Source organism: Amblyomma maculatum, chromosome 1 (assembly GCF_055883805.1).
Source record: "Amblyomma maculatum isolate TAMU_Amacu chromosome 1, ASM5588380v1, whole genome shotgun sequence".
Taxonomy (NCBI): domain Eukaryota; kingdom Metazoa; phylum Arthropoda; class Arachnida; order Ixodida; family Ixodidae; genus Amblyomma; species Amblyomma maculatum.
The window spans coordinates 350,765,878-350,837,966 of NC_139344.1; the positions used below are offsets into that span (position 1 = coordinate 350,765,878).

General features: G+C 44.7%; 3 protein-coding genes across 3 annotated transcripts in view; 1 reads left to right on the forward strand and 2 right to left on the reverse strand.

Moving 5' to 3' along the window:
• Nucleotides 1-11,803: 11,803 nt before the first annotated feature.
• LOC146207754 (ovochymase-1-like) lies at nucleotides 11,804-42,450 on the reverse strand. The gene is made up of 13 exons (XM_084590273.1): nucleotides 42,123-42,450; nucleotides 32,717-32,744; nucleotides 28,617-28,744; nucleotides 27,190-27,323; nucleotides 26,442-26,667; nucleotides 26,064-26,194; nucleotides 23,199-23,323; nucleotides 20,360-20,410; nucleotides 19,513-19,598; nucleotides 18,214-18,305; nucleotides 15,276-15,520; nucleotides 13,397-13,530; nucleotides 11,804-12,168 (listed from the first exon to the last, which is right to left on the reverse strand). Exons 1-13 carry the CDS (start codon nucleotides 42,162-42,164, stop codon nucleotides 11,980-11,982), a joined length of 1,611 nt encoding a protein of 536 aa, XP_084446399.1. The 5' UTR covers nucleotides 42,165-42,450; the 3' UTR covers nucleotides 11,804-11,979.
• A 4,756-nt stretch (nucleotides 42,451-47,206) lies between these two features.
• LOC146207755 (uncharacterized) lies at nucleotides 47,207-49,962 on the reverse strand. Its single transcript, XM_084577513.1, has 2 exons — nucleotides 49,927-49,962; nucleotides 47,207-49,199 (listed from the first exon to the last, which is right to left on the reverse strand). The coding sequence occupies exons 1-2, from the start codon at nucleotides 49,960-49,962 to the stop codon at nucleotides 47,253-47,255; spliced, it is 1,983 nt and encodes a 660-aa protein (XP_084433639.1). The 3' UTR covers nucleotides 47,207-47,252.
• A 17,876-nt stretch (nucleotides 49,963-67,838) lies between these two features.
• LOC146207756 (lysosomal acid lipase/cholesteryl ester hydrolase-like) overlaps nucleotides 67,839-72,089 on the forward strand; it is a 15,183-nt gene continuing 10,932 nt past the window's right edge. The window contains exons 1-4 of the mRNA XM_084587154.1: nucleotides 67,839-67,992; nucleotides 68,399-68,627; nucleotides 70,408-70,522; nucleotides 71,805-71,955. Coding sequence (XP_084443280.1) covers nucleotides 67,873-67,992; nucleotides 68,399-68,627; nucleotides 70,408-70,522; nucleotides 71,805-71,955 — 615 coding nt within the window. The 5' untranslated portion in view covers nucleotides 67,839-67,872. The remainder of the gene's footprint in view (nucleotides 67,993-68,398; nucleotides 68,628-70,407; nucleotides 70,523-71,804; nucleotides 71,956-72,089) is intronic.

The following is a 72,089-nucleotide window of genomic DNA, read 5'->3' on the forward strand; positions in this document are numbered from 1 at the left end:
CCGGTCCCCTATGAGCCAATCATCCAATGAGTTCCTACGGATGCTTGAAAGACGCAGCTACGTCACCCAGCAAGGACCAATCCCAGGGAGTCACACTGATCCGAAAATAAGAATTCAATGATGAGCCTTCCTTGAATGCGGTCTGTGAATTCTGTAATGTATCCGACCGACAGGAGCTTCGCGGCACCGCAACACGCGATCCATTGCAAATTGTTTTATTCGGACACCTGAGGCTAAACAATGAATCTAAACAGAGAGAGACCCCAAGCGCCCGCAGAAACAGCAGAGATAGCAATAAAGATAGCACTTGTTTTTGGCTAATATGTGCAAATGAAGCTGTGTGTCGGTCGTTATTGGCCCCGATATATCGTTGTCTCGTCGTAGTGCGTTTTCCCGCCTGGGGCCTCAAATTCGATCTTTATGTTGCTTTTTCTTCGCGAAACTAAATTGTTGTTTGCAACAGTTTCCTGTTGTTGATCCCGCTAAATTTTCACAATATAGAATCCAATTTTTAATAAGGTAGGATTTCCTTGACCACACGGCATCACGGACACGTCTGCTGTTATTGCAGAGAGCTATGTGTGAACACAGCATTAATGTTAAAACAAATCTTAACGCGCTTATTTTCTGGATCAAAAGGTATCAATATCTACAGCATTTGAGGAATATGGGAAGAAATGATCCAGGAAGTAGTAACGACCCCCCCCCCCCCACCCCTACTCCACCCTAATACAAAAATTGTGCCCCGGATCACAAGAAAGCCAAAAGTGCGCTTATTATGAACTTCAGATGGCACGAAAGTAATCCGCTTTACCTTAAGGTTTCCTATAAGTTGTTCGACTGCATTCTGCAAAGTTTTTAGATTTCCGTAGACGATTGCGTCCATGCTTATCCACTAATGACTGTTTTTCAGTCAGCCTAGGCTTTGCACACACGACAGAACATTTCAGGGGGGGGGGGGGGGGGGGCGAAAGTAGGCCGAGGCTGTTCGAGTATAAGGGTAAGTGGGCGAACAGCTCCCAATTGTCACGAGGAAGCGGTGGTAGAGGGATGACCAGAGACAAACCTTGTTTGACGGTCCATTCTGGCTCAGGCCATTCCAACGGATTGTCATTTGTAGGTCTGCACGCGTGTAACCTTATGATGAGGTCTTTCAGCATAGGTTAGAGCATAATGGCTGCTCATAATTCTTCAGGCAAGGCTCTACATACATGCTCATATCTTGCGCAAATTGAATTCTAAAATCGGACACATTTGGCCGTCTTGAAATAAGATAGGTACTGAAAATATTGCACAGAAATGTTTAATGTTTAACGATTTTGTTAGGACAATAAAGGTCTCTACGTTCGCGCCCTTCCACTTCATCGGGTGTCGAGTGATACCCATCATTCAGTTAAAAGCAGGCTCTTCCAAATATAAGGCCAAATTGTTTGGGGCCTTCTTTACGGCGTAATAATAATACCGATAATGCCAATCGTAAGATAATAGGTCATGGTCGAAAAAGTTACTACCCATTAATCTCTGGCTTGACGACTTTACGCCAGTTCATGCGGATTCTGCAAATTGCGCGGCTGTGGTTCACCTTAAGCAATGTCCAACATGATTGCATTGTCACGTTTGCATAGGGTAAACTTTTGGACTGTCTTTCTCTGCCCGGATTTCATTAAGGACACGACCAGCGGCCAGCATTAAAGCGCTAATTCTTCCACTTTCTCAGCTGCTTCAACGTTTTCCTCATCATCTGCAATTTCCTTTTCACTTCATAGAGCTTAACAGATTCATTTTATCCAATACCACCGGCTTTTGAATTTTCTGAGGCTTCGAGATTTTGTTGGTCTAAAGTTTCGAAATGAGATACTTTGCAAGCTGAGAGAGCTTCCTGTTATTCTGCCTAGCTAAGCTACCTCATTCTTCCGTTTAGCGGTTTTTTATGACTACACTGGGACATCTGATCTGCAAAAACAATTTATAGCTACAAGGAAAATTTATTTTTGTAATCTTATTAAGTGTACTCGCTTCGGATTTTGGGAGTTTAAGGTAGTATTCTTCGCCTCTGTTCCCCCTGTTTTGTCCTCCTTTACCTTGCCATCGATCTTGCCTATTAGTGTTGTTTGGTGCGTTCATGCTTCATTCATCGTCACCCAGACATCTTCACAGAGACTTTATTTCGGTGCATTAAAATACACTGTCCTGCAGGTTTAACGCTGAGCATAGTTTATAATAATTAGTCCTACTCTCTTGTTAACTATCCGGCAGCCTCCAAAGCAGACCGACATAATATTGTTCATAGCAAGTCTTGCCTCGTGCTGGTTATTCTCTTTATGACATCAAAAAAAGTATATTTGCCACTCTCGCACAAATTCAGCTCGTTAGCCTCCTTACCTCGCTATAACTCACCACATACGATCATGACTTAGCGCACAAGAGCTCCTCGCACAGCCCAGCTGCAAACACAAGGTATCTTTGTACACTCGGCTTCTGTATTTTGCGCATATGTAAAGGAGGGAACAGAACGGAATCTGTTTTTATGTCGAGCGCGCAAATGACTCTGCTTGATGCATTAAACATCGGCAGCACCACACATAGGCGCCCTGCTTTGAATGCTGAAATCAATGATATTCATTTGGTATCCAAACTTCTCAGTCTGAGCAAACTATCGCTATTTGTGGAAGAAAATAACTGAGAGAAAACACTATTTGGCTCTTTACCATATCAAATACACGTACCGAACAACAGGCACGAAAAATCATACTACAGACGGCAAGCTGGTTGCAGCGTTCATTTCACAAAACTGTGTGGAGGGCCTCCGCAAACAATCTCGCAGTGGTATATTCTTGCATGATACTGACATGCCTAATTATTCGTTGTTATAAAAGCAGCTATAAAGCCATGAGTTCTTATTTAGTCAATATTCAGAGCTTTCCCAACATCACAACAGCAACCTAATTTCATTATAAGCAGAGTGCGACTGTAAATTTGCTGGCCCATTCGCGCCATACTCAATCATTGCTGTCAAACCTTTAGCAACAGCGGCAACAACCACAGTGGCTTTTCATCTGCGAGTGGGCGTCCTCCCGGTGAACAAAAAAATTACGAGAGACTTTAGAGACTAAAGTAATGAAAGGCGAAAGCCTGAGAAGTCTCATCTTGTCTAGCGCCCCTATCATCTGCAATCCCACACTTGAACGTGTGCCAAGGAACGCCGCGCGACAGGAGGGATGGCCTACCAAACAAACGTACACTTGTCGGAGAAAGTGTGTTGTTGTTGTTGTTGTTGTTGTTGTTGTTGTTGTTGTTGTTGTTGTTGTTGTTGTTGTTGTTGTTGTTGTTGTTGTTGTTGTTGCTGTTGTTGTTGTTGTTGTTGTTGTTGTTGTTGTTGTTGTTGTTGTTGTTGTTGTTGTTGTTGTTGTTGTTGTGGCTGTACCTGTAGGAAGAAGGAAAACAAAATGCACTGGTCTGCTACTGGCTCTGTAGCTGAGCCACCTCCGCTGCCTCGTGCAGACAGAAGAGAAAATAGAGAAGAAAGAAAAGGAAGTTGGAGAGATAGACGAGCGCCGCAACAACAGCCGTCGTCCACTACAAAAACGGTGGCGGGTGCAATGACGGCCTACAACAGATAAAAATTCTGAGGCAAGCTAGCCCCCGCCGCAAGCGGCGATGACCTACCTATCCCAGCCCTATCACGGGAGTACCGGGGCCCTCAGGAGAAAGTGTGACAAATACTGCGCTTGTCCTCCAGAAGTCTCATCTTGTCTAGGGTTCCTGCCATCTGCAATCCCACACTTGAACGCGTGCCAAGGAAAGTCACACGACAGCCACCGCAAAAGCAGGACACACTTTGTCCACGACAGTATGAGCCATTAAAGGCTCTCGCCTGAAAAAAAAACATGACGACATGCAGCCACATAGTAAAAAGCAGTGAGCATGTTTCTCATATCCGCACTCGATATTGTGAACTTTAAGCTGGAACTTGTGTAAGTGCCTCGAAACTTCACCTAAACATTCTCTAATCTTAGCGAACTTTTTGAGTACTTTTGAAATAAAACAAACAAATAACAGAATGGTCACACTATAGCTTCAATGGTGTCCACAGTTGCTTGTTTCAGAGAATAAACTTTTCTACTTCCAACACGCAGGAAGGAACTTAATAAGTACGGCTCCAAAAATCGGATTCCCAGAAATCTTTACGGTGTATGCACCTCTGTGGGAACGACAGCTATTGAGCAACGCGACAAATTCTTGTGTGTCAAACTTATGGCAATTCCAAATGTACTACCTTTCAAAAGAACAATCGGGCGTACAAAAGATTGCGTGTGGAAACCTATTTGCTGCCGCCTTCATGTCCTTCTGAATTCCGATTTCCAAAAAAGTCACTCGGGAAATATTTCATACACTGTAAGGACAAAGTGCAGAAAGGCATATTGTTTAATATTTTGATAAGGTATAACGTTGTTTTTGTAAAAACAACAATTGTTGTTGTCAGGGGGTCATCGCGAACGATCGCTCTTCAAACACTGTCCCCGTCATGTTTCCAAAATTTCTTCTTCTGCATACATATGGCTCTTTTTTGGCTGTTTGTATCAACATGGAACGATGAAACGCATATAAAAGATATCCTGGCAAATGCTTGCAGGAAGTCAGGGAAATACCTTAATGTGACAATACACTGCATAGGCGGTGGGAGTTCATCGTGTGATTTTGATCGCGCATGCTGTACATGCTTCCTTCAGTTGCTCGATGCATATTATGTATTCACAGGCAGCAGCCTTACACCATCCTCCTATTTGCATGAACACTACCCACATTTCTAGCCGCCTTCGCATCCGCAAAACATGATCAGTATAATAAAATCTGTAGAAGTTTCGCTTTCCACTCCTATGCTTCACTGAATCGAAATACGGCCGTTTCTGCGAATCACCAAGTTTGCGTTTATTCACGCGTTATTTGTTCCATGGAAATAGGTTATAGAGCGTAAATAAAATAGCCAAAATGAATCGTAATATCCAGATTCACCTTGCCCCCCCCCCCCCCTATTCCCCCTTTAGCAAAATATCGATTTTGTAAAAACCATCGAGGCATCGCCCACCCCTTGAAAACGTAAACCGCGGGCCACGCAATTTGTGATAACCCGCCTCCCTGAATATTGCGCCACAAACGCAAAAAAAAAGGAAAGAAAGAAAAAGGTAGCGAAAGCGAGAGAAGAAAACGAAGAAGACGATCGTTGTTTTTTTTGTTTTTTTTTGTGCGTGTTTTTTTTTTTTTTTTTTCACGCATCCTCCCATTTTCGCGATTCCAAAGTCAAAGGGCGGTGTAGAAAGAAAAAATGTACGGTGGCGTTAACAATTGTAAACATTCTTTTTTCGCAAGCAATCCGAAATCTGTTTGCGACAAATACAGAAGAAGACGTCACTATCTCTCTGCTATAATATGCAGCACAGATACAGACGTTGTCGCATTTCGAATGCCCGATGACCTCTACATAATGGTGCCAGACCTAGTTTGAACTTTGTGCAACCGGTGGTAATTTCTTTCCAAAGTCGTTTTAATCTGCAGTTTTGTTGTCCGCATTCCCACGGTTTCTGTTCATGCTATTGGTGTTGCTGCCTTTCTATACGCGATGAGGAACAGCTCTACTGGAGCTGCACTCGTGTGACACAAGCAGCGGACGAGTGGACTTCGAGACAGTCAAATATTTTTTTTCTTAGCCTCGCTCGCGATATTACATCCCATGGTTCAAGTTGAGTGCCTCCCTTTTTTAAGCCGCTCTAGATGTAAATAAAAAACGCATATTTATAGATTTTTTAATTGGCATGGCCCGCCCGAATTTTGTTATGAATTTCAGGTAGCGAAAGGGTGGGCAATGTCTCCGGATATTAAGTTAGGTTCCAAGTTAATCCTGCTCCACATTACGTATAACATAGCTTTATCATACGGGACAATGTTGACTGTGAGAGAGAAATAATAGAATAGAAAGGCAGGGAGGTTAACTAGGCGATGCCCAGTAGGCTACCATATTAGTGGGGAGGGGACAAAAGAAAATAGTAATATTCGGGCAGCCCGGCAGCCGTAAATTGACGCGAGCATCAACCACGAGGTTCTCCAGGGCTGCACCTGTCACTAGTGAAATGAGCGCTCTGGTCGAGTTTTTTTTAGTTGTCTTTTTTGTTTGTTTGTTTGTTTGTTTGTTTGTTTGTTCGTTCGTTTGTTTGTTTGTTTGTTTACTCAGCCACTTTATGTGGTCACTGCGAGTGGCTGACCTAGCTGTTGGAGGCTGTTTGTAAAATTGGTCTTACGGATTGTGCGAGCAACTGCTACACCATAGCCACCCTTAGATGTTTATTAAGGTCCATAATTGAGACGCATATCTGTGACCTGGCAGATCTGCATCGCCATGCACACAATCACAAACAATGATATCCTGCCACTGTCACTATTTGGCGTCCACATCTGAGACCTCAAGGAACTTTAAACGAAACGGGAACCCTTTTTCTTAAATTGCATGTTTTTGCGCGGGTGAACATAACCTAAAAAAAAACTGTGTACCGCTCCTGCTTTCTCGACAAAAACAAGCGAGACGCACTTTTCCATGTTGTATTCTCGACATTACATAAAATAATGTTCCCATACCGACACACAAGACATGGGGAGCGTAACGGAGACCTTTATGAACCCGTGTAGTACCTCTGCGCAGGGTTAGGAACACAGCCATGGGATTCCGATGTAATGCCTTCAGATATGTTTAGTCTCTTGGTCACACACGGCTTGTTGGGACACCGCCAGGGTATCTGCCGTCGGGAAGTGGATGCGGAAGATATTTGCTGTGATTATTGAACTATGTACTTGAATAGTTAGTTGTCACTGTGTGTCAATAAAGGTGCAAAAAGTTTAAAGACGAGCGCAACTAGGCTTTCGCCATTAGTTATAACCATGCCCAGTAACGGTTCTTTTTCAACTTGCCACCGCGGAGGAAAAAAAAACTGTGCTGCATGTCCTCCAAGTGGAACTTATCCCAAGGCAACAGTGCGAATGCATGTAATCTGGCCTGTATGCAATTTCTGAACTAGATATCGTTTCCAGGAACATGAATAATTACGCCATTAAGGATGAGATGAGAGCCCGGAACGAATACATCACCCTAACCTTTTTTAGCCATCTGCCATAAGCAAGGTTTCGTCGACGATATGACCGTGAACTGCAAGGACATCTGCAGGCACAACTTCATCTGCTGGGACCGCTTACTCACCTCAGAGCTCTCAATTTCACAAACTGTTGCAATGAAGTTAATAAAATTTTCAGCAGTGTTTATCGATAATATCACACATTCAGCGTCAGCTTATATGCTGCATATTATGAAGCGATCCAGCTTATGTTGATGAACTTGCGGCATCCGCCCCTTCATGTAGTGTTTGGGTGTATGAGCACAGTGCTGTTTTTAGGCACTATGAGAATCATAAGGCTTGTCGACATATTGTAAACGGAGTAGCGATGAATATGCTTTCCCCCGTGAGCACATACCATTTCTTTAAATACAAACCACATGAGTCCCGTGATACTGAAGTCAGTCTTCCTCATTCACTTGGAAGGAGATTCGGGCGTGAGTACACTGTCTTATCTCTTTATTCCATGGGCTTTGTGAAGCGGACGGTGTCGTCACTAATGGGGTTGAGTGTCTGATCATTTTTAGACACTATTCCTCTGGATATATCAATGTACGTTCATCCACGAATAAAATCAGTGCATGACTATTGTTAATGCTTTCTTATCTCTCCCTTAAGGCTTGTGTTTACGCGCCGGCTAATATGCGTTCTCCAGACTTCTGTACGGCTGCCGTGTTCAACGTGTTTAGAGTAAAACGTTAAGAATCACAAGCCCATACCTTGGATGTCTTTCTAAAATTTTTACGTGGGAAGAATAACCAGTGCAGCTTTATTATTCACATTAGACTTTGCTCCCTGCGACCAAAAACGCCAGGATTGTTGCCAACGAAGTTGAGAACTAAATCCGAGCGCTTGTTCTACGTCTTAGCGCCTTTCTGTGGGAACTGGGGTCTGTGGGAACTGGGGTGGTATTCCTAATCTAATTAGGAACGGCGTCAACATATGTGTAGTTACGTCCACACCATAAGAAACGCTTAACTTAATTAGCTTAACTGATTAACCCCAAGCGAAGTAGTATCATTTTCAGCAGTTGTAGCAACGTTTCCCCAAATCATGAAGAAAAAATGGACTGCTGTTGTTACCTGTTCTGTTTTAAAAATTGCGTTCTGAAGACGCCATTCAAAAAAGGTGGTCTACTGTAATGCGCTCTTGTGTTCGGAGGTATAAATCTGCAAATATTCGGGAACCCTAAAAATTCCTCCGATTTTTCTTATTTGTTGAACTAAAACCAGCGTTAAAGAGCGCAAAATTCATTGCGCTCACTGCCAATGAGAGCGATGTCTCTCAAATCTGTTTGTGAGCTTCTTTTCTTACACAACGTTTGCAGCAATATTCCCCTTTCATTTGAATACCAGTGGTATTCAAATATCTCCAGCGTACACGAGAATTTAAATATAGATTTTGCAATGGTTCATACGTGTGTTTAGGGTTGAAAAGGAAAAAGAGGCCTTTCTAACTATTTGCCCCTCTGTTACCCATCTCCCTCATCAGATTGATATAAAATACCTTAATATTGTCATGTGTAACCGTAACGGAAACAAAAAGGCGGACTGTTCGCAAGTAAACCGGTAACAAGTCCCAGTCCGCAGGTCTCTTAACAACAAAATTTAAGGACTACTGCCGAAAAAAATAAACTTAATGATACTGTTTATATCCGATCCGACGAGATGAACAATATCCGAGAGATCCAACAACATTAACAATAAATTAGCAATAAAACAGTAGCAGAAGCTTTTCAGACCCTTAACAAACTGTCAGTACTTAGGAGCTTGCTTGAATTGTCACAAAAAAAGCGTCCTCTTTTCGTTCTTTCCACTTCAGATGCAGCGAAAATTTTCATATTTTGAGAATACTTTCAATATCAACTAACCTTTGCTCTTGACTTGCTGAACTCCTCAACGTCTCTCATGGGCAATTTGAAGAAGTTTTTTCGAAAAGTGGCCACCTTATTTGCTTTTAATGCTGAATCCTGGAAGTTTTTGTAATGAGGTCTGCGATCTCGAGACAAGCTACGATGCCACTTCTAGAGGTTCGGAATCCTGTTCGTCCTAGGCATTTTTGGCAAAATGCTGACCTTAATACGCCTAAAAGCTCATTTGAAGTTCCCTTGGGTGCCATTTGCTCCAAAAGCAACCGAGCAATCGTGTCGGCTATAAGAGCAAGCTCGGCGCTGCGTTCTCCGACGCTGGACCTTGCTCTCCAGCTACGAGTGCAAACTGACTGACGTACGCCTCCATTTTCGGCCTCCTTCCTTAGGTGATAAGTAGGCAAGCAAGGGATACGTGTGGTTTCACGCCTTCAGAGTTGATGAGGGCGTATGCTTGCGTCAGCGAGTTTACACTCGTCACCGGAGAGCAAAGGGCAGCGCTCAAGAACGCAGCACCGCCGTTAATTTTGACAAGGATGCTATATCCCTTCCACGAAAATTGATTGGGGGTAAGAATGTAATAGAATAACGTACACTCTTGATGGCAAAGATAAATTTCACCGCCAAACGTATTCTGAACAGCGCTCAATACTTAGCCTGCATCGACAACTTTATGAATGCATACATGCTTTCTCCATCGTAGCACAGTGCGAAAGACGTGTGGGTGCCAATGTAAGGCTACGGCGACGGGGTGTGGAAGTCCTAGATGCATCATGAGGGAACATTGTGGTGCTTCGCGTGTGGCGCAGCATGAGATCTTTATGTGTGCAAGTCACTGGGAAGACGAATGTGAGTGCCACATATTATGTTTCGCAGCTTTGTTTTTTGGCATTCATTCTGTTTTCCTGTTCACTTACGTGGAAAGTTTGTTGGTTGAGGTTCTCAACAATGCAGAAACGATGTGTTCTTGCGTTATTCGCATATGGATGGCAATGAAACCTCATAAACACTTTCAGACAAGGTCCTGAGATCGTCGAGGCTGCACACAATGCCTGCACTCGGAGTTTTTCAAGGCACTTCTTCCAATGCCAACGACCGTATGCATACCTTCTTATAAGATTTCGAGCTGCTTAGTTAGGATTTGCACACTGTAGGCCGGATAGTAAAACAACTGAAACACTCTGAACCTGTGATTGATGCCAGAAACCTCATGCTACCCTCTTTGAAGCACTTAAGTGCCACAAGCGCAGCCAGTATTCTGGTGCATTGTCCAGCAGCCTCTTTAGCTTCCTTCAATGTGCAGTAGATGAATAAAAGGTGCGCTCTCTTTGATCAGGCATAACCTGCCTATCTTTTGCATTACTTAAACTTAATTTCAAATTTAATGCAAATGAACGGGTAAAAGCGCTGGTCTCTACTGTGATGTATTCTGTGCACGCAGGAGGTGCATAAAGAGCATTGCAGAGTATGAGAGTAAACGGGCAGGACATTGGGTATGCCTTGATTAACAGTGCGTCTGTTTCGTATGAGTTTATTTAATCTCATCGTACACATTTTTTTAGGCCATTTACTTAAACATGAGAAAGTGCGCAACCCACTCTCAGCTTCAGCAAATAGAGTGGGACAGGGAGGTTTACTGAAACAAAATCTTGAAAGGTGTGCCTGTCCAGAACTCTGCGAGCATTGTTGCGCTCTGATCGAATGACGACTGAGAGGATATTTTGTACACCTAATCGCCACGTGATTTTCTGTTGCCTTCTATGCACACTAATCCTTTTTCATGTTCGGCTATAAAGGACATCGTGCAATAAATCAGCCCGTCCACGTGCTGTTCTTCTCGCAACGTGGCTATCTATTCTTGCCGTCCCATTCCAGGACCCCACACGCTCTAGCTGCCCCATCCTAAGAATGGCCGCACCATTTATCCCTCGGCACAACATTGATACGCTACGGAATTGGAGAGTTAAAGAACGGCACCTTGAAGGATTATTTTGGAGTCACTGTATACTGCCTTAAAGGGTTAAGTAATATCCAAAAATATTCCCATTCCGGCGGATATTAGAGCGTCATTGTCACGGTATTAACAATGGAATGCGCGCCTATGTGGCAGTCTGTGTTATAACGTCATAAATCTACTTTGATGCGAGACGGAATACCACTATGCAAATTTTCACATGATTTGTAGCCGTTCCGTTGTGAAACGTATAAAAAAAAAGTCAAGTATTTGGAGCAATCGGTGAACTGAAACCTCCGGCTGCAAGGGTGTTCTAATTCAGTTTGACCCCCACCCTTTTTTCCAAGTAATTCACCCCAGAGAATCCAGAAACTAGGCGAAGGGAAAATATTGTAACCACTATAAGACCGGTGGCTACCCGGCAGTGCTATGAGTCGAACCAGGTGCCTCCCAGGGTCGGGCTGATTCCTCAAAAAAGCGCTCACGTATTGGTGTCCCGACTGAAGAAGCGACAACTATACTTTCCCGAAGTGCAACAACAGCAGACAGCGAAAGGCACGGCAAATGCGGAAGGCGGTCTCTGTACCGCTGTGAACTGGTTCAATGAATTCTTTATCAGAAGAGTGACGAGTTGCTATGGCAAACCCGTGCTGGCACTTTTTCGTCTTTATAGTCTAACACATTTTCTAGTGCTACTAGTGCTACTCTAATCGTATCATCTTGAGCAGAAGAGTCCACAAAGATGGTGCTCTTGACTTTACGGCCTTAATAGGATTCGGCATATCGAATTAACAAGTGCTGAATTCAACGGCGTCTTTACTTCCCCCGCCGCGAAGAACATAGCACTGAAAACAGCTGTTAACTGAAGTGCCTGCGAAGATAATCTCGTTTTTATCACCCTTATTTGGACTCCATGCTGCGTTCACTCGTGGATCATGTAAGCAGTGCCCCACCCCGAATCGTTAATTGTTTTTATCCTTTTGTACAACCGCTACTTGTCATCATCGTGATTTGACCGTACACCACGGCCGCCGCGTTATGTTGTACACGAAATCGTGGTATGCCGTCAACCTGGTGTAGATGCCTGGATGGCCCTTCCGGCCACAGCCGATGCCAGTCGACACAATGCCCATCTGAAGCACACGGCCGGGAATATGTGACGATGACATCAATGGTCCCCCGCTGTCTCCCTGCGTATTGTGTAAAACAGAGTTTGCAGTTTGTCCAAATGGCTGTTGCTAAGCACCCATACTGGAAACATAAAACATTTATAAATATATATAACAATATAAACGATTCAGTCCGGTGTTTGCTTCCAGTCTCGCCCCTTAGACACTTCGCGCCCCGATATAGCTATGTGCACTGCACCTATCTTCGCGGCTGCTATAACCTTCCCTGAATAATGTTCGTGGTGAAATATTCTGCTCTGGCAAGCACCGTTTTCTGTCGTTCTCATGCTCAGTGATGGCTGGAGATGACAGCAGTTCAGCTATACATTCCATGAATCGGCTTTTGTTATAATTGTGGCAAACAATCATTTTTAACGGGATCTTTACCCCGTTTCGCCGTTTTTCACTGAAGGCTGTACCATGGCTCGCGAAAGGGATCACACGGCGTCATCCCAGCCTTAAATCGAAATCTACATTGCAGTCAAATATGCCACGAGCAAAAAGGTATGTCATTTAACTAGGGTTAGGTTTCTGCGAAACTTCCTTGAGATTTCGTCCATGCTAAGAATAGTTGGGCGGTTTAGGACTTTGGTGGTAACCTGTGTTTTTAAGGTTAAAGCGTTTGGCGCCACCAGAATATGTCGACAGAGCCTGTCATCGGGAACTGACACCTAAGAAAAAGAATCACTGCCGCTGCTGCGTTGTAAACCCCCGCTAGAACGAGATTAGCTTCACCAGCCTACGCAAGAGATCCCTATACTATTACTGCTATGTTTCTACTGCACTCAAAATATACAATATTTGTACGCGGGCTGTCAGCCGTATTTGACTGACGTAACATGCCTAAAAAAGTTTTGGGATTTTTTAAGTTTCAGTATGTGGGAGTCTGTCACGTGCCTGATCCACTAGTCTGATAACATCACAAAAGCTTACAGCAGCTAGCTTAAAGTATTCTCTGACTGACTGTGCGTCAACAGATGCGTGACGCACCACCATCCTGACTTGCTGTGCAAGTCCAACTCTCTTAAATATCGCATGCAGTGTCCAATCAGGTATCTCCCGATTGGATGCTGCGACCACAGCCAATCATACCTTGATCGTTTGAAGCTGAAACTGTAAACATCGTTGTTTTTTTCACGATCCAACTCCAAACCCAATCTCGCGCTTTGCAATGAACATCGTTGCCTTTATAGACTTGAATCTGCGAGGACATTTATCATGTAACCCGCATTCATGGATGAGCACGCACCTGACAGGCGTCTTCCTCTGCACCCCCGGCGCATAAATTGGAGTCGAGGATGATGGCGCCGTACTTGGCCATACACTGCGGCTGAGAGACGAAGGCGACGGCAGCCTCCTTGGGAGTCTCCCTGTCGCGGCCCCCTGAAACAAGAAATAAAAGCAAGAACACGTAACTTCCTGCCTGCAGCATATAGGTCAAAGCATAATGCTATACAACTGACTCTCTATTTTTACTTGTTTCCATGATGCGCCCAACTATGCGCCCAGCTGCTGCGTGCATTAGCAACACTCGAAAGAGCTTGGAATTAAACTAGCTGAGGTGCTCCATTCATCAACATTATCATCATCATCACCCGGGCCATACCCACTGCAGGGGGAAGACCTCTCCCATACTCTTCCAACTAACCCGGTTCTGTGCTAGCTGCATCCCCTTAACCTCTGCGAACATATTAACCTCATCCGCCCACCTAATTTTCTGCCGCCCCCTACTACATTTTCCTACCCTTAAAATCCAATTTGCTACCGTAAGCGACCATCAGTTATCCTCCCTTTGCACTACATGCCCTACCCGTGCGCCTTTCTTCGTCTTGATTTTCACTAGAATGTCATTATTTGAGGTATTTCCCTTACCCGCTCGGCACGCTTCCTATCTCTTAATGTTATACCTGCCATTTTTCGTTGCATATAGCCCTTTGCATCGTCTTCAACTTAAATAGAACCCTTTTCTGTTATCCTCCATGTTTCAGTCACATATATGAGTACATGTGAGATGCAACTGTTGGATGCTTTCCTCTTGAGCGATACCGGTAAGCTGCTAGTCATATTCAGCGAGTACTTGCCAAATGTGCTCCAACCTAATTTTATTCTCCTAGTTATTCTACTTAAATGGTCTGGGTCTGCGGTTAATACCTGTCTAATATTCTCCTACCACTTCCAGTGTTTCGCTACCTGTTGTAAACTGCTGGTTCTTCCCGAGACGGTTTAACATCGCTTTAATTGTCAGCATATTGATTTTCAAGCCTTGCTTCCTGCTTTTCCTGTCTAGGTCATCGATCATTTTTTGCAGTTTATCCACGGAGTTACTAAGCAAGGCAATGTCATCAGCGAATCTCAGATTGCTGAGGTATTCTCCATCAACTGTTATCTCTAACTGCTCCCATTCCATGTCTCTGAATACTTCTTCTAAGAAGCTGTGAATAGTACTGGGGAGGACGTGTCTCCTTGCCTAACACCTTTCCTTATGAAAATTTTGTCATTTTCTTTATGCAGAACTAGTAACTCAACTCAAACCTAGGCTGCTGGTCTAGCTACATTTCGGGGTCCCTATACATTTCTTTATTAATCAACACGGTTGTTGGTGCCTTTCTCCAAAGTTTATATACTGCCCCATCTGTCTTCCCAATGAGGAAACGAGGAAACCTATACTCAAAACAGGCACTCTGAGGTCATTTATATACTCCTGTTTGGAATCAAGGCTACCGCATGCAGTCACTGCCTTTCGAGCTTGTTGCGCCTACGAGAGCAGACAGTAGCACGTATTATAATATATAAAGGGCTTATCAACACACTAGTCGTAGCCAGCGTAATGAACACGAACAGCTACCTCTGCCTGGCATCTCACCCAGGTTACGAAACAGACGAAACGTGTTGAACGAACTTGAAAACTGCAAAACGTAAAAGACGATGGTTGGTTACCGAAGCCAGGAGAAAGTTGTACGATTTCCTCACTGCTGAGTAACGACGAGCTTCATATAACCACACTCGAAGGTCCTTCGTCCCCAGAGTTCCAAGTACCTGACAGCTACGTGCCTCATCATAATAGTCAGACAGCGGCTCATAAAATTATTGTCCTGTCGTACTCTAAGGAATTGCGGAAATGTATTTACCGTACGACTCGCGTCCCCAGCCGGCGATGATTCCGTACTTGCCCACCATGTCTTCGGCATCAAGCGGCAGGCAGATGGGTTTTTGAAACTCGTCGTAGAGAATGGGAAAAGAAAGCTCTAGCACGGCGATGTCGTTGACCAGGTTCCTCTTCTTGTACTCCGGGTGCATGATGCATTGCTCGACGTCCTGGTGCAGACCTTCAGTGAGGCGGTGCACGCCTGTCTTGACGGTTAACTTCTTTTGGCTAGTGAAAAGCAACATCAAAATGAAGTTTCTAAAATTAATGGCACTGGCCTAAATTAGTAGACCGGGAACCACACACCCCAGATACTCACTCACCGCTCACTGTTTGTTATAAAAAATGAATTAGACGAGGGATATACCTGTTTTGCATTGGTTTTTTTGTGTGTGTGTGATTTAGCATTTGATATATGATTCCACTCGTCGAGACCTTTTTAACAATATGTGAAGTAAAATTTTAGGGAAAGTCCAGTTTTTAATCATAAAAAACTTGTTAAGGACAAATAGTCTCAACTTGCAATTAGTTTTGCGCATTCAAAATGATTATTTTGAACAGTAACAACATCTCAATTTGTGCAAGTTACGGTTGCTTTCGTTATAAGCCCTCTGGCTTCAACTTTTTACCGTCGTAAACTTTTCGATGTGTTGCGGTGACTATTTCTCATATACTGCAGCAAGAAAGTCCGTACTCGGGGTGCCATCTAGAAACATTAAAAAGAGTTCATACGTTTGCAGCATCGAGAGGAGCTGTCGCATTTCGATGCTTGTCAAAATGAAAAATATATAGTTTGAAGAAAGCAAAAGGCGCTTTACTTTTTCACCTGTTGCTGAAAATTTCAGCTGATTCGTGAAGGCAGAAAGGAAGGAGAAAGTAGAAAGTTGGAGAAGGTAGAGAGAATGAGCGGCCGTAGTGAGAGGGCTCCGAAACATTTCAACCAGCAAGGTGATCTGTAACGTGTGGTGACATGAAATATGGAGAGACTTTTGTCCTGCAGTGGGCGTAGTCAGGTTGATAATTATGATTATGACGATGATGATGACGTTGCTGATGACGATGGCATCGCACAGCTCACGGACTTTTTAGCGTTTCGCGCCTACCCATACTCGCAAATTATAAACTGAAGGGAGAATCTAAACGGTGATATTTTTCTAAGACGCTCGCCAAGGTTAGCTACATCTCGTACGCGCCTTCCTACCTAGGACACTGCTATTAATGAGTTAGCTATAATCCCCATCGTGAACAAAAGATGCCCACCATAGTGTTTTGTACAAGGTCCACGTGCGACAGATAGTATGTGGCAAAGTGGGGAAGGAAATCCACCTATGCACTTGCAAGGGAGAGGAAGAAGAGGCAGGCAGGCATCTGCGGCACGCAGAGCAAAACAATGAGATTAAAAAAATGGCTTTGAAAATTTTATACCGATTAATAATGACCAAGGATGTCATGGCGAAATTCTATATAAGTAAGAATGACTCGAAAAAGAGGAAACAAAATTTTCTGAGCAGTTTTATCACGCCAAGGTGAGCCAGCAACTTTTAATGAACAAAAAAGGTGTGGCAGACTGATTAGAATTTATAAGAAGATAAAAAGTATAAGAGCAGCAGTTAAAGGGAGGCGTCCAAAATGTAAAGCATATTCATCACATAATGTTATTAAGCGCTCTCGGAGTTTATAGACTTGCCTTATTATACGCTGCAGCCATGTTGAATTATTTTACAATGACAGCGTTAAATGAAAAAAAGGCAGTGCTGAGAAGACTTTACATGTATGTACAACACTATGTGCGCACATCGCAAATTGCCCATGTCGACTGAAATGTTTCTCTAGCTAAATAATAATTGTTGTAACGTCGCCAGTTCCAATATTTTCTGATTCCTCAGAGTATCATACCAGATATCGCCATGCCCTTGCAATAATAGCATCATACTCACGTGGTAAATTCTTCTCAACACACCTTTTCTGCAAGGATCATTACTGCCTGGAAGAGTCTCGCTGATTATGTTGAGATGCAGATGTGCTGCTCATCCATGCGGGCAAGAATCAAGAGTTGCCGCGAAGAACGATGATGGAATTCCTTTATATCATTACGCAAGTATAAAATAGGAGCCAGCACAGCTGGGTGGCCATCGCGATGAGCTAGCAAAAAGCGCGCCACGCTGCACACGGCGCCGCGGTATATAAACTTTTATCAGGGGGATGTGTCCCAGTAACGCACGTGTCGGTATCAGTTGGCGCGCAACTACAAAGCAGAAGCCTTCGTATTTAAAACCACATAAATTCGATGTTATTCATAAGCATTTTGCGGTATTGTATTCTCTGAACATTTATGTGCAATTTTCTTTAGTAAATGCCTGCGTTTTTACATTTTCAGAGTGCTATGCTCCAACGTGTTATGACCTTGTATCCAAGACCATAGTATACTTTAATAAACTTGAAAGTTTATCAGGATAAATAAGAAGTAGGCGTAAAAAAGGTTCGGCTTTTCTCGGTTGTTCAGAAATTGAAATTTTGCATAGTACCGCTCGGTGTAGTTAATTCATTTCTTGTAGAGGCGCAGCGGCTTCTCGTACTAAGGGGAGTCAAAAACTATTACCAATATCGAAAAACAACCATCCAACCGCCATTGCAATTCCCTCTGCTAAACTCATAATACCACAGACAGCAACATTAGTAATTCCGAAAGAGCACTTAAAAGAACTACCAATAAGTTTATTCTCGGAATGGCAGCTGCTCAGAGGGTGTAAAATGTGCCGGACAATGTACAGCACGCACGGCAGCACCATAATAACTGCCTTTTGCCGAAAGCAAATTTCCGTTACAAGAAGCGAGAATGGCATACCGAGAGCATAGCTGTTAAGGGTTAGCCGTCAATATTTGATTTGTTTTGTGCATTACTGCGTAATTGCGCTACTCACCCGTCGCAGCAGTGCGCCGCGGTCAGAACGTGACGTTGTGAGATCAAGCTGCCAACACAAATGAAGTCTTGGTATTTGTCGAAAATGGCCACCTGCGCACAAGAGAAAATGAGGATCGGAAAACATAGCCTTAACATGTTAAATCCTAAATATCAAATAGATACACATATCTTGAAGATGAAGGATGTATGAGAGTTCCGAAGTAGAAAGAACCTAACGAGCTACAACCAACCCTGCGTGATAGCCTTAGTGATTTGATGTTCGGTTGCCAGCCGCGCAAGAGTTGGCTCCATCTTGGCCGCGGCACCGATGTTTCAATGGCGACGGAATACGGAAACACCTATGTACCATGCGATGTCAGCGCATAGTAAGCAATCCTGGCGTCTAATTAATCCGCAGCCATAAACTACGGTGTCCCTCATAGTCCGTGTGTTGGTACGAAACATTAACGCCCTCCCCTCCCTGAAAAATACAGAAATGAATATTTGGATGACGTTTCAGCTTCGCCATTAAGGACACGGCACGACTGTGTTAGCGGCTTCTGTCTGCAAACCACATGGGTCCCCGTTCGTGTACATCCCCTTGCTACTCGATTAAATACTGATTTCTTAATTTGTGTCTGTGTTATCCCACTCACACTGATTAAGATATAGCCTTGATCTTCCAAATTATGTACAAGGCCCTCCGAGATAGGTAAAAGGTCTCGTTCCTGATTTTTGTTCATAACGCTAACAATACCGACACTGGATTTTTCTGTAGACCGGAACCTTTGACGCTATAGCCTTAACAAAAATAGATACAATGAAAATAGACCTTACCGGTAGAAGAAATATTTGGCCTCATTCTTCGACATGGCACTTGTTTTGGGCTGCTCACACAAATGTTTATCTCTTAAAAGCTGAAGCTTTGAATGCCTTCAAACAGGGGCAACCATTACGCCTGCACTGGGTCACGGTTAATTCATTTTCTTGTCAAGTTCGTTCTTGTGGTAGTATCAGCAGCAGCAGCATCAGAACATCCAAGTCAATTACACTGGAGGACAGGTCATTGCTAACGAACATTAAGCAGTTTTTGGACAACCGTAACCACGACGTTTAAGCCTGCTCACGAACCTATCCCTAAACCAGAGCGTTCTCCTCTCTTGCTAAGTTCGCTATTCCGTAGTTTCGGCTCTATAGCCTGGTGGTAAGTAGTATTGTTTCTGCACAACAGCACGATGAAAAGAGAAAGTTGGCGTTGATGAATGGTACCATGTATCGAACTTCTCTGGACTCAGATCTCTGGCTTCGATGGACTTACCAGCCAAGGGTGCTTGTGCGCGTAGTATTCCTGGCCGCCTACGATCCTAGGAATCAGCTGCTGGGGAATACCACATCGAGCGTACTCTGGAACAGACATATACAACATAAGGAAATTATGTCGATTTTTGTATACAATAAAGGACGTTAATTTTTGCCCATGTGACAGCCCTACTTTCGATAACAAAGACAACATTGTGAGTGATACAAGGTGAAGGGAAAGGTTTCAATGTTTTCTAGTGACCATGCAATGACGAGCACATGACTTGCAACTTATCCTTGGTTACTACTCATCGCAATAACTGTTATTACCTTTATTATTGTGAAAATGGTTAAAAGTTGTTTTTGAAAATGAACACCTTGTTGAAGATTCAAAAGCTTACTAAAGAGATAAAGACAATCAAGTTTGGCTTTCGAGCGAACATCTGGCACGTTTCTCTGAGGAATGCGCTTAGATCTTGGGGTAAATATTACCTTTTAAGAGGTCGCTCTAATATTCAGGAATCCGACTGCTCTCCCGGAGCATGACAGTAGCTCACAGACGTTGAACTACTCTTTGCTTATAGCATAAAAATATTCAGGAATAGCTTCTGATCGTAGCTGAGCGAATTAGAAACGACGTTTCAGAAATCACAAACAGCGTTTTATAATTCATCACAATATTGTAAGTATGGTTCGTAGCATATAGGCGGCTATGATATGTAGCATCACGTCACAATATAAAGAAATCGTTGATTTGTTTTCCTCCAGGGCACATTAAAATTTAATAAGCAATGAGCAGCAACCCAAGGTGCCGCCGGTTTCGCAGGACGACTTTGAACTCCCAAATAGGTTTTTCATTCACTCACCGCATTTTACTGGTATGTACTTGTCCGTTGCCGGAGGGGACACTACGGACACTGAAATAAAAAGTAATTGATGCGAGAAATATTCGCGCATTGTAACTACAATAAAGACAATAGACATCGCAGTGCCACATCACGGGCATTGCGATGTTTGGTTTTGTAAATCTTGTTAAACATGAATAAACATTTGGCCACTTAGCATTACTGACAAGGTTTGCACGAAACATTTATTATTGCGAAAGGCAACTTGTTGTGATAATAACTCTCAAGGCGAAGAGAGCTAGATTTTAAGTTGCACAGCCAATCACGCGCAATAGGTAAGAAAAAAAAACTTAAGCGCTCTTCCGTCTCCTTCCTTCCTCCTCAACAAAGCAAAGCGCAAAAAAGCAAAGCGCAAAGTAAACATCGCGCCAATCGCCAGAAGATTTGCCCACGATTATAATTTTTGATTGTGTGAAATTTGAGAGCAGCTCTCAGGTATTTTGGTTTCGGGGTGAATACTCTAAAAATTTCTAGAAATATGTACTCTAGAATGAAGAAAGCAGATTTTCTAGAACAAATTCTCAGCTACGGTGGATGTATTTGCAGTGAAAACTTTAATAATTGCGTAACTAATTAACTAAAACTCGCTAACAATCTATTTGATTTTCACATTTTGATATTTCTAACGGGGAGTTGGAAGCGGATGCCAAGCCAGTTCCTTATAAGTTTTTAAAATAAACAGTCATTTTCTAACTCTCTGCAGCACAAGTAAATCCACCGATTTTTTTTTTTTTTTGCGCAAAAGTGACACAACCCAACGTCCAATAAGTGCCCGGCCATGTCACCTGCCCTTTGTTTTTCTCTCACAACGCCGACAGCGCCATTTGATTTATTTTTATTTTTAGCAGAACGGGTGCATTTAGCGCTCTTGCGATAACAGTCACTTGGATGAGTGATATTGGCAGCATCTTTGTTGTCGCTGAGCAATACACTTGATTGTATGCAGTGTACGCTATATGCCTGCATAAATAACTTGCACGCAGCATTATTATATACGACCGATGAGTCCTACCCATGCAAATCCTGTCATTACCTTCCTCGGTGTACTTTATTGCGACTCGAGAAAGTTCTCGAAGAATCTAGAATGCGTTCTGTTCTCCTGTCAGCCACTTATTTTCGTTGCTCTTAAGCAAAACCTCCATCGTGGGGGTGGCTACTGCTCCTGGCCCTTCGGGGCTGGGACTGGTAGGTCTGCAGAGCCAGTAGCAAGTCCGTGCATTTTCTTTTCCTTCTTCTTGCAGTCGCAACAACAACCTTCATCGTGATAGAAATATACGATTGACAATCCATAGTGCAGCTTATTTTCTGAGCTACTTTCCCCTCCATGATTCACATATGAGTATATTATGGTTAAAAGCTGAAAGCCCAGTGAGATGATAAAACCTGACATGACAGAAATTGAAAGTAAATTTATGAAAAGCTGGTTTTTCCGCGGTGTGTGAAACTGGTTGAACGCCACTTTGTGTTGTAAGATTACGGCCTAAGAAGAAGATGAATTAAGAATAAAAATAAAATGGGCTAATATGAGAAGCAACGCAGGCGAACTGTTCTGAAAAAAAAAATAAAGGGTCGCATTATGGTAGATGGGCTAACATTTGACAATGAAATCGGTGTGGTACAGAAAGCGGTAAATTTCCGAGGTCGGCCATAGTAGCAAAGGGCCCTCGACTCCCTTTTTTGTATTAGTACAGCGGTAAGTGCTTACAATTTATAAAGACTTTATACGCCAGTAATATATGCTGATTTCGATTGAGCCACAATCATAACAGCACCGACTAACGCCTTGCTCTATATGACTGTGAAAATGGCACGCAGCCAGCACCTGAGATTTGGGTTCTGACCTGAATTTCTTTTCTTGCATAACAACGAGATTGTGGATTATTTTTGCTACAGAGCATGTCGTAGAGAATTGCTGCATATTAACGTCGACCACGTAGGGCCCTCTAACGCATACACCAGAAACTCAATGAGCGACCATTTTGTATTTCGCTTCGTTAAAAATCTGGCTCTCGCTACCGAGATTGTATCTACAGACTTGTGACGCAGAGGCGAAAGATTTGATTTCATCTGGATTAATCGCAGTTAAGGAAGGCATGATTACGAAAATTTTGACAGCCGTGTTGGTTAAGGTTCATACTCAAAAAACAGCGGACGAAAACAAAGGACAAGAAGAAAGCAAACCGCAGGACCATTTGCTCACACTCTGAATTCCTTTGTGTCAATTTTTGTGCACTGTTTTTCCAGTATGTAAAGGCTTGGTGTTTGCCCTTTTAACTTTAGATCGATCTCTTTCTTAGCACCATGTTCATCTGCCGCTATGTGGGCGTCAACTGCGGGCTTAACTGAATAAGAATAATTAAATCTATGTGGCAAGCACTACATGGCCGTCTTTACGTACTGCGGCGAGCATGCACACGATCTCATGACTACGTTTTAAAGAGCCAGAACGTATAGCTGATGTGTTTCAGAACGTCTACGATAGGTGTGGCTTTAGAAAACAAAATACGCCTAATATCCGTTTTATATACTACATCTACACCCTCTTATAAAATACAAAAACAGCGCCTCATGGCCGTTTGCATCCATGGTTTCGCACATCGCAGGACGCGTTTAAGCGCAGAGAGAAAAAAAAAATTGTCGCAAGAGATAGTCATTTGAGGCTAAATTTTTCGGCTATATACTTGAAAAAGTTTTTGTCAAATTCAAGAAAAGGCGTTCTTAACCAGATCAATGTTATAACGCCTAAAGCTTTAAAATGTTGTACCTTCTTAATTTCAGCTTGATCTTCATTTATCCTCACCTGTTGGGACAATGTCGAAGCGCAACTTGAAACCACGTCCCTCTTCGCAGCAGTCGCTGACGAACTTCAGTTGGACTTGCCTGGTGGTGGACACGATTGTCTTTGGCCGCGTTTGTCCACAGTACCTGCATGCGTACACAAGCCATGCATGCTGTAACAGTGTGAAGGCGTGTGTATATTTCCACTTCTATTTTGCATTTCAAGCCGTTAGCGACTTTATAGCAGCGTAGCCTCAACTTTTACATCCCGCCGCGGCGCAGCAGATGAAAAGCCCCACACATGCGCAGTGAGGCGCATAGCCAAGTGATGACTTCACCACACGTGCGAAGCAGAAACGGCGACAAGCAGGCCACGAGCCACTATGCACGCAGCTGAAGGTCGGCTGAAGGTCAAACTGCGGCATACATGAAACGCGCCGCAGCTAGCCCAGTGAAGCTTTCGCTTCGAAATTTCGTCTCAGTCTTTTTCCTGCACTATGCCATCATTAAACTTTAAGCAACATGCTCATTGCTTCTCCCCAATACGTTTCACGCCGCACTGGTCATGACCGCGAGGTTGGAAATAAAACATTTATCATTATGTGAACATTTCATTTCTTTCTTCAGCATCCAACATGTGAATGGAACCACCCTCCCGCTGAAATTATCGTCATCAGTAGTACCTAACATTAGCGTACATATCATAAATCCCACAATATTTATCAGAGCCATCGTTCTTGTTAGGTATTTCTTGTTTGACCACTCTCGTGTTTAATACATCTGGCCGTGAGGGTTCCATATATAAATAAACTCGTCGAATAAACCGGAAGTATTTCTTACTTGAGGTTCTTTTTTATAACGCAGAACGGATGCATGTGATAGCCTGAGAAAGCACGCTAGAATTTTCTAGTACCATGAGAAAACCTCATACGTAATGGTGGCTTATGGGAGTCACTGGTCTTATATCGGACTCCCTGGCGCGTAATGCTGCCCCGCTATCCAGACAGGCTTATCAATTGAATGACAGAAACGTAAAAAAGACGACGCTAACAGCATGCCAACAACGTGCAGTGTAAGAAAATGGAGACTTTAAACAATAGTCGGTGTGCTGTGTTCACGAAAGTGTGGCGCTATTTCTGTTCAGTATGTCATCATCATCAGCAGCAGCCGTACTCTGCCCACTGCAGTGCGAAAGCCTCTCTATATTCCTCCAAATAACTTGGTCCTGTTCTGCATCCGCCTGACCTCAGCGAACTCCTTAGCCTAATCCTCCCACCTAACTTTCTTACGCCCCCTGCTGCGTATACGTGTTTCCCTTGGTATCCAGTTGGTTATCCTTAGCGACCATCGGTTGTCCTCTCTCCATGTCCTATGCCCTGCCCATGCCCATTTTTTGTTCTTGATTTCTACTACGATGTCATAAACTTGAGTTATCTCTCGAATACACCCTGAACGCTTTATATCTCTTAAAATTACGCCTACTATTTTTGGTTCCAGAACTCGCTGCGTTGTCCTCCACTCAAGTACAGCGCTTTTCGTTAGCCTCCATGTTTCAGCCCTGTAAACTGATAGTCAAGATATTCGTGTATATGCCAAGTGCGCCTCATCCCGATCTTATTGTCTTGGTTATTTGCTTTGCGTGGTCAGAATATGCAGTTACTACCTGTCTTAAGTAGACATATTCGCCTACCACTTCCAGTGCTTCGCTAGCTTTTATAAATTGCTGTTCCTTTCCGAGGATTTTTAACATTACCTTTGTCGTCTGCATATTATTATTTGGGCTTATCGTTCTGCTTTTGTTCTCCAGGTCATTAATAATTATTTGCAATTCATCCCCCGATTTAATTAACAAGGCAGTGCCATCGCCGAATCCCAGATTACTGAGGTTCAGAGCGTAAAGACCAGTATTTTTGGCCATCAGCGTACAAAACATGTAGCTGCTTAAAACGGGCCTCAGCCACTCAGTGAGTGAATTAAGATATAAACAAAACCTCCCTGAGTAATTTCGCGTTTTCTGAAAAAACATTTGGCGAAAACCTGAAAGCAGGTCGCCCCATTACGGAGAACAAAGTCGCTCTCAAACGCAATCTGAGCTTGTAGCGCTGCTTGTTACTGTTTTGTTGGGCGCATATATGGTCGGTCGCAGCAATTACTGAAATTGTACGTTTGTTTCCAACTGTAGGGTCATTTGGCCTTACGGAGAGAAATCAATGTTTCGCTGAACTTGTACGTAGATTATAAAGAGCATAAATCAACACGGTTTGCAATTTTCGAGAGCGACATTGGATTTCTGTCCTCCATAAACTTCCATATACTAAATACATTTGCCGCCATCAGCTAGTATACATGGGTGGCGGAGCTGTGTACAGGTCATAAATTGGCAAGGTAAAATTAAAAACGCATACCTCTCTTCGTTATATGGTCAATTTTCGGTTTTCCTAATGAGGAGCACTCAAATATTTACAACCATCCTCAAGAATCCTCAGGCTATTCAAGGCCTGGCGGCTCTATTACTTCAGCCATCTGGGAGAGCATAACACTTCTGAGACTCCGAAAACCCTCATCTATGAAGCTCATTTCTGCTGCGCTTCTGCATGTTGCACTTCAAGTCTGTCTTAAGTACCCTCGACAGGCCGCACAAAAGCATGCTGTGAGCTAAAGACTTGTGACCAACGGTAAATTTTCAGACCGCAAGAAAGTTCATTGCTCTAGAAGCCAAGAATTTCTCTACTGTGTTCCGATAACCAGTCAATTGGTGTGGATATTTTCAGAGCCTGTTCTTATCTTACCATTGTTGCCTTAGCCCCGCTTAATATACCCACCGTATAGTACATGTGCTGCAATCTTGCGCATAGTCTTGCTCTGCGGTCGTCGACGATAGGCTTACCGGTGCGAATCTGTGCGGAAGTCCCCAGTCCGGCTAATTTCCAGGTAGTCCATGAAGCAGGTGTTGTGGTCATCGCTCCTGATATCGAACCATCCAGTGAAGGTTATCTTGACACGCATCCTACTCGGTGCCTGCGCCATAGGTTAGCAATCCTGTGGGTTTCCGTCTACTAGCTTGGCGCCTAAGTTCTCTCTCTGGCATCCTCTATTAATCATATTCACTGAAGAGAGAAAAATGTCATATCCTGGTGAATATAAATTGTAGAATTGTTTCAGTGAACTGTTTTTGGGATGTTCTACAGACCTTCGTAACTGAGAAGACTATCATTGAATGCTCTATCAAAAGTGGATGAGACGCGGCTCTTCAAGGTGATCTAACCTGTATTTTCCACACGCACAGCCTGTGTGCACCGTAGCTGTACGGGTAGTCTGGCGAAGTGATGAAGCCCGACGACTGGTCCTTGATCAGTCCCCCACATGGCGACTGGTGGAGACGAACGCGGATTCGGAAGCCGCGATCTCGCCCATCTTTGTCCGTGTACATGCGCATGACGATCACGCTGTCTTCCATCAGGAAGTTTCGGCCACTCTGAGGACCGCAGTACCTGGTGGTAAAGGCACAGTCATAACCCGCTTCTGGGAACAGCTGAGAGCTTATGCACATTGTCAGAGTGGAAGTATGGCTATTTTTCTATTACCAATGTCTTTATAATCCGTGCCTGTTGCTAACATAGTTTTCGGGGCTCTAATTGCACATAACCGCCACAAAATGTCTTAACGATGGTCATATCAAAGAGCTCTCTGCCGCCCTTCAATTCCTCGTACTTACATTTAAAAAAAATATGTCGTATGTAGCGTGAACTGTGCTAAGCCCTCCTACTAGATAATTCAACCGCATACGTCATCACGACTGCCAGGCACCGCACTTTACCATTATACGTGGCTTGGGCAACGGAGAAGTTTTCCCGAGAAGGGACTCCCGCAAACTTTAGTTAAAAGCTTCTGCCAATTATATATGGATTGAACTATTAAAACCCTTTGACACAAAAGAGTAATGCCGAGAAAGTGAAACGTAGCTACTGGCAGCGGCTGGCACCTTAAGTGACGACGCTCGTGAAACCCCTTACGCTCTCACTTCTCCTGTCCTGTCGACCATGTCCAGGCCATCCTTATGGCAGAAGGCGCTACGCTCCATGAGGAACACCTCGAACGTCACCTGGATGCGCGCCATTTCCTGCTGCACTGGATCAGCCAGCTTCACCTGTGCATACGCGCGAGTGATAAGTGGCATGTGAAGCCTCTCAATTTGTGGTTCACAATGCAGTGTCTCTGTTGGTGCGTCAGGCAATTATGATATCAGCCATCGAGCACAATGCATAAAAGAAGAGAACAGTGGCTATTTTTTTCACAATGGCTCCAAATCAGGTAGTGCCTCCTGAAGTAAGCTTTCGTTGGCCCATCAGAAAACTAGACACACCATCGTGGAAGGTGTGTCTGAGCATCTTTCTTTTTTTTTTTTCTCGCGGAATTTTCGCATAACAATCAATATATCCGTAGCTTTTCATTCGACAAGCTTCCAGTGTTTACTTTTAAGTTTTGAAAACGCCATTAGTTTTCTCGTTTCTCCTCGCTCACTCGCTAGGTGGGCTGGCACCATGCCACCACTATATTTAATCGTTTCTTGGCTTTGAGCTACGTCTAAAAAAAAAGAAACACAGTTAGAGCGGGTCATTGTATAACTCAGGTTCACAGGTAATGAGAAATTCATTTTTTATATACTATTTATGTCAAGAACTAAGTTTACATGAACACTGTGACTTGTTAGGGAGCGTTCTAATTACAACTTAACGGAGAAAGGAGAGGCAACATCAGCTATTATTCTGACGTGTTCGCCTTGACGGAAGGCGAAAAGGGAGAAACTTTTGACTTTCTTACTTGACTTTCTTTTTCTTTTGCGTACCTTGAACGGTAAAACGTCAAACGAAGCTGACATGACTGCTGCCATGCACTGAGAAAACTTATTTTGCCTATCAGCAAACCATAGCATTTGCAATAGCCGGCGCCGCATGTCAGCAGCCTATGTACTGATGATACTTCGTATCTCACAAAAAGGCAACAACACAAGTGCCATACCTTCACGGTCTGCACATTTCGGTCGAAGTTTTGTGCCGGCCTTTGATAAATGTATTATTAGCTTCATTTCTTATTCTGATATGGGAAAAGGGGGGGGGGAGGGGGAGGGGGTACTGTGGAATGGGATGGCTTGTCAGAAAATACATACAACGATAGCCGACGCCCATTGGCACCGAGCAAAGCAGAGGGATTTTTTATGTTCATCATTGTGAAATAATAGTGTAACTAGGAAGATAACCGATTATAAATAGCAGGAAAAAACTATCATATGCAGCCGAGAAATCCAAACCCACAACCTCCAAATTTCACGTTCGGTGCTGGGAGGCGAAATTCTAATTCTAACTTAAATATCCTAATGGCCAAACTCTATGCATCCGTAGCTGATTGCATTTTGTACGATGAATGGTCGTTGGTCACTTACCTCAACCTTATACTGAATTTGCGTATCGGGAGGGTAATAGTCATCTGGATAGTTCGGACTTTCGATGTACTGCTCTGGCTTTTCCTTTGTCAATAGGATCACTTTGCTTTGAAGAACATTTACGGCCACTGCAAATGTCCAAGTTTATTTTTGTCTCAGCAAAACCATCAGCTCCTAGCCTCTTTACACGCGCACACACACACACACACACACACACACACACACACACACACACACACACACACACACACACACACACACACACACACACACACACACACACACACACACACACACACACACACACACACACACACACACACACACACACACACACACACACACACACACACACACACACACACACACACACACACACACGCACACACACGCGCGCGCGCGCGCAAGCACGCAAGCACGCACAGTCAAAATTTAGCAATGCGTCTTGACTGCTGTAGTGTTCTTTGTGTGCTCATTAGGATTACAAATACTTAAGGTCTTGTTCAAAAACCGTATCATGAAGGAGTATTTCAAACTAGAAACAATTTACCCTACTTATAGGGGCAAAGTGCAAGCGTGTTCTCAATTTTGTTTCATGTAGGCTGTTGTCTTGTAGAAGCAAGGACTTGTTTCCTACGCGACATCAGTGATGCGTGGTGATAAGAGTGACAAGATAATATTGTCAGAGGAGAATGACAAGGATGGCCTGGAAGAAGCTACTTATCCGTTTGAAGAAACTTGCCTCCGTGGGAATTGTTTGTTTTTACGTGTCTTAACGCACCAAGGAGACTTGGACTATGAGGGCAAGTACTCTAGCTATTACAAGGCTCCGCCTAGATCACTAGTCTAGCGCCCTAGCCACAAAGCCAGCATGGCGCATCATAAAAAATGGCATGTTCTTTCGTGATATTCCGGATGATTGTTTCTACTAATAAGGAATCTGTGTCATAAAAATTGTCAAATATACTTCGCTGCTGTCTGAGCAAGTGAGCTGTGCAGAAAGACGGACATAATGCACGTTATAGATCTGAACGGTCAGAAGAATAGTTACCTACTGAGTACTGATTTTTGTTCTTGTTTTAAGATGCAGTATAGTGTGAAATTGAAGGCCATAAACAAAAAGCGTGACTGCCCTACTGAAATTCTCTAAACGGCGATGTGCCTGTAAATATCGAACACTAAAAATACTTATTTGAAAGCTCGTTAAGTTGGTTCTTACGTTTTGCACTTTTATAAAAGGATATCAATATGGGCTATGGAACGAAAAATGGTAGGGGTAACATTAAGAGATAGGAAGCGGGCAGAATGGGTCAGACAAATAACTCAAGTTACCGACATTCTAGTAGAAATTAAGAAGAAGAAATGGACTTGGGCAGGACATGTAGTGCGAAGAGAGGATAACCGATGGTCGCTGAGGGTAACAAACTGGATTCCAAGGGAAGGAAAGCGTAGGAGGGGGCGGCAGAAAGTTAAGTGGGCGGATGAGGTTAAGCAGTTCGTAGGGGTCACGTGGATGCAGCTAGCACAGAACCGGGTTAAGTGGAGAAATATGGGAGAGGCCTTCGCCCTGCAGTGGGTATAATCAGGCTGGTGATGATGATGATGATGATGATGATCATGATGATCAATATGTATATGGTACGTATTGTCACCAAATTTATATTACCTTCTTAATCGTAAATTACGCAGACCCCGTCTGTATCTGCTGCTCAAAAACATTCGAGCGACGCCATTTTACAAATGTCCCATACGTAAAAACCAACTCAATGAGTCTTGAGCGCTCGTCTTGCGGAAAAAAATACATTGATCAGACTAGCCGCTGTCTTAATCAAGGGGTAATAGTGCTCAGTGACAATGTCGCGCGTGTCGACACTTCTAGGCTCCTAGACAAATATTGCAGGAACTCCAAAAAAAGAGGTTTATGACAGTGAACTTCGTCGAACAATGTACGCAGAATGCAGCGTAATAGGAAGAAACCATGACGCACTAACAAGAAAGATATTGGAGGCACATATGATTGCAAGATTGGAGGACGATTGCATAAGCACACCCTCAGCAGCATTATCTGAAAAGGAATGAAGCACCTTGGATGCAAAATTTTACACTTGCCAGCTAACCACTGGCATTATTTCTTGGCGTGGACGTATTTGTGTTTTTTTCTAATGTTCACCAGCTCTTATAAAAAGGCTGCTGGCCAACCAGTAACATTCAGATGTCAGTCAACGCTGTTTTATGTCTACATAGCTAACGTGAACACATTAGCACGGACACCAACTCGCCCAGCTATCTTGGCGTTGAACAATGTTTTTTTATGTCCTCTTCTCTGTGCCTTCGAGTGCGTTCTAGCTGCGCCAGACAATGTGTAAAAAAAAAAAAATCACAGGTTATATTTCCAGTGTTTCGCATGTTATGGTGGACTGTCTTGTTTATTATTATTATTATTATTATTATTATTATTATTATTATTATTATTATTATTATTATTATTATTATTATTATTATTATTATTATTATTATTATTATTATTATTATTATTATTATTATTATTATTATTATTATTATTATTATTATTTTTTTGATGTCTTGTATTATTGCCCGATATTAACTGGTCTTGTTAAAAACCAAGGCGTACTCTCCGTCAGGTTTGTTTGTTTTTATTGTCCGTTGTTTAATCCGCTCTGAGTGTCCCATTTAGGCATCATTCTCTGCCCCGCCTCACCTGGACAACGTTATAAGTCAGCAAAAAGTGCTGTTTCTGTTACCCCATGGGAATAAGTCTACGTCGTCATTATATCCCCCCCCCCCCAAAGAGATCATAATGAGACCAATAGAATTGTAAAATATAAAGTGCACAACAGAGCTCCCACAGCCTAGAAGGAGATGCCAAATAACCACCGTCTTCAGGAACGCAAATATTATTTCAGGACCTAAAGCTCTATTAATCTGGTCTGATATTGTAGCTTGACTGATTTGGTGTTGTTTTCTTGCGGAATGTGACGAAACTCGGCTTCATATGCATGATTGTTTTCATTGTTTGTACATTTCGTTTCTTGCTCAAGTGACTGAGCATGCGTAGTTGTGTCATGCTGCTGTGTACGCGCCTTGTTGTTTTTGTCGCGCTTTACTTTTCGTTACTATTATTATTGCTGGATTTCGTCTCTTCTTCTCACTTAAATTCTTGCGATGTTTTTCTCTATGTTCGTTTTCTTGATGTATTATTGATATGCCCACTCCTGCCTAAGGCCTCAAACTGAGGCCGGCAGTATCCTGTAAATAAATAAAGTCATATATACTGAAGACACTGTCATCTCTGTTATGCCCATGATCGGCCTATCTCTTTATGAAACAGTCCTGATGCTTCTTCTTAAAGAAGCCAAGCAGACTGGACGAGTGCTATGCATTCCGCCGTGAGGTTCCCCATTGCTACTACATTATCCGCTCCGTTCTACCTCATTTGAATGAAACGGACAAATAGTACATGTCATATTTATCTATAAGACTTGCGTAAATGACTACGCTTCAAAGAGATACTGTTCTGTTGCGATCATTTGAAGGATGATGTGGAGACCAAGTGACTGTTGCGTCCACTCCTGAGGCAAACGCGTAATATCAACTATTTGACAGTTTTACTTGGCGGACTCCGTTATTTAGTGCCTATGCTTACAATTGCCAGTCGAGGTACTCGGTTCCTTTATAAGTTTTTCTTTTTCTTAATTTCTGTTTAACGGTATCGTTTACACTGATCTCAGCCGAGGTAGATTTCAGACTTAAGCAAGTAAAATATAAAAAGCTGCTATTCTGAAAACGTCTACCTTCTCATTAGTGCCTTTTTAATTATATTTATGTGAAATAGGATTGCACTAGGGGAAAACATCAATGTAAGATATCTAAGGGCACTTGCGAACAACGAAAGCGTTTTATTTGGCAAAGTCAAATCTCTTGTTCAGAACCTAAGAGCAGCGTGTAAGGAAATCGTTCAACACTGCGAAACTGCACGTCTGTCATGCTTCTTTCTTTCATTTTCCCTTTTATTGTTGAGAAGGAGAATGAGTGAAATCTAAAAAACTATGATTTCTTGTATGAAAGGCAATATATATTACCTGAAGGCATCAATATCTCCAAAGCCAGCTGCAAAACAAAAATACACATTCGCACATTCAGTTGTTTGAGCGGTAGAAATAAAGAAAATATGAGTGGAATCATATGTACTTGTCGAGCACGCCTCTAATGTAAGTCCTTTGTACCTACAGTATATTTGATAAACGGACATATGACGATATCCGCGCGTTGCGCGAGATAAAGCTTTTAACTTGATACAACTATCAGAATCGAACCGACTGCTAGCTTTTGAACCTGATTTTACTCCTGCTGACTGTCACACGTTAACATTGTCTTACCTAATTAAGTAGTGCGCATCATGTTCTATTACTTTATGATAAAGCGTATTTCGAAATACGACGAATTTATCTACTGGTAGTTAAGTTTAATCAATTTATTTATTGACTAACTGAAACCTTTAACCAGCGGATATTTACAGCCCCTACATTTACCACATCGGATCTCAAATAAATATTAACTTTAATGCGTGTATCTCCTGTAACTCCACCTTCGGCAACTTTATGAGCTCTTCTTAGAACAGAGCATGTTTTGTGCTGTCGCCGCATTCTTGAAACTACGCAGTCCAGCTTGGCGAGAGTATCAAGATTTCGCGACCTCTGACATCTTTATTTTGACAAAAATAAGGACGTCGCATTCGATCCGGTTGCCTACGCAGACCGCAAGTAAAACACGCGAATGAAGGGCCGATGCAGTGATGTATTTCTCATTGTTTCCACCGGCCAGCTTTAAAGGTACCCTGAGAAGATAGTTATGGTAATACGATAATGAAACCAATCCGTACAGTAGGTCTTTGTGATTATTCTAGTGAAATTAAAAAGCACTGTGTGGTCCTTGTAATTTACAGATAATGCTTTAAGCGCTTCTGACGACCGTTCACAAGTAATTAAGGCAACACTTCACCACGCATTCGTAATTTCCTGCTGACGTCAACTGGGCTTCCTGGGTGCACCCTCTTATTGGCTGACGACGTGGTGCGGCGCCGTAGGGACGTTGTTTCAGTTTATTTTTTTTTTGCGCCGATATGAGTTGAGTTCAGGAAGCAGAGAAGGAGCATTATATATATATATATATATATATATATATATATATATATATATATATATATATATATATATATATATATATATATATATATATATAATCACGGCGATGTGGCCTGGCGGGGCTAATTCAAACTAAGTCCGGAATAGTGAGTGGCTCCAACGCGCGAGTCTCCCCGACGGGCCTTTCAAGTGCGCCAGTCAACAAAATGGTGTAGCCTATGACTGACCAATGGCCTCTTGTAGTACTGTGACTCGAAGAAAAAAATCTTACAGCGGTTTCAAAATGGTCGGGTTCAAACCCGGGTACTTGGGTTCAATGGCCGAGCATCTTAAACACTGAGCCACTGTACTTATAACCAGGCTTTAGTAAGGTTAAACGTCTGCCACTTACATACATACATGCCACCCCCACGACTGACGGCTCACTCCTGTGCAATTGGGCTGTACCAAGACGAATGGATTTTCTGTTCGTGGGCGCCAAGATTACCTCGGAAGGAGACTGCAGCCATGAAATTAGGAGACGCCTGCTTCTGGGAAAGAGAGCGATGGTTAGCCTTGACCGCCTAGTAAAGAGCAGAGACATTAGTCTGCCAACCAAGATCCGTATAACCCGTGCTATGGTCTTTCCAGTTGTGATGTATGGATGCGAGAGTTGGACTGTGAAAAAGGCTGACCGCCGAAGAATTGACGCGTTTGAATTGTGGTGCTGGCGAAGACTCTTAAGAGTTCCTTGGACTGCCAGAAGATCAAATCAGTCGATATTGTCGACCATAAACCCTGACTGCTCATTGGAGGGTCAAATTCTAAAGTTAAAGCTCAGCTACTTTGGTCATCTGATGAGAAGAGAGGAGTCGCTGGAGAAAGATTTGATGTTGGGAAAGGTTGAGGGTCGCCGGAGAAGGGGTAGGCAGCGAACGCGATGGTTAGATGGCATTCTCGAGGCATTGCAGATGAAGCTATGTGATGTTAAGAAGATAGTGAGAGACCGGAAAGCGTGGCGTGACATGGTCCATAGGGTCACGAAGAGTCGGACACGACTGAACGCCTGAACTGACTGACTGAAGACGAATGGAAAGGAGCGCGCATAGTTCGAAGCACTAGGAGTGGCCGTGAGGGACATACGAAACAAACCAGCGTTCATTACGTTCACCATGCGCCACCTCCTTGTAGTAAGATAAAATCTGCGCTCACTGCCACATCGCGTTTTGGACAGACCCCATGGCAAAGTCGTAATGGTTAGGGAAGTCGGCTAAGGCTTAGGCGTTTCTTTTGAGACACTGATCTAAAACCAAGATATATTTCGAAGGTAAGTTCCCTCTTCTCAGCCCATAGAGTTGCTAGTAAGCGGTGTCCTCTCTGCGCTCCTCATTATCGGCGTTGCGCAAACCTACTGGAGATGACGATGGGGCTACAGCTCTCCCATCATCATCAGCCTGACTATACCCACTGCAGGGCGAAGGCCTCTCCCATATTTCTCCACTTAACCCGGTTCTGTGCTAGCTGCATCCACTTGACCCCTGCGAACTTCTTAATCTCATCCGCCCACCTAACTTTCTGCCGCCCCCTGCTACGCTTTCCTTCCCTTGGAATCCAGTTTGTTACCCTCAGCGACCATCGGTTATCCTCTCTTCGTGCTACATGTCCTGCTCATGTCCATTTCTTCTTCTTAATTTCCACTAGAATGTCGGTAACTTGAGTTATTTCTCTCACCCACTCTGCACGCTTTCTATCTCTTAATGTTACCCCTACCATTTTTCGTTCCATAGCCCTCTGGGTTGTCCTCAACTTAAGTAGAACTCTCTTGGTTAGCCTCCACGTTTCAGCCCCATAGGTGACTACAGGTAAGATGAAACTGTTGTATACTTTCCTCTTGAGCGACACCGGTAAGCTGCTAGTCATAATCTGCGAGTGCTTGCCAAATGCGCTCCATCTCCATTTTATTCTTCTTGTTATTTCATTATCATGGTCCGGATCTGCAGTTACTACCTGTCCTAAGTAGACATATTCGCCTACTACTTCCAGTGCTTCGCTACCTAACGTTAACTGCTGTTCCTTCCCGAGGCTGTTGAACATTACTTTAGTCTTCTGCATATTGATTTTTAAGCCTACCTTTCTACTTTTCCTGTCTAGATCATTAATCATTATTTGCAGTTCATCCCCCGAGTTAGTTAGCAAGACAATGTCATCGGCAAATCGCAGATTACTGAGGTATTCTCCATCTACCCTTATCTCTAACTGCTCCCATTCCAAGTCTCTGAATACTTCCTCTAAGCAAGCTGTGAATAGTACTGGGGAGATCGTGTCTCCTTGCCTAACACCTTTCTTTATGGGAATTTTGTTGCTTTCTTTATGCAGAATTATAAGCTCTTATTATAAGAACTTTATGCTCTCCCATCAGTCCATCCCAAGTTACGCTCTGACTTCTTAAAACCGTATCGAGCTGCGAGCGTTTCCCTCGCTGTCTTGTCACCCTGAAAAGAGCGCGCATGTCCCGAAACAAAGGTAGCTCTTGTCTCCAGGCGCGTCAAGCCTTCAGGCGGATTTTCAGCTTGAGTGCTTGTCTAGCTGACGCGACCTAGAGCTGCAATAAAGGTTAGACGGCGCCTGCACTGAAGAGCATTCAGGATTCGAGTCCAGAGTTGGCGGCTGCATCATAGAAGGCAAGCCTTTGTTCGTGTTCTAGCAGAACGTTCTTGAACCCGTAGACTGTTAGAGTTGATTGGTTATTTTTTTCTCCGTGACGTTCGGGGCCAGTACTCGGATAAGACAAGGAAAATAAATCAACCTTTTCGAAAAGTCACGAGCAATGTCCAGGCGACGTATGACTTTTCACCAGTGTTCTAATTTTTCAGCAAACTTCGGCGCCTTCCGACTGTTCTGAACTCGAGGGGACAAGCAGATTAAATAAAGGTTAAAAGGATCCTTGAAAGAAGTCCTGGGCATTTAAATAATTTGCAAAATGTGTGATCACCACTATAATTCAAATCAAAATTAAGAAACTATCGCGATCGACTTTGCATAGATCCCGTACACGGTTTCAACACTGCCCTTCACAGTACTTCCAAACGTTGCATAGCAAGGAATGCCTTGTGTTGAATATTCACTATTATTCCATAGTTTTATTTTTATTGTTACTGTTATTATTTTTCTATTACGATTAATATATTTTTGAAGATTCACTATGATTTGAGTGTTTGGACCATATATCATGTGCTCTAATTACTGCCCTGTGTGACATAGCAAGCAGGGTACTGTCGTTACCAAATCGGACATGGTTCATAGGGTCACGAAGAGTCGGACGCGACTGAACGACTGAACTGAACTGAACTGAAGGTGTTTTCTTGTTATCTCTTTTACTCCGCTTTCCTTTATCAAATTCTCGCGAGATCTCCCGAAATTTTGTTGTGATAGCACCCAGTCGCAAAGAACTACAGAAACTTTTCTGCTGTTACGACAGAATTCCTGCGGGGTTTTTGACCGGAAACCTCTTGTGACATCAGAACTTTTTGTAGTAACATAAGAATTGTCTGTAGCTACAGCTAAAAACTACTACAGAACTACAAATCAATAGGAAACTACTACAGAAAAATATACATAACTGCAGAAGTACAGACAATAGGTAACCACTACAGAAAAATCTCACATTTGCTGCTGAACTACGGAATATTTGGTCGTATTTTTGACGCTTGTTCTGTATTTTTTTTTTCGACTAGGCAAGGAAATCTTGTCAACGTTCGTGACATTCATCCTGATTTGAATTTTATCACTTTTCTGATATGTTCTCTCCAGAGTTCCCTTAGATATTTTCTAACACCTCTTTATTTTTATCTTCACATGCTGGTGATGCACCTCCTGCAACAGTTCTTATGTTACAGCTTCTAATCTGCGAGGTTTTTGTATTGTCTAAGTCAATAACCACTGTGTGAGCAGGGTGGTGAGTTTTCCTCACACAAACTGTGTAGCATCCACCACAAGTCTGTATTTATTTTATCGCCACGTATCTTTTTTACCTGTTACATTGCTCCTGACGCTTCGTTATTTCCGCTTTCGTTACCCCTAGCATATACGTCTCCTTGGCAACTCTGCAAGTCTCATTAACGCCGTAGTATCGGCTGCTCCACAAAATCAGATCAACGTTTCCCTTTTATTTTCACTGTCGCATGCAAACTCATTATATCATCTCAAATTGTGCGCATCTGGTTTTTCATTGTAATTTCTCCTTCGCTGCTTTGGGATTATGTCAGAAATAAAAACATGCTAAATCCTCACAATGTGAGAATTTTTCATTCATTTATTTTGCCTCCTTGAATAGCTTTTACAATTCTGCTCGTTCTAGCCAATCTTCCAGCCCTTGGTGCTTTGAGAGTGCTTGCCAGTAACCCGTCTCCCCCTAGATCCTACTTATGTCGCACGCCCTGTGATCATATTGACAAAGTTATATTTCCTGAAAGGCACATGCTAAGAGTTTCTTTCTCCAGTTAGAGCAGAATAATGGGCATTGCAAGTGACAGGCGTCGAGCCTGCATTTTCATTACTGCCATTAATTGGCAGAGTATATCCTTCTTTGTCATCGCTTCACCGGTACCCTTTCAAAGGTGGTCCAATCCCGCCCCAGCTGCTAAGCTCGCTATCCTAAGTGCTATACTGCTATCCAAAGCTCGCCACACCCCAGGTTACCTGGCACCTCTCTACTCTTTTGCGGCTACAGGAGGGGCACATAATATTGTTTACTTCATTTTTTGGCATGTCACTTTGTTTTCTATGTTCATTTCACTTCTCCGTGTTTATAAAAAAAAACATTCATGGTTCTAATGTTATTTGATTCAGAAAATTCTGCTTGTAATTCCACTCTCCAACTTTCAACTTGCTCCTCGCTAGCTGTATCGGTTTTTCCTTTAGCCGGCTCACGTACCTGCTTCATTCGTACTTTGACATTACAGTCGCCCATTAATAGACCGATCGATATTTTTTTTTTACTTCCTTTACTGGCCATATAATGTTTGGGAGGAATACTTACTGCGTTTTAATGTGTTAACTAACCGCGCCCATTTTCGCAGAGTGTATTGCACTGCAGAGAGGAGCCAAAGTGGAGAAAGGGGGAAGCCTTCCGCTCCACGTCTAGCGGAGAGGATGGAGAGAAACAATTTCTGGACACTTAAGCTACATGCTTAAGGGCATGACACGCGCTATCTTTAACGGCTTCCGTCTGCAGCTCCTCCTTCGAATAATCGTTCGCGTATATCCACTTTGCTACTCCTTTCATTCTTTCATGTGTACCTCAAATATCTAACACACACATTATCGTAGAGGTGCAAGCGACCCAGTTATGTTAGACCATCCGGCATGGGTATCTATCTACAAAGGCCTGCTTTAACCAAGCCGTGCAGACGTGCTTGTGTGGCCTAGGAGTAGTGGGCCTTACTCATCGGCCAAGGGCCCTGGGAAGTAAAATTTCTCTCATTCATCTATTTTAAAGTATAAGACCGGGTTGGCAGCTACTGCCTTGTCCTGTATCGTGCGCGGCCATTTTACCCACCAACTACCGCCAGGCAGAACCATGCCCGTGATTTTTCCTATAAAGTGCCTACGCTGATGACGCTGGGTTTTGTGCAACCCAGAGCATACAACGTTATCGCGTTAAAATGACAGAGGGAAGGAGAGAGGGTGGAAGGCGACGAGCGGCAATAGGGAAGCCGTGGTCGCCAGAGTGGAGAGAGGAGGCCAGAACTGGACCGGGCCATTCACTCATGCGGTCTGACTTATTGAAATGTCATCGAATGCTTCTTGAGAGTGGGCCACTGATGCTAACGCAAACTGTGAAGCGCAAATCCCACTGATCTTCTGTTTTCTTTTTCGTAGCCGTCATCTTTGAACCTCGTAACCAACATACAATCCTGAGGAATGGATGCTAGTGCGTAGATATAGATTAGCATTTGCATGTGCTTCTACCTGCTCCCATTTCATCATTACTGAAGAATTCTTAGATGTTGCCAGCCATATTATTATTGATAAAAAAATCTCTGGCAACTCGCACTCACATTCCTGATTGTCCGCGTTATCACAATACGTGATCGAAGTTTAGCACTGCTTGAAAAAATGAATGAATAAAATTTACATGTAAATTTCATGAGCTTTCTTTGCATGCCTCACCTGCCCCCATAACCTTCCCTGCCTTTCCTCCTCCTCCTTCTCCTCCTTTCGCAAACCCATGATATCACAGTGGCGTCAGCAGGATTCAAGGTTGGGGCATTTTGAGCGCGAAATGAACTCTCTGCCTCTACATCATTTTCTTTACTCCTTCAACGGTATTAATCACGAAGTAAACATAGCCAGAAGTTCACAACCATGACCAATTGGGGAGGCCAATAGTGAAGTAATGTACAGACTCTAAAGGGCAACCTTATAACACATAAGTACCTCGTAATTATTTTGCTGACACACTCTGCCTCCTATTTTTTTCCTGGGTTTTACTGCATATTAGTGATAGGCACGCTCACTCGAGAAATACAGCAAGAAGGCATGGCGTTTTCTGATATTTTGAAGTGTGAACACAAAGTCCTGTCGCATGTATTGATGTGAACTTCAAGTTGATGATGTTTTATATTGTGGCAATGTGCACACCGGACTAGGTGGCAGATGTAGCCTTCTAACCATCTAAATTACTTTATCCTCACAGTTCCGGAATCACTGTTATGGCTTTATTTTTTCAGACAGAAACATGTCCTGAGACAAATTAACCGTAGCGATATTGTGAGCTGTTAGTGCATATCTTTTACTTTGCCAATACCGTAGAGAATTATTTCGTGCCGACAGTTGTGAAAGTGTATTTGAGCTCAATAGATTAACGCAGTAGTGCAGCTTCCTTCCTGCATTCTGTTTTCTGGACCAAAAGTGTTACCTATCGAAGCTTATGCATGCAAACGATGCAGTTTAAACGTCCATTCGTTGAGTCCGAACAGCGGTCTGCTCAAAGCGAAATATTTTGCGCGTCATTTCTGTACTAAGACGAAAATTTACTTTGAAACATCATGCGCCAAGATAAAAACGAGTTAAAGCACAGAAAAAGGTGTTTTTAAATGTGAAACCTACTTATGCGTATAATGAGTTTATAACTCAGTGCGTTTCTTATCGCATTGCGACTTAAAACATTAAACTTTAACTACAATGTCTCTCGCACAGAAATAACTTCCTTTAAGTCAATGCCGAGTTCTGTTTTGCGGCTCATGGCTTAAGACGTGCATATTGCCACAAACTAAAAGAAATTCGCAACAAAACATGCGACAGAACTTGGCGTTCACATGCGAAACTGCTTAGCCAAACGCCAAATGTGTGCCTTTGTATGATTCGTTATCTGCGCGGACGTCGAAATGACCAAATATTCGCATCACACTTTGCATCAGGATAGGCTCATAACTGGACTGTATTGTGTTAGCAACACTCGCCAACAGGTGTCATGTACGAACCCAGCAAAGCAAACAGCTTTTCTTACTGTTTGTCCTTGCTTATTTGACAAATAGTTCTTGCAATTCACAATCATTGACTTAAAGGTACTGGGTGAAACTATTTTGTGCAATTCCTTTATTTTTTTTTTAATGGCTGTGACTGACGCAGCACTGTAGAGCCGCAATGATGTTTCACGGCATGTCGCAAGGCATTAATGCGCAAAAAGCATATTCAGATTGTGGTGAATTAGCAATGGGAATTGACTTATTCAATTGAACGTCCTCTTGTACATAGCGTATCAGTACATCCCGAAGCTACTCATGGACGTAATTTTCAAAAGCCGCCAGCCGACTTAAAAATTGTACAAACCGAGTGCGAGGCTGGTAATATTGGTGGTACACAAAAACGCTTGTAGCCTTTTATTGAAAAAGTAAAGAGAAATCTAGCGTACAATGGCGGGATAGTCCGAGCTAAACGAACGTGTTAGGCTGTGCTGGCCAAAAGAAGCATCCAAGTGATATTTACACAGCTGCCGCAAGGCTGTAATCCTTCTGCTGTAGAAAACATTGCAGCAAACCAGATGAGGTACTGGGTGCATTCAAGAGCTCTGATCTTACAAAATGCGCTTTTCCCACTATTGAGAATATAAAATATAAATACCATCTAATAGATCTCTTCTTTCCCTACTTAACTGAGTACACATGCATTCCTGTTTTGAAAATGTATGACAAAAGTAAAATCAAAACAAAAAAAAAACAATTAAGCTCATACGTGCCATCTTTGCTCCGGCGCCTCAGCCCATTTATCTCACGGTAACTCACGGTGACTGCAGAGTTTTCGTGGAGTCCGGTGGACTCGCAATAAAACAAATCCGAAAAGTAAGACTGTTGAAGTGACTCACCGAGACGGAGAACACGAGCGCAGCTGGCGAACTCAGTTTCATAATGCTCTTGAAATCCGTTCGCTCGAGTGCGGCTATAGGTTTTCTATTTTCAACCCCTTAATTTTTTTTTTGTACGGGAATATGGGTGCGACGTTCATCTAGGTGCATTGAACGACCGCCGTTTTTGTTCTCGGCATTTACGGCGAGAAAGAGAGAGGGGTGTTAGCTCGCGAGCCCAAGCACGTTGTGAACACTTTTCATGGGGATGTCTTCGCCGAGACGAAACTGGCGAGCTCCCGGTCATGTGCGTCTCACCGCGTTCTCGCATGTGCCGCTCGTACGTCACTTACTGCGAAGCAAGCGACAAAACAACAAAAGACAAAATGTGCACCGTCTGCGCATTCTGTCTTGTATACTGCGTCTCGCTTGTGCATCGAAGACAACTTGTTTCTTAGTGCGAAACAGGCTGTGTAAAAGAAGTAAAAAAAATTGCACAAAGTAAAGCTCTCAACAATGGGACGCGCCTTCGGCGGATTTCTTGTAATTCTCTGTGCCGCTGTGAACAATGCAGGAGTGCATGTGAAGGCGTGTTCACTAGTACTTGATCAAAAAAGGCTTTGCACAGTGGCAGCTCGGTTGCAAATAATGGATGCCTGCAGCTCTGATTTCTAAGCGTTAAATTTTATTCTTGGCAAAGCTGTTCACCAATTTAATTGATGCGATATTTGACGCCGCAAAGCCCCAAACCATTGCCTACGTATTCTTTATCTTGCTTCCTGTTTTAATTCTGTGAATTTTACAAATGCCAAGTTGCAATTGTTATTTCGTTCGAAAGTCAACGTCACTTTCTGCAGCAGAGCAGTCCGAAAATTCCCTGTTTAGGACACAACGCGGCTGCCCCAGCGGATAGGGTTACAGAATCGATAGATAGAAGCCCCCCCTGAGCGACCAATTGCCTCCTACCCTCCGACCTACAAAGAAAGTGGAATAAGGGATTAATTACACATATGCATCTACCCGAGCCCAGCCATAAAGGAAAGCTATGCGGCCCTATAAGAAAGCTGTTAGTTGAGAAGGCGCATGAAACGGGCTGCTTTTATCGCGTTTTTTTTTCTTTTACCTAATGGTACATTACCAGTTAAACTACGGTTAAAGGAAAAAACTTTTTTGTCCTATTGCTTTAGTTGCCGTAAACCGGAAACTATAGACAATGTTTGCCTTGACTGCTGGAACGCAGTATTTCTCTGGGATATCTTAAGGAGGACTTTAAGAAAGGATCTGCCTGTCCATGCTCAGGACCGTGTGTGCCATATACGACTTATACATGTTGCTGTGCCTCCATAGAGTACGTATAAACAATGGCTGTGCGAAACGCTGATGTGGATGCTCACTGAGCGAGGGAGCATGTCATTAAGAATGTGACTTATCTTAAAGCTAGCTATAACGCCCAAAGTCAGAAACCTGAGCGGATGCCAGTTTTGATGCAGCTGTGTAACCTAAAACGGTTCTGAAACGAAGTGCCGCCTTAATATTTTGCTGTTACTCTTCGTGATGCTCTACTACATCTGAAACATTTACCAGGCTGTATTCGTAACTGTGAACACGCAATAAAGAAAAATAAGCGACGATAGCTAAGTTAAATGGAGAGGTCAGTGACGCTTGCGTGCTTCTCCGTGGTTTCGAATCACGTTAGCTGCTGTGTGCCATTTCTTTGATTTATTAAGCCCCAATCACACGGTGTGTGACATAACACTTTGACGACGGCAGAGTGGCTTCAGTGCCTCTGGGCTTCATACAAGGAATTTGCAGGGGCGCGATCTTTCGATCTGCGCATGCACTATACCATCGCGGATGCGCACACCACAAGATCGCGCTTCGGCGAATTTTATGTGGGTTTGATTGTTTGAAACACAGCTTTTATTTAAAGTCCTTATTGTGTACTTTGCTCTAGGCGTCTGTGCAGAATCTTGCCCACCACAATCACGGAGGCCGAACGGGATTTGTTTCATTTGACGTCGATTGCCATAAAGCTTGACTCTTCGGCCTGCATTCACAAAATCTCCGAACTTTTCCCAGAGCAAAGCGATGGCCAAGCTGTAAGGGACAGTGCCATCTAGGCGTCACTGGTTTTTCCACAAGCGCTGCTAAAACGTTTAGAGAGGAAGCTTACGCTGCAAGAAACTTGTGTCAATCTGAAGATTAAAAAAAATCATGTGGTTTAACGCCTCCTAAACCCAGAAGAAGCGAAAGCCTCGTTAGGCTTGGTACGTTACACTTGGTTACGCTCCTTGTTACTCATCGTCATCATCACTATCGTAGCCGTCATCGTCAACTAAATGCACCGTCATTGCCATCGCCACTATCATCAACATTATTATCACTAACTGAAACGCAATTGTCATCGCTACTATCAACATCATCATTATCACTAACTGCGCCATCATCGTCATCGTTATTATCATTACGCTAGACAAGGAGAACTAAAAGGAGCATGGTCTTTTCTTATAGCCACACTTACAAAGGTCAAAGGTGGTGCAGCCGCATATAGGTGATTCATGGCGTTTGCTTATAGGCGCACTTTGTCCTCTAGCTCACTGAAGGTCACACATGAGCAGGTGCTGATATTACCACGAGGGGAGAGGGGGGGGGGGGGGGGGGGGACTCTTTCGCTTCAAAATCACATCCTACAACCAGCAGTTTATGACAAAGTTCACAGTAACAAATAAACTCCACAAGAGTGTTGCCCATGACCCTGGCTGGATGACTAGGCGGCTTTCGTGTTCTGCTGCTTACCTCATGGCTAGCACTTCGGTCCGGGGCACAAGGCCTATGGTTTGGTGGCAACGGGGTTCGATATCCCCCGTGTGCTATGAGAGGGCAGGGCACTTCTATGTGGCCTAGTCTTCATTATGTCGTCCCTTGTATCCCAATCGTTGCTTCGGGACGTTACACTTCAGATTTTACACTTTAGACCCATGATATAGAGCAAAATAATTTACTCCTACTCAGAAGTGCTGCAAGGTTTTTCAGTCAGTCGCAAAATAAAGCATTAAAGGTGCACTCTAAAAATACATCACCTTTTCTCGTACTCAGTTCTACTCTAAACGTCAGCTTGAAAGGTTGATTGAACGTTGCATTGAGATAAACAAAAAATCGGAACGTTTTACAACAAACTCTAGAAAAGCATCTAGATATATGCACCATAGAGCAAAGTCCCTGAACCGCACGCCGGGCGATTTTCGACCAGACGTACGATGTAACTGAATTATAACCTTATTTCTCTAGCGCAAATGAAAGAATTAAAGTCCAACTGTCAGATCTTCAAGTATGGTCCGAGACTGCTGGTCGATACAAAAGTTATGCGCTTTGGTTGCAGTTTGCCTGATCCACAGACTTTCTTCCCCAATAGTGCCGCATAGCGCCAAAAACCTACTTTCCAGTACGGTTCGCAACCACTGCCTGTTGTTGCTGAGCCCACCGCAATGGCCCAAATATTAGAATGCTCGGTTACTGAGTCAGAGTACCGGTTTTGATCCCGGCTGCGGCTGCCACGTTTAGATGGAGGCTAGAGTGAGAAGTTTGAGCTTAAACTGAACATTAAAAAGACAAAGATCATGGCATTTTGCCCTATCAAGTCCTGGAGCATCAAGGGACAAGAAATGGAAGCTGTGACAGATTTTCTCTTCTTGAGCTCCAAGATTACCTCGGAAGGAGACTGCAGCCATGAAATTAGGAGACGCCCACTTCTGGGAAAGAGAGCCATGGCTAGCCTTGACCGCCTAGTAAAGAGCAGAGACATTAGTCTGCCAACCAAGATCCGTATAACTCGTGCTAGGGTCTTTCCAGTTGTGATGTATGGATGCGAGAGTTGGACTGTGAGGAAGGCTGACCACCGAAGAATTGACGCATTTGAATTGTGGTGCTGGTGGAGACTTGAGATTTCCTTGGACTGCCAGAAGATCACATCAGTCGATATTGTCGACCATAAACCCTGACTGCTCATTAGAGGGTCAAATTCTAAAGTTAAAGCTCAGCTACTTTGGTCATCTGATGAGAAGAGAGGAGTCGCTGGAGAAAGATTTGATGTTGGGAAAGGTTGAGGGTCACCAGAGAAGGGGTAGGCATTGGTTCCAGTCTCTTGGAGCGTAATCACATCGGGGGGTGTAAGCTGTGTGTTTATGTATTGTTTTAGTAGGGACTGTTTTTTGCGGTAGCCTCTGCAGTTCCATTGCCAAATTTCTAAGTTTTCTTGGTCTTGCTGATGCGTCTTGGTCATGTTTACGTGTTCGTGCTGTTGCCTTGTTCGACAGCGAACGCCGTTAACGCTGGACGGTTGTACGCTCTTTCCTTAATGTTTTCGTTGCAGGCATCCTCGAGGCGCTGCAGATGAAGTTATGTGATGTTGGGAAGATAGCGAGAGACCGGAAAGCGTGGCGTGATATGGTCCATAGGATCACGAAGAGTCGGACACGACTGAACGACTGAACTGACTGCAGCGCAAGGCGTTCGTGAACTGTGTGATGTTAGTGCACCTTGAAGTCCCAAGAAGTCACAATTATAAAGCATTCTCAGCTACCGTGCCCTTCATTTTCTGGGTTGTCGTGGAAAGTTTAACCTTATAAGTTAAGAACAGAACTTCGTCACTAGTCGAATAGTAAAGCATCAAGCAGCACGTGGACCGAACGCCCACGCGAAGCCGGCGATAAAGAAAATCAAGTTTACCAAATAATTTCATCTCAATATTTAATGGGCAAACAAAACAACAACAGTCCGCACACATTGTCTCTAACTCTGAAACAAAGTCAAACGAACTTCAACTGTATTTACGCAACGCGCCAGTAAAGGAAATGTGGCCTTGCTCAAATTTGCGCTTCTCAGCAATGGAAAACTAGAAAAATTGGGCTTGATGGTATAGAACGCTTATATGTAAGATCCTCGTGAAAACAAATGACACAATGTTGTTCCTATGACAGACAAGAAAACTCTTAAGAACATATCAACTTATGGCGCTAAACGGATGTCATCCCCCCCCCTTCCCCACCATCTTTTACTTTAATTGGGTAACGCGCTCTTTTATGTCTTCACCGGCGGAAGCAGGCTATAAGTACATACACAATAAGAGTGTCACGATCAATCGCTCATCGATTTTCACCACATGAAGCACTTTCTGAATTCAGTCATGGGCGACGGCCGGGAACAGGCGAACACACTTTCGAAACGGGCCGCCTGACCGGCAGGCATGTCGCAGCGCCGCGGGTTATCAGCTGTGCACATAAAAAGACAGCTGTCAAGCACAACATCGTCCTCCTTTCCTACTCCGAACACCCGCAGTGCTGTACTCATGGCCATGACGTCACCCAGTCGAGATGAATAATTCCTTGCAGATGCGTTTAGCCCCAGACAAAGACCTAGGATACCGGCACGTTGAGTGATCTCATCTGGTACTACCGTCGACTGCAGACCAGTCAGGCCGGAGCTGTGCAGAACGGCTCGAAGAAGGGCAACGCTGAAAAAGCTGTACTGGGCCGACTGGACGTCGCTGTAGTTGAATAGAGGTGGCACTAGGACCACAGCCGGAACAAATACTGTGTTATTCCTAACAAGTACGTTAGGGAACGCAGAAAGCAATGTAAATGGGTGTGTTGTGCTTCTCAGCGACCAATTCCAAGCGGCCCGCGCTGCTGCGCTATAGTCATTAGCAAAACTGCCCGTCACATTCGGAAGATACGCGTAGTATTTGCTAAGCTGTGCCATTCCGTCCTTGCGCGCTGGTATTCCTCGCACAAATTGTAGATTGAAGAGGCGCTTGATCAAGTTTTCTTGCTGTGTCGCCGGTAACCAACTTGCCTCGGTCACGGCACTAGCCACAAACTCCTTCACTTGCTGCAGGAAGAAGGACGTTTCGGCCAGAGACTCGGGCTCATGACTGGTGAGAAGGAACGGAGCATGCGCTGCCAAGCCGGCCACTCGCTCAACACAGTCGAAGCATCTGTTCGTGAGTGCCTTCTCCTCAAGGTCAATCGGAACTATGCACGCCATTATGTGTTGAGCGAACTCCCAGGCCAGGTACGCCTTGATGTTCCTAATCTGCAGTAGCTCCTTTAGGAACGGAAGAAGTGCTTCGTTAGCTACTTCGATTAGGTCAGCCTTGTCGAACACTGCGCCGCCGCCCTGATTAAGCTCATTGATAAGGATCGATGAGACCAGTCCGTACTTGTCAAGCTCTCCTATGGCTAAGGAAACCGGCATGTAAATACTCAAGTTTCCTGCTTTCTTCCACAGCGTGTTCACGTGGTCCATAACTGTCAAGATATTCCGTCGCGATATCGAATCCTCAAAGGGCTTCAGCGGCGAGCGCCGTTTGCAGCGGCTGCTTGAAGCTTCCTGTCCTGGCGCGTTCTGCAAGAACTGCGTGTTCATTTTGAGTTGGAGGCGCAGCTTGTATTGCGCATGCACTGAAGAAGCGTCCAGCCAGATAAACCCGCCGTCCTGGTAGCGGGCTGCCAGTCGCGTAGCAAGCTCAGCTGCGCTGTCGTTAGAGGCCAGTAAAGGACTTAGCTCGGCGACGCTCACATCGTCTCCGGCACTCGGTGACTTGGCGCTGCGCAGTGGACTATGACGACATTCTTCGTACAAGTCAGCGGCACGGTTCATTGCGGGCCACTTCTTATTGCTCTTCAGTCTCCAGGCAGCCAGAGCGTCTGCAGCCAAAGACCTCAGGAGGCCCCTCAGGAGGCTTTCTATAGGCCTTCCATAGCACACCCCCTCCCCGCACACAAAGTCTGAGAGACCTGTGCATGGTGATTTGCGGGCGTCGTCCGCGCAAGAAGAGATAAGCTCCTTGTAGCGATGGCAGAGGGTGGAGTTGCAGGCTACGACGCCTAATAAACCTCTTCCAGGATGCCGGAGGTGTTTTACTTTGGTGCTATCTTGCTGCCAACGCCAGATACTTTGCAGCAGAAGCGCCATGCCAGTGACAAATGCGATGATGCAAACTGCGATCGTCGTGGCCACTATCCAGCGCTGGAACTCCACATCGCCAACGAAATTGTAGGAGCTCTCTGCAGACGCCGGTTGCAAGGTCGCCACGCTAGACTGCAAACAAGAACAGATAGCACATGATGGCTGAGTAGGTTGTCGTTGCGACTGTAGGAGGCACAATATTTTATGTTTTCTTGGGTAGCTTCACCATAATATATATGAAGGAAGAAGGAAAAGAAAATGCACGGGCCTGCTACTGGCTCTGTTGCTGAGCCATATCCGCTGCCTCGTGCGGACAGAAGAGAAAATAGAGAAGAAAAAAAAAAAAGAAGGGGAGAAAGACGCGCGTCGCAACAGCCGTCGTCCACCACCGAAGAGGTGGCAAGTGCAATGACGGCCTACAACAGATAAAAATTCAGTAGCAGGCTAGCCCCCACCGCAAGCGGCGTTGACCTACCCGTCCCAGCCCCGTAGGGCAAGGAACAGCCACCCTTCACCACCTCTGATGGCTAAATATAGCACCTACGATATGTTGCTGTCGAAGTTCTCTAATCACCTCATATATGTAACGCGAAGCACAGAAATTGTTTCTGAAGCAGCAAAATGTGGGAAAATACCTTTCACGTCAATTTATCATGTTGTAATCGTTGCGTCTTCGGCTTTAACTGCTTCCCGAATGAAACTAGTAGGCTGTGAGTAGGCTGTCGCAATAATCTTACTGTTCGGAGTTAGCAGGTAACGCAGCTTTACCCAGACAGCTTAAATACTTCAAAAACATTAAGTTCTAAACGTTCGTAGTGGCGCTTTACGGCGCTACAACAGGCGTGCAGATGTGACTCACACTGTTCTGATCGTCGTCTCCTGGCGTGGATTCCATGTTCGTGAGTCGTTTGGTGGTCTTGACCGCCTAGACGTGGCCTCTGCCTTGGTATAAAGCGGACTTCTGTTGTGAGAGCGTGTAATACACGGACACAGCTGCTTGCACACCTGCACATCAAAAGTCACTCTTGCAAGCATAAGCCACAGAATGCTTCAATGTAGAGCAGTGCATGATACTGTCCCAGGTATTATATACTTAATTCTAGACTTAATTCTATACTTATTTTATACTTAATAGTAATCAAGTGGCCTGGAACATTTTACAGCAGAAATAATGCAGCTGCTGTCGCAATTTGGAGTATGCAGAGCAGTGAATTTGCCAGAATGCATTTTTAATGATGCACTTGTAATAATATGCTGATCTTCAGTCGCCCTAACCGAAAAAAAAAAGCTCGTCCAGATATTTCCTAGCCACTGATACCCGCATATGTTATATTCGGCGCTGTTCCGCCTTACAATGCTAGTAAACGAAACTTGCCCTTCCGTTCACCATAGAGACTGTTCTGTCACGCCTAGGTGATAAGGCACATGGGCAGTGAGAAAAAGCTTTTGCTGCGCCATCGCTCCTCATGAAGGTCGTGTCAGCCTGAGAACGAAAGCAGATTAGAGAGCTGAGAGGTCGAAGCTGTGACTGAGCCGTCGCAATAGCTGATTTTCTTCTCAAAACGTCGGCGTACGGAGCATCCCCGCAAAACAACAATTTTAGGGTGGAGCGTGCAAGAAGAAGACTCTCTTATTTCTTTCTTCCGGGAACAGAGGAGTGGCAGCGCAGCGGCATTTGCTCACATCATCAGGTGGACCTGCCAAATACCAAGCATTACAAAACCTGTTCATACCTGTATATCACCTGTACTACAGTACATGTATCCGATAATAGCAAAATAATATTAAGTTATAAAATCCCGAAAATCCCGACCACTAGGATGTTAGGTAAGGAACAAAGTTCTTTTTTAGTGTACTGTTCACCGCCTGCATAGAGGAACTGTTCAGAGGTATGGACTTGAAACTATGTATGGATAGAGTTTAAAGAAAAACACTTCCGTGACTTGCGATTCGCTGATTACATTTCGCTGCTAAGTAACTCAGGGATCGAATTAGAAAGAATGGTCAATCACCTAGATAGCTAGGGGGGGAAGAGGTGGTCTAGAAATTATTATGCAGAAAACTAATGCTCAGCCCATCGAAAGGGAATTGCATCATCGGTAGGTAGTGAAGCGCTGGAATCACTGAAAGATTAAAACATGCAGTGACCACAAGTTCGGAGCATAAAAGTGAAACGCCTAACGAATAAGATTGGGATGGAACGCTTTTGGTAAATACTCTCATATCATGAATGTCTTATGAGGCAGAAACGTGGAGGCTAACGAAAAAGGTTGAGTTTAAAATTGAGAAAACGCAGTGATCCATGGAATAGAAAATGACAGGCTTAACGTTAAGAGGCGAGAAGCGTGCAGAATGGATGGCACAGAGAACAAACGCGAGTTACTGACATTCTCGTCGAAATTAACCAGAATAAATGGTCATGGACAGGGCGTGTAATTAGAAAGCAAGATAGCCGATCGTCGCTAAGTGTGACGTGCTGATGGGAAGGTAAACGTAGCAAGGAGTGGAATATGTTATGTGGGCGGACGAGAGCAGGGAGTTTTGACCTCTCCACTGTACCACCTGCTACTCTTGGCTGTCGACGTTTCACTTTTCTATTATAAACATGCCACGGCTGGATAGCAGGCGGCTCCTTACGCCAACGACGACCACGCGAACTATGCAGTGAGCAGTCCAGAAACAAGAGCCTAATAGCTGCGATCTAAAAATTAAAGGCGGGGAAGGCATAGAGTTTCTTACTCTTACCTAGAAGGAAAGCTCTGCTGCCAGCTACGGGAGTTTACATGGAGTTTCCAGACGACCAGTTCAGCCACCATGAGCGCTCAAAGCATCATGGGCCGGAGAGCTACCGAGTGCAGAACTACAATTTTTGGCCAAAACTAATGCAAAGATAAACGTCGTTCTACCGTAAATAATGTCCTATCATTAAACATTGTGACTATAAATTCGAAAACGGGGAGAAATAGCCCCATTCAATGTGCAATTTATCTAATATAAGCGATGGCTCTTTCTCCTATCGGCTTAGTTTTGATCAGCACAAATACCAATATTTCGCACTTAACAGGCACACTTTAAGAGGAAAAAAACGTTTTGGAGTTATTTATGGTTGTGCAATTACTTAAGAAAGTTTTTAGTGCCATTTCGGGAAACAGAAACCTTTTATTGGCGACGTCTTCTTTTGCGCCTTCGCTACTATGGCTTTTGCGGTCTATGTACGCACCTTGATAATGATGATGATGATGATAAGAAAAAAAAACATCATAGTAACGCCACTCCATGCATCCGAGAAAAACCGACTGTCCCGCAACAAGTAGCACACCGGGCCATGATTCTTAGCGCGCCCATGGTCGCTGAAGTGCAGCGCCCTCAGCTTTCCCTCTAGTTAGTGTAAGAAACTCTATGGGGGAAGGGATGCATCTGAGATCCACCTCAAAAAACTGGCCACCATGTATATACAATGCTTTACGACCTCTTACGGTATCATAATCATGAAAGAACGCTAGTATTACCTTCATCCATAAAAGAGGGTGACGTCCAGGACTTGAAAAATTAGAGTGATCAGCTTACTATTTATCGTGCAAATTATTTACTAAGGTAATTCCTAAAATATAATCAGGACAACTCTGCAGCTAACCAAAGGACAAGACTGGCTTTCGTAAGAGCTAGTATAGAATGGACCTTATGCACAATATCAATCAAGTGATAGAGATGCGCAAGATATAACCAGCACTTACAAAGATCATTCATGCCTTAAGAAAACGCATTTGGCTCAGACAAAGCACCAGCCGGTATTTCGGAATAAAAGTTCAGATGAGCAATTCGTAAAACAAACCTTACGACGACACTTAAACTTTGCTTTAAGAGTTAGACGCGACAGCGCCTTGAACACCACCTTTGCATTCCACGAATGTCCGGCATTGAATGACTGGCACACAGAGTTTGGCACAGTATTAAGCATCTTTAATTGAGCAAGGCTGTTTCTTGGGCTAGTTTGATCATTTTGGCAAAGCCTCAAGCGCAAAAAAGATGGGAACCTGAGAGAGACAGAGTTGTGTCGTGTGTCTCCCTCACGTTCCGTCTTTTTTTGCATTTCAGGCTTCGCCAAAATGAGCTTAAGTTGGTTTTGTTTTAGGAGAAAAGAAAGGCGCAGTGTCTGCCTCACTTCTCGGTAGACAACCCTAAACTTACAATATGCGGCCCCCAACTAGTGTTAGATCGTCAGTTAGAATACTCATTGCAAACAAACATCCATGCAATTTGACTAGAAGATCGATACTATAATGGAAGGCGAAATGAAATAGAATCACCCAGAGCGCTGCACTAAGAACAGTTGTGTCGCAATTTTGGCACGAAACCAGGTGCGTATTTATTTCGACGCGTTTCTCAAAACTAGGGTACGGTTAAGACGACGACATTTCAACGCAACGACCCCACTACGCTGTCTTGTATTACTCCTAGATATCTTTAGCGGTGGCACAGTTACCATAGTACTCCATAAAGTAGGCTTCTTGGGCAGAGAGGCACGGTACATTCAGTATATAGGGGCCGAATTACGCTCTAATCCTATCATAAAAGCTGTCACAAACCTGTCAATCAGCCTCCACTCCTATTGGTCGACAGGTCTGCCGGTAAGAATCAACCAATAGGAGCCCGGTTAGCCGATCGGTTTGTAACAGGTTTGTGACAGCTTTGTGATGCGATTGTAGCGGGTAATTCAGCCCCAGGAGCTATTCATACACGCTGACTGGAACCTCTAACGGGTTAGAGCTAATGAAGAGTATTTTAGTAAGCTGTGTTTTGTTGACAAAATCGGCTTGCTAAGTAGCTCAAATAACGAACTGCACGGCATGATGAGTGACTTGTGGAGGCAAAGCAAAGCGATCAGTATAAAGAATAATAAGCAAAAGCCTAAACCTATCTGCTAGTCTTGGGAAAGAACACTTTCCGATAGGTAACAATGAAATTAAGGTACAAGTAAAAGAACCGTTAGGCTGCATAGTGAATCCAGATCTAGACCACGAGAGGGAAATAAATCGAAGAACGGTGTCGAGCAAACTTTTGGTAGGTACTCTCTGATATGAATAGCTGTTTATCAATATTTGAAACCATAACTGTCCATACATGTGAGGGGAAAACGTGGGGGATAGTGGAAATTTTTCAACATAAATTTACTACAGTGCAGCCAGCTATTACAAGTAAATCATAGATGCAACGTTATGTGACGGGAAGCGGGCGTAGTGGCTCACAGAACAAAAACGAAATATTTCAAGAAATCAAGGAAAATAAATTGGCATGGGCAGGTCTTATATTGCGAATACATTATAAGCTCTGCCAATGCTTATAATGCAAAGACAAAGTGAAAGAAAGGAAGCATAGCAGAGGGCCGCAAAAAGGTGAACGGATGAAATAGAAAAACTTGGGGGGCATAAGGTGACGAAAGGTCGCACATAACTCGAATTATTGGAGGCACCTTTGCCATGCAGTAGATGCAGCTCGGATGATTATGATAATCTATCTTGGCACTGAAAATAAGCAATTAACAGCAAAAGAGATTTGAAATATCTTTCATTCTTTAACCATGGTCACTGACGAGTGAATTTCATCAAGGCATATCTGAAATTATCGTTTACAGGTTCAAAAACGTCGTCCTAATTCATTTCATTGCGCCATGAAACTGTTCGTTCTTCCATTTTAAAGCGGTAGTATCAAAGGGCTGTTCTTCCGAAAACTCGGCCTCCGTGTTGCCGGCACTGTAAGCGGAAAATCCCGGGCGTGCCTCTGGCAGGTGGTAGTTAGCAGGTGGTATGGCCGCCCACTGACTGGTGTGTGACGTCAAGAGACCACGTGACATTTCCGCATTGGAAATGGCTGCTAAATAGGACTCCTTCTTTAAAACGGGAAAGTGAGGTCGGAATGCAGCCTTGAAGGGCAATGGAATCGTTAATTAAACATTTTGCCCCTGTAGACCACGCAGGAATCTACGTTCGTACGGCTTAGTTAAGTTTTGTTAGTTAATTGGTAGGTGCTGCCACCTTGGGCCTAGCCATTGAGGACTCGAAAATGAATTTTTCATTCCTTTTCTTGAGTTTACTAGCCACTCGCAGAGAATTAAGGCTACTTAGGTTCAACGCAAAAACAAACACGACGAATTCCTTCAGTGGCCGGTGTGATTACCTTCGTCGCAAACACTAAACAGGGGCCGTCCTAGAAGATGCACGGGTGCACTGCCCATCGATCGCGAACACCACAGCGTCGGCAAATAATGTTCAACCGCGAAAAAACACTGCAGAACGCAGAGTCCGTGCCCAAGAATGATGCACAGTTTTATCTTGGCGCTGAAATGGGCCTAACACCAAGTCGCTCCGCTCGTTTCATGTGTAATGTTCATTACAAAAAGACTTAGCCCGGGACGGCTTTGAATGTGAGGGGCAGCTCAGCCATCAAAAACAAAATGTGCACCGTCAACTGTCAGTGCTTCACCACGCAAAAAATAAACACTTAGAATGGTAGCGAACAAGCACGCCGCCACATAAAACGTGCAGCATGCAATCGCTATCGACATATTACGCTCAGGCCTGGTGGTCTCTGAGGTGGCACTCCGTCACACATATGTGTTTTAAAGCAGCGAAACGCTCGAGTTTTCAATCGTCCAGTTTTCTGTTTTGTATAAGCCGGTTAGTAGTTTCGTCTTTGAGAACTAGGCCCCTGATGCTCGGCATATGAGACTGAACATTATATCTCCATTTCAGAGGCCTAGCTGCGTGAATGCATTCATGCACTACAGCAGGGAGCAAAGCAGCGAGCAAACATCAGAGAGAAAAAGCCAACAACTTACCTCTCTCCTCAAAGCAAAGGAATGTGCGTAACAGGCGCCTTGAAAACGCGACGAACCGAGGCACCTGAATATAGGCAGGAAGCCCGCAGTAAAGCAGTGGAACACAGTGAACAGCCTGCTAGAACACCGACACTTCTTCTTCTGAAGCTTTGAACGAGATCCTACACCCGCGCCCCGTCAGTCGTCTTCGCCGACTCCTCTCCGTCGCTTGGGCTTTAGTTAGGGCCATTGGAGATATATTTCATTTAATTTAATTGGTACTTGGGTCATGTCATTAATTTGCTTGCTATCATACTTACCTTCCTTGAATATTCTGTTGAAAAAAAAGTGTGAGGTTTTAAGTCTGGCTTGAATATGGCATAACGAAAGCTATGAGTGTTGCAGCGATAGCCTCTTTACCACCCGCTTTGCAATCCGTGTTTTTTTCCATAATTTGTATTTAAATTAGGTTTTGGGGGAATGAAGAAGCCATATACTTTCGAGTGGAGGCCACGGAATTGTGGACACCTACACCTAACCAGGTCAAGGTCATGTTTTGATATTTTTTCTTGTATTGTACATTGGCTTATCAAAAACAAACTGATTGATTTATAGAAAGAGAAAGACGCGGTGAGATTTGAGAGAAGAGGGATGGGAGAGGCCGCGGAGAGAACGAGGTCCCATAGTGGAAGGCTGCGGAGTACTTTGGTCACCTCTGAGCCTTTAACATGTGCGGACATCGCACAACCCAAGGCTGCCTCTCCGTTAATAATTGGTACACTGAAGGGTGGCTGTTCCTGGCCCTACGGGGCTGGGACGGTAGGTAAACGCCGCTTGGTGGTGGTGGTGGTGACAAACGTTTATTCATTTCAAAGGGGTGGATGTAGGGGAGCCCTTACAGATACTGGGTGGGGTCCCTAGTACGGGTCCCCAGTGGTGTCGGCCGCTGCCCGGGCGCGCTCGACCAAGGCCTTTTGGGCCTGCAGGTCATAGCAGCCGAGCAGGGTCGCCTCCCAGTCCTCCCGAGTGGGGTTGGGGTGAGGAGGAATAGCTGGGTTGGATGGGCAAGCCCACACCATGTGGTAGATGTCGGAATACTTCTCCGCACAGTGCGGGCAACTGCCCGTGAAGGAGGGATTAAAATGTTTTAGTGCTGCCGGGCACAGCAGAGTGTTGGTATACAGGCGGAGTAGAAGCCGCTCCTCCGTCTTAGATAGACCTTTACTCGGGCGAGGGTAAAGGCTATGACAAGATTGATAGTAAAGAACAATGTCTTTAAAAGAATATACGCGGGTTCGAATTCGAGATCCTGATCTAGGGGGTCGAGATGGGAAGCCCGGAAAGAGAGCGCGCGGGCGGCGGCGTCGGCTGCCTCATTCCCTTCGAGACTCATATGAGCAGGAGCCCATACTATTTTCCGGTAAGCGGGGTCCCCGGTATAGGTGCAATTTTGAATTAGTCGGTAAGCTAAGTATGGTGCCCAGCCTTGCTCGACGTTCCGACAGGCCCCTCGCGAGTCGGAGATAATTGTTTTAGAATCGGTGTGAGTAGCTGCCAGCGCAATGGCGACCTCCTCCGCGTGGGTTATGTCACGGGCGCGAAATGTAAGCCCGTTAACAGTTTTGGACTGGTGGACCACTGCGGCCGTGTACCATCCCCCATGGTGGGGGCCGGAGGCGTCCACGTAGTAAATGCCGGGTTTCGACCCATAATGGCGGCCCAGGGCTTCCGCCTGCGCCAGGCGCCGGCCATTGTGGTCTTCACGTGTCATGTTTTTAGGAAGAGGGCGTACGTGGAGGGCGCATCTCCACTCGAAAGGGAGGCGTACACGATCTTCCATAAGGGTGGTATGTTGGATGTGTAGCCGGGCAAGGAGGCGGCGACCCGACAGTGTTTTAGAAAGTCGTGTGTATTGGTTGGTTAAGTGAGCCTCTCGGATCTCCCGGAACGTATTCACCATGCCCAGGCCCAGTAGACGCTGGTTGGAGGTGTTCACGGGGAGATCGAGGGCTCTCTTAAAAATTTTGCGCAGGACGACTTCGAGTGCATCCTCGTCTTGTTTCCGAAGATGGAGGTAAGGAGTCGAATACAAGGTTCGACTGGTCACAAATGCATGCGCCAGCCGCAAGGCGTCTTTGCACCGCAACCCCCCACGTTTGTTAGAAACCCGGCGGGCCATGCGGCCCACCTGGTCCCCCACCTTACGGAGTTTCGCCAAGGTAGTGTCCGACCGTCTATGTTGATGAATGAAGAGCCCCAGTACCCGGACTTCTGTTCGTTGAGGAATTGATCCTGTCTCTAAAAAAAGCTCAATTTTGGCCGTACACTTTGGTGAGGGGCGTATGTGTACAAATTCAGATTTTTGAGGGGAGCATTGAAGGCCGCAGCGGCGAGCATAACGGTCCACTATGGTTGCCGCTTGCTGCAGGTTAGCCTCAATATCTCCAAGAGAACCGTGCGTGGCCCACAGGGTGATGTCATCGGCATACAGCGCATTCTGCACACCAGTGACAGCAGCCAACTGGGCCGGCAGGTGCATCATAGCCAGATTGAATAAGAGAGGAGACAGCACTGCACCCTGTGGTGTTCCTCTGGTTCCAAGTTGGAACGGGCCATGTTCGGTGTCCTGGATTTTAATGTAGGATTGGCGATCTGTCAAAAATTGCCGAATGTATCTGAACGCGTTGCGTCCGCAACCGGTTTGTGAAAGATGAGCGAGTATTACCTCATGAGTAACGTTGTCAAATGCTCCTTTCAAGTCTAAGGCGAGTATGACCTTGTCGTTGTGAGGGCATTCGACAGGGTCAAGAACGTCCCGATTAAGTCGTAGCAAAACATCCTGTGCGGACCTGTACGGGCGAAATCCGAACATGGAGTCTGCGAAGATGTGTTGATTTTCCATGAACTCGGACAACCTGTCACGCACCATCGTCTCCATTAGTTTGCCCGCACACGAGGTTAGAGAGATGGGGCGAAGGGTGTCCGTATTGACAGCCTTGCCAGCTTTTGAAATGAAGGTGACCAGAGCAGTCTTCCAATCGATGGGGAGGGGCGCGTCCCCAAGCCAAATTGAATTGATGTAATCCAATAAGGACTGGTAGGCCGGATCGGGTAAGTTAGCTAGTAATTTGACAGTAATTTTGTCCCGACCCGGGGCTGTGCCACGTTTCATTTTCGCCAGGGCCGCCCGCAGATCGTGGAGCTGAAACGGCTGATCCAGCTCAGCGTTCTCCGAACCTGCATAAGAGTGCGCCGGTCCGCGGGGGTCCTGGGTAGTGCACAAGTATTGGTCCCGCAACGTGTGCGCTAGCTGAGTTGTGTTGCCCTGAAAGCTGTGTATGGCACGTTGTAGATGTTTCTGAGTTTCTGTGTGTGTCTGCGTTGGGTCGATAAGAGCGCGGAAGAGCCGCCAGGTGTTCCTGCTGGACATCTCCCGCGCCGCCGTGTTGCAACGATCCACCCAGTTGGCGTCTGCGAGCTGGGTTGCATACTCGACCGCCTGCTGGGTGAGCTCTGAAATTCGAGCCTTAAGTTTACGGTTATGCTTTTGTCGGCGCCACCGGCGGAGGCAATGCCGCGCTTCCCAGAGGTGGAGGAGGTGGTTATCTACGTCTGATACCGCCTCGGAAAGCTGAATTTTGGTTTCGGTGGAGCGAAGGCTAGAAACCAATTGTTCGGACCATGACTGGTAGCCTTGCTCGAATATAGATGTAGTTGTGTTGTAATTTTTCCTAAATTTGGACCAGTCTGGGAGTCGAGCCTGTGTTGTGGGTTTTGCTAATGGTCTGGTCCGAATTGTAGTGTTTAGTATACAGTGGTCGCTACCGAGGGTTTCCTCAGTGTTGACCCAGTCAGCATACTGAATGTTACGGGTAAAAGTTAAATCCGGGCACGTATCCCGAGTCACGGAGTTACCTATACGTGTTGGATGGACGGGGTCTGTGCGAAGAGTGAGGCCCAACGTAGACGCAAGCTCCGCCAACTTGCGTCCCCGTTTCTCTTCACGGCGGTACCCCCAGACTCGACTGGGGCGTTAAAATCGCCCACAATCAAGAGGGGGTCCCGACCCGCAGCTTTCAGCGCATGGCTGAAAAGGTCCGAGAATGATACTTTCGGCAATATGGGTGGGCAGTAGACATTTAGAATGTGCAGTGGTGGGTCCTGCTTGCGGAGGGGGAGGAGAGTCACCATTACATGGGAATAGCCAAGTTGGAGGTTCAAGTCGACCATATTTGCTGTGTAATTTTTATGAACGCATAGACAAGACTAGGGGTCCTGCTGAAACGTCGTATAGCTTGTTAGGGTGGCGCCTCTTCCTGGCTCCTGAAGGGCCACCACGGCGGGCATATGCTCGAAAGTTGAGAGGAAAAGCCGAAGGTCGGCCCGCTTAAGGCGAGACCGCAGCACTCAGCAGTTCCATTGAGTTACAGTGATGGGGGAGGCCAATTTAGATAAGGGGGAACGCCTATACCGCGGTTGCCCCGCCATGTTCAGGTTTTGGGGTTAGAAGAGGGAAGGTAGAGGCCCCGGAGCCATCAACCCGGGGCTGAAGTTCAGCTCCTGGAGGGGGCAGCTATCTTCCTCATTTTCGATGTCAATTTCTCGACGCGAAAATTTTGAGGGCCGGCTGCATACGTTTTTGAGAGGAGCGGCCCGGCGAGACGTGCGGGGGAGATTCGCGACATGTTGGGCGATCATGGTAGGAAGGACCTCCCTGACTTTGGCAATGATACGCTCAATTGCCATCCCGATAAGGGTTTCGAATTTGGCGTTAAGGCGGGCCTCAAGAATGGCCACGGAGGAGTCCGAGGTCACCGGTGCCGCCGCATCGCTCTCCATGGCTTCTGCTTGGGGGGCAGGTTGTGGGGGAGGAGCAGTTTTAGTTTCAAGGGCTTCAATTTTGGCAAGTAGCATCTCGTTTTGGACCCGGAGAGAAGCTACCAGGTTATGAAGCTCGGCGTCGGCCGCCGAGCAAGCGTGAGGAGAAGGCTAGCCAGCCACCGAATTTTTATCTGTTGTAGGCCGTCATTGCACCCGCCACCGCTTCGGTGGTGGACGACGGCTGTAGGAAGAAAGAAAAGAAAATGCACGGGCCTGCTACTGGCTTTGTAGCTGACCCACCTCCGCTGCCTCGTGCGGACAGAAGAGAGAAAGTAGAGAAGAAAGAAAAAAAAGGAGAGAAAGACGCGCGCCGCAACAACGATTGTCGTCCACCACCACCGAAGCGGTGGCGGGTGACGGCTTACAACCGATTAAAATTCGGTGGCTCACTAGCCCCCGCCGCAAGCGGCGTTGACCTACCGTCCCAGCCCCGTAGGGCCAGCAACTGCCACCCTTCACCACCTCGCCCAAACGCCACTCTGTCTCTTATTTCCTGTTGTTGTTGTGGCTGTAGGACGAAATTATGTGTCAGGCTAGCCCCCGCCGCAAGCGACGGTGACCCACCTGTACCAGCCCCATCAGGGGGAGAGTTCTCGATCTCCCCTCGAGGTCTTATTTCCTGCCTTCAGTGAGTGTATGTTACCTTTAGGTTGCGTTCAGAGAGGTGGCTCAGCTACAGAGCCAGTAGCAAGCCAGCGCATTTTCTTTTCATTCTTCCTACAGCCACAACAACAACAACTGTCTCTATGTTATATAATTGATTCATAGGAAAGGAAGGCACAGTATCTGTCACACTTATCCTGTTTACACCTGAACCGCACCGTAAGGGAAGGGAGGAAGGTGGGAATGAAAGAGGGAAGAGAGAGGGGGGTGCCGTAGTGGAGGGCTATGGAGTAATTTCGACCGCCTGCATGGGGTTTTTTTAACTTGCACTTACATCGCACAACACATGGGTGGCTTGCTTCTCGCCTCCATCGAAAAGCGGCTGCCGCGGCCGGAATTAGATCCCGCAGCCTTCGGCATAGCATTCGAGCGCCCTAACCATTTCACACCCCGACGGAGCACAAACTCACTGGTAATATTTTATTCTGCTATGACTGCGCCTAGAATCACCCTCCACCTGCCATTTACAGTCCACTGCTTTCGTTTTGACATCTGCCAGTGAAGAACAGTAGAACTTTATCTCAACGCTCTGTAAATTGTCATAGGTTGCATGACTGCCGTGGCCGAAAAACCGAGCTCTTGGAACAAAGTTTTATTCATTTAAATTTGCGGACTAACTTTGGTCATCTGATGAGAAGAGAGGAGTCGCTGGAGAAAGATTTGATGTTGGGAAAGGTTGAGGGTCGTCGGAGAAGGGGTAGGCAGCGAACGCGATGGTTAGATGGCATCCTCGAGGCACTGCAGATGAAGTTATGTGATGTTAAGAAGATAGTGAGAGACCGGAAAGCGTGGCGTGACATGGTCCATAGGGTCACGAAGAGTCGGACACGACTGAACGCCTGAACTGAACTGAATCTGGGTGGTTATGTACTTCTTCAAAAAACAAAACAAAACATCTACGTATAAGGTACCACTGAACTCGCAAATTCAATTCTCGTTGCTGTCTTCTACCATTTCTTCCTTAAAACGTTATTTACATCCCTGGCTGTTCAAGCGTCGCTCATGCAGCATATGTAGCGGCAGAAGGAGCAGTCAACTCAGGCAGAGCTTAGTGATGGCGTTTTACGCTAGGAGAAACTACGAGTCAAGAACCGCAACATTACTTTTCATGGAGAGGCATTTTATTCACGAGCAAGTATAAAGCACTCGGAAGATCTCGCGTCTCGTTGACCAACTCCTCTTGCAGCTGGCCATCCACAGCAGCCGCAGTCGGAGGAGCATAAAAAAAAAAAGGCACAGTAGAGTAAGTATGACGACACTACTCGTAAAGTCTTTAGGCAAGCACTTGAATGTGGTACGAAGCAATTTCAAACAAGCGTCCAGCTTTTAAGTTCTGCACAAAAAGATTTGTCACAATTTTTACTTCGGTTCTTCCGCTTCCCAGCATCGTCAAAGCACGCATCTTCAGTAAAATCAAATCGAATACTTCATGCGTGCAAAGCGGAGAAAACGCTCAGTAGAACTGCAGACTGTTTTTGCTTGGGCGTACTTTTTGGAGAGTACGTACTGAGCCTGCTATGCAACAAAGAATAGTGGCACGCAAGAATCACACGTAAGTTGGGTTTATACGCATCTCATCGCCCCTTCTTGTAAGTAAAAAGCTTGCGAGGAATATTGTAAGCATTCAAAAGTGAAGAGCTTTAGTGAAGTGATTTTCATCTCAGATTTGTATTAAGATGAGCTCGAATACGTAATCTAATATGTAATAAAATTACGGTGCTGTTCTGATAGCTTTCTGCAACCTCAGTAAATTGTTATAAAAAGCAGACATTTCGCTGTCCGTATACGAGCCTTTTTGTTGTTGTTGTTGTTGTTGTTGTTGTAGTTGTTGTTGTTGTTTACGTTTTCTGTTTGTTTTTTTTTTGTTTTTTTTTCAGAGTGACCCACGTAATATGAAACGCAGTAGGAAATAAAAGCTCGCTATCTTGACAAAATTAACCTGATTTCTTGCAGCGTAGATAGTCTTTTTTTTTTTTTTCACCCATGTATTTTTCTTTGCGTCATGTGATTTTGAGTAATTCCTGAAAATAAATAAGTCTACTTAAAGGTGTACTGACGAGTTTCGCGAAATTAACGTCACAATACCCCAGGTCCCCGAACTAGTCTCGGAAGGATATAGCCCCTGGCATCTGCGCGTTAATAACTTTCGTTTTCCAAGTATCCCTGTGCTACATAAAAGCATGTTCGAAACTTTGTTTACGGAACACTGATTTCTTTCGTTACATTTCCGCGCATTCATTGTTTATACATTTACACACACTTGTTTTTAGACATTTCGATTCATTTGTTGCATTTGATCTATGCTCATTGCGTTCAACTGAACAACTTTTAGGACCCATGGTAACTTTCTTTCACAGGAAAGTGAAATTCGACTTAATACATGATGTCAGATCACATCAGCGGCAGTGTTAGGTACAGTAGAAATATGTATGTATGTATGTATGTATGTATGTATGTATGTATGTATGTATGTATGTATGTATGTATGTATGTATGTATGTATGTATGTATGTATGTATGTATGTATGTATGTATGTATGTATGTATGTATGTATGTATGTATGTATGTATGTATGCATGTATGTATGTATGTATGTATGTATGTATGTATGTATGTATGTATGTATGTATGTATGTATGTATGTATGTATGTATGTATGTATGTATGTATGTATGTATGTATGTATGTATGTATGTATGTATGTATGTATGTATGTATGTATGTATGGTTTGGTTTGGTTTGGTTTGGTTTGTGGGGTTTAACATCCCAAAGCGACTGAGGCTATGAGAGACGCCGTAGTGGAGGACTCCGGAAATTTCGACCACTTGGGGATCTTTAACGTGCGCTGTATGTATGTATGTATGTATGTATGTATGTATGTATGTATGTATGTATGTATGTATGTATGTATGTATGTATGTATGTATGTATGTATGTATGTATGTATGTATGTATGTATGTATGTATGTATGTATGTATGTATGTATGTATGTATGTATGTATGTATGTATGTATGCGCCATGCACGCCAAGAAAAAAAATACATGCAATATATTTGCACCAAGATTCTTGCGACAAATCCATTGAAGTGACCTCTTGTGTCTGTAAGAACGTAATTGCAGTGCCAATACTTTTTAAATTGTGTTTTTCTGCATTGTGTGCCTCTGCTGCTATCATTCAAAGCAACAAAAAAAAAGCGTCAGAGGTTCGTAAGAAATTCGTTTCGAATTTAGACTCAAACTTAATTTGAATTTTAAAGAGGTTGCATGGAAGCTTGCTACGGCATGTTAATCCCATGCTCCAAGTTGCCTTAAGCCTATTTCCTTGAAAGGCCGGGCCAGATATAGTATGCGGCCTGTTGTCATTACCTTAATACACTTCACATGAAGTGGGAAGGACTGTTTGCATTTCTGTTTAATTAGATGTTTAAAAACTAAATTACGGTGTATTGAAAACTATTTTTTATTTAGCAGTTATACGCTTGTGCTTTGGACGGCGAGCTTTCGCGAACGTTTATTGATGGCCTGGGTCAGTAAATAGTACCAACAAAAAGTAGTCACAAGGACAGCATGTGTGAATCCTGTTAGCATGACCTGTATATGGCAGGCAAATCAGGCCCTCGCGTGCAACCACCAAAAGAGGAATGCAAGGTCGTGGATGCTTGGAGAAGCCATATGAGCCAACCGCATACTTAATGACTAGCAAGGGCAGAAAATTAGATATGAGGCGACACAGTCAAGGAAATATCACAGACAAGAACAGACGACGAAAATAAAGTGGCGGTAATGAAAAGATAGCTCAGGACAGATCGGATTTGGAATGCTGAAAATAACATGATCCTGTTCTTGTTCTTTACTTTGTGTTTTTAATATTTATGGAGGACCTAACTTGCTTGTACGGGTTAAACATAGAAACACTGCATCTGTAGAATGACGTGACAGCTGAATCTGAGCATTAGGACGTTATTTGTGATACTGACATTACGCTAAATATTTCCCTTCACTCGCGCAGCTCCGCAACCACTCAGTTAAGAAATGTGTTTTAGACACTCAGAGCCATTGTTAGAAAAATAATCTAGAGGACGTGCAAGAAGAACTCATCCAACATGTAGGTATCGTGTTCGTTCTAGCAAAGATAATTGAAAGGGCCCCTGAATCGGTATCTTCTTGAATATCTAGTGAAAGAAATTCATAGAAGTGGTCTTTGTGAGTATTCCAGCCAAATTTAAAAGCTTCAAGGGGAGCCGATAATGTACAAATAACTTTTTAAATAGTGCTTCTGGTGACCGCTTTAATTAGAATAAGGCGACACGTCCCCCCCCCCCCCCCCCCGCAAATTTCCCATACGATGCAAATCTCTCATGTGACGTCATAGAGGCTTACTGGTGCGCCCTACAGTGGCTGCAGAATCAAACCCACATCATCAAGATCAGCAGTTTAGCGCCCTAAAATGGAGCCACCATGCAAGACACGTTGACTTTGTGTCTGCATGAGGTTAGGTATTTTACGTTCATATTTATCTATTCTCCTCTTGACGTGCTTTTCAAAGAGACAAGTGGTAGATAGCGCATTTTAATGACGCTATATATACGAAATACCTGTAGTTGCTAGACCGGTGGGCATCCGCCACCACTAACTGCAAAAACGAAGCCTAAAAATAAAACAGAGACTGAAACGAAATAGCAAGGAGCTCAAATCATAATAAAAAATTGCTAATAGAAATTTAAGTGAAATGTACTTAAGGTAAAGTAATTGAATGTAAGTCTATGATAGCTCTACCTAAACTATATGAAGCCTGAATACCGCTGCGCAGAGTCATTATCGCGCAATACCGGTGCGTAACGTCGATGGTGTACACATAACTAGTGGCCTAACCCTCTATCTCAACTGCTGCTGTATGCGCAAGTGAATGATGTCAAGGCTGTGCTGCGGCAAGTAACGAAGTACGAATGATTATGTTAGCACTTCGTCGCAAGCGCCATTTGGCATCGTTATCCGCTCAGGGTAAGTCGACTGTGGAAAAGGGAAAGCTACCTCCTCTTCCACGATCACAACCTTTCAATGTGTCGCTACGGTAACACTGCGAGTACTGAAATGTAGTCTCTTTTGTAGCAAGTTATCTAGGCCAGAGACATCCTTTGTTTGGGCACCCTGGTCTAGTGACCCTGACCAATGAAGGAAACGCGTCTCTAATCGACTCGTGCACTCGCGGTTGCGTTTTTCCCCGGAAGACGACTACTGTGATCCACCGCGAAGCATGCAGGGCGACCTTCGCCGGATAATCGTGTCGCGCATAAAACCAGGCTAGCGCCGCAGTCAAGTGAATACCTTCTGCGCATTTGCGCATTGCGGAACGCCGCGAGCTATTTTGCCGCATGAGTTCCTCACAATAGGACTCACACCGCGCGCGGTGAAGCGCCTTGATGTCACGCCTAAGCGGCTCCATAAAGATCCACGCACTTCAACGACGCGCGTAGAGTAGCACTTTCTTAGCATCAGGAAACTCAAAATCTTAGAGCCAGCGACTCGTGCGGATTGACTGAACTGTATTACGCCGCAGCATCTTCGAGGCTGGAAAACTAGAAACAGAAGGGGCAAACCCAAAAAGAGGCGGACACCAAGGTAAGGGACCAGTTTGTCTTTAACAATTTCTTGCAGTTCATCCTCAAAACGCCTTTTTCATACAGCTGATCCTTACTCAGGTGGGTGACTCAGAGAAGCATAGCCCTGAGCAACTCAAGCGGCAGATGTCTTTTAAACAGCCTGTCAGTGGCGAGAGTCTAATGCCATGGCGTCGTGGTCAACCTTCTTTCATCTACGAACACAAACAGGTAGGTCTTGGTCAAAACTCTTAAAGCCGAAAGATTTTCGCCTCAGCCGCAAAAGGGAACCATCACAGCACCATTAAGGATCAAAAGGCACTGAAATGCTAGGAGATTGTTTGTGATCATAGTAAAAAATTTTTTTCAGAAGCCATCGGAACGATTAGAAACCATCTCCTGGCATTTAAAGGTCCTCCTGCCTTTCCATGACAGTTCCTTTTTGCAGCTGTGGCGAAGACCCTTTGGCATTAAGGCTTTTGACCAAGACAGTACAAGGCAGTTGACAAGGACTTCATGACACCAGGCGGACATCACTGGCACCAAGCGCTTCATTTAGGGACATTTATGCTGCTCTCCTCAGTCACGTCCCAGTTAAAAACGAACATTTGGGGCAGTATACCACGCTTACAGTACCACGATATTTATTTTCTTGTGCACAGTAGTTGAGCCTTCTTCCCAAAGATCTGGAGAGGAACAATATCCTTTACGTCGTCAGCCCCGTTTCCGACGAGCCACACGTCGCTCCAAAGCCTCAATGTTCTTTCTCGTACCATGCGCAGAGCCGTGGACACCTTGAACTAACGTTGCTGAGAAAGTGACGACACGGCCACAACATTTTAAGCCAGATGGTGGCCATCGCCCAGCTCCTGCCCAGTTTCGTCGTGAGCAGCTTGGGCTTGGCCCTTAACCTCACTTCCAACCTCATACCAAATGGCACTAAGGAAGGCGGAACGTGCATCGGAACTGTAAGTCACCCTTTATCGAGGCTCTCGCACAAATTGTCTTACCCGGAAAATTTGATTTAAACTAAACAACGATCATCTCAGCCTATCGAAGTATTTCATGCCTTCTTTGAAAACAACCTGTGCGGCACGTAGGCTACGCTATGCTCGAAAGGCTGCTGTGCTTCCTTCATGATAGTTTACGCACTCCAAATACTGTTAGCTAACGCGTATTTATTTGGCTTTTTCTTTTCTGAGTATCTGAGCTTACGTTTATGACTGACGCGGATGTGCAGCCTGATCATGTTTGACATAAATTACCACGCTATTCCACTAATTTGCAGTACGCCTGTGTGATGATTTTTACTTTTGTGTACTTTTTCTTATTTTCTTTACGACACCCGGCTTTGGCACTTGGCTCGGCGGCCAGGAGTCCCTAATCCGCGAGCAGGGCTACCCCTCGGAGACCCATGAAGTTGCCACTGAGGATGGCTACCTGCTGCAGATGCATCGCATACCTCACGGAAGGTTTGGACCATGTGCACCACGAAACAACTCAGAGGAACCGTGGTGCGGTGTACGCGGTCCAGTGTTCATCATGACAGGCCTTCTAGCAGATTCAGCCTCCTTGGTGCTCGACTTTCCTGGACAGTCACTCGGTACAAGCATTTTCCAGCGTCAGGTTGGAAGAAAATAGTAGAGCATTTTATATATGTAGGCCCTCCTCCCTACGTTTGGGTTTCTCAGTTTCGATGTTGTGAAATATTTAGACACACCTGATAAAGAGGGTTCGACTTAAGTTGAGGACAACCCAGAGGGCTATGGAACGAAAAATGGTAGGGGTAACATTAAGCGATAGGAAGCGTGCAGAGTGGGTCGGAGAAATAACTCAAGTTACCGACATTCTAGTGGAAATTAAGAAGAAGAAATGGGCATGGGCAGGACATGTAGTGCGAAGAGAGGATAACCGATGGTCGCTTAGGGTAACAAACTGGATTCCAAGGGAAGGAAAGCGTAGCAGGGGGCGGCAGAAAGTTAGGTGGGCGGATGAGGTTAAGAAGTTCGCAGGGGTCAAGGGGATGCAGCTAGCACAGAACCGGGTTAATTGGAGAAATATGGGAGAGGCCTTCGCCCTGCAGTGGGCATAGTCAGGATGATGATGATGATGATGATGATGATGATGATGATGATGATGATGATGATGATGATGATGATGATGATAAAGCAGCATGAACCTGCAGAACTGCTGCTATTTTTATCTGGTTCTGTATTAGGTGGAGCTTATCGTGCAGTCCTCGAGTTGCTTAGCTGGTGAAAAGAACTGTGACCATACATCTTTACCTGCGAAAAAGAGCGCTGAAAATATGCTATTGTATGTGGCATGGTACGTATGGCATGGCATGTCATGGTATGGTATGGTGTGGTATGGTATGGTATGGTATGGTATGGTATGGTATGGTATGGTATGGTATGGTATGGTATGGTATGGTAAGGTATGGTATGGTATGGTATGGTATGGTATGGTATGGTATGGTATGGTATGGTATGGTATGGTATGGTATGGTATGGGTACGGTTTGGTTTGGTTTGGTATGGTATGGTATGGTATGGTATTGTATGGTATGGTATGGTATGGTATGGTATGGTATGGTATGGTATGGTATGGTATGGTATGGTATGGTATGGTATGGTATGGTATGGTATGGTATGGTATGGTACGGGGGTTTACCAAGGCGACATCGGGTGCGACGGAAGCCGTAGCCAAGGCCTCCGAAATAATGTCTCCAACTTCGATTTCTTCAGCTCGCACTTACCGGCACGGAGCAAGATGCCTTTGCAGTTTCACCTTTATAGAAATATACCGCGTCCTCGGCTCAGAAGCCAGGCGCCCTAGGTCGAGCGTACCATGAAGGACTTGAAATTTGCTAAAAAAAATGGGACATAAGGAGTCGAAAATTAAACTTAGCGATTCAGCATGCAGTGCAGTTTTCCACACCACCAGGCATATCTTCTATGCACTGGCCCTGCCTCATAAGGCACAAAATGTTCTCCAGCGAAAGCTTTCTGTTTCAGCGTTACCCCATTAATATAGTGCAGACAGTGAAGCATGACACTTGACCATATTGTTTCAGGTAGAAGTGGCACAATGTTCCGCAATTCACGTCTGCTTGTTTTCATACGGTGCTCCCTATAGCAGAAAACTACAATTCCCGCCATTTCCTCACGTATACATTCCGCTTTGGATGTCCAACAGTTGAAAAAGGGTTCTCCAAATCGCGATTCATGGGTCCAAATTACTTCAAAGATTAAAAATAATCCGGTCGTTAAACACTACAGTCACAGATAATGCCAGCCATAGGTTAATCTCCATGCGAACGTTTGTAGCGTTTACTGAGGCTAATATAGTAGAACTGTCATTGTTTTTGAACCCCAATCGCAGGGTTCGTTATGGCTGATAGCGGCTACGACGTCTGGCTCGGCAATACCAGGGGCAGCATTTACGGGAGAAAGCATCGGACGCTGGACGCCAGATCGAGAGCATTCTGGAACTTCACGTGAGAAATCCGATTTTACAGCGCCGCTCTGTGCATTCCTAGTGATGTAGCACACAGTGTGACAACCCCATGCAAAGCGCCGCCCACGCGACTCTGCGCTGTGACGTCACCGCGAGTATGCAGATGTCCAAGGGCACTCCCCGCTTGCTGTTCACGCACCTATTGAGTGCTTCCGATCTACGAGTGCCCCACTGACGTTATTCCAGTTGATAAAAACGGAGCGTTCAGAGGGGGGTTTAAAGAGGTATCTTGAGGGCGAACGGTCACCATGATGACGTCAAGCCGTTCGCGACTTAAAGGAACAAATCGCAAAAGCGTCCATTACAAACACATTGATGACAAAGAATAATTGTCGAATATTTTTTTTTATTCTCGTGCAGCTATCGCTTTTGCAAGAATTACGCCGCAAAAGGAAATCGAATGTTAATAGCGATTTAGCCATTGACAACAACAAACTGCGTATTCGTATGTAATGCACATGCGTCTAGAAAGAATAACGGCGTGATCCCAGAGACGCAACGCGCTATCGCGAGCAAAAGAGGCCCCCCGCACAAGTCGAGGGCCGCGTCGCGCTCCATGGTTCGGAACTTGAAGTTGGGGGAGCGTCTTTCACTGCATAGCAGGCCCAATCTTACCATGCATGGCCTGCCCAACGATGTCCACGTCAAGCATTTGTACCTAAATTCTTGTAACACACTTTTGTACGTCGGACATGTCCTATCCCTGGCCGGCATTACAGCTGTCGCTTCGCTGGCCATTGTGAGTGGCGACCCCTTTGCAGCTGTCCAAAGGTGATGCAGACCGACTTACGTGCAGTGGATACATTTTGTTCAGCCCTAGGCCCGTATTTCATAGCTCATTTTGCGAATAGACTTAACCATATGTTATTGGTTGGTGCATTTAAGTTACGTTTGATAGTTCTTGGGCGAGAGTAAGTAAGAGAGCACACTGTAAATTCACAATTCTGTAGAGATGCACTGCATGGCCTGAATCCTGTAGCAGTGGCTCTGCGGTATAGCGCTCTTTAACTGAGCACAAAGTCACGGGTTCGACGTCCAACGTCGGTAAATGAGCTTTCTATGACGGCACAGTGCAGAAAGCGTTTGTGTGGTGAGATTTCAGCGCACGTTAAAGTATCAGCTGCGCTGTCGGCTTTAATTGTCGTGAGGCGTCACCATAGCCCACAGTGCAGTTGAGACACTTAAAAGGTGTTTGACTAATTGCCGACCTGAATTCAGTTAAGTTGCATTATTTTATATCTTGTACTGTGCCCTTCCGTTAGGTTCCACGAGCACGCACTGTACGACATACCAGCTCAGATAGACTACGTCTTGGCGAATACGAGGCAGAGTCAGCTCCTGTACATGGGCATCTCCCAAGGAACGCTCAGCTTCTTCGCCATGATGTCCGAGAAGCCCGAATACAACGCCAAGGTAAGAAGCTTAATGACAGACTAGCAAACCACACTCGTGATACTGCTCACACGCACTGAGTGCGCGTTTCTTACGTTTACGACTGCGGCTCCTGATTTTTACAACGTTACACAGCAAATGCAACATAGAATATC

Coding starts and splice junctions, on each gene's coding strand:
- LOC146207754 (XM_084590273.1), bottom strand. CDS start 42,164: ATGAAACTGAGTTCGCCAGCTGCGCTCGTGTTCTCCGTCTCG. Junction 23,324..26,063: donor TTCCGCACAGATTCGCACCG/GTAAGCCTATCG, acceptor GTACGCATGCAG/GTACTGTGGACAAACGCGGC. Junction 12,169..13,396: donor CAGAGGAAGACGCCTGTCAG/GTGCGTGCTCAT, acceptor CACAATACGCAG/GGAGACAGCGGGGGACCATT.
- LOC146207755 (XM_084577513.1), bottom strand. CDS start 49,962: ATGGAATCCACGCCAGGAGACGACGATCAGAACAGT. Junction 49,200..49,926: donor GAGACGACGATCAGAACAGT/GTGAGTCACATC, acceptor TCTTGTTTGCAG/TCTAGCGTGGCGACCTTGCA.